This window comes from Cryptomeria japonica, chromosome 8 (assembly GCF_030272615.1).
Source record: "Cryptomeria japonica chromosome 8, Sugi_1.0, whole genome shotgun sequence".
Classification (NCBI taxonomy): Eukaryota; Viridiplantae; Streptophyta; class Pinopsida; order Cupressales; family Cupressaceae; genus Cryptomeria; species Cryptomeria japonica.
The window spans coordinates 457,919,101-457,986,962 of record NC_081412.1 but is presented as its reverse complement, the minus strand read 5'-3'; the positions used below and the strand labels follow the sequence as shown (position 1 = coordinate 457,986,962).

Sequence of the window (67,862 nt, the reverse complement as noted above, 5' to 3'; positions counted from 1 at the left end):
AGAACAAAACCCATTTTGAGCCACATCAGATTAAGGTCATTTGGAGGGGGCTCTTGATGACAGTTATGGAGATTTTCACTTTGGATGGTAGGTTCACCAAAATATGCAATTATCATTTTGTGCTCCTTAACCATTTTTGCCACAATGAGAAAAATTATTTTCCGTTTTATCTGATATCTTCGTTGAATGCTATTATTTATGACTTTAAGGAGAATCCCCATGTTAATCTAGTTTTGCACCAAGGATTAATTTCTCTTATCTATGAGAATTTGAAGGTTGAGCCTTTTGAAAACCCTAGCAAACCCTATCCCATTACTGTTGAAGAGATTGATGATAGTGAGGATTCGAAGTTGGAGGGTTGGGATACTAATAGCAATGATGGGGATTTCCTGCCCCACAATAATAAAAAGGCTAAAACTAGGCTTAAGTTGGTTGCTTTGGGTGTTAGTAAGGGGTCCCTTGATGTTGGTGGAGAGGGTTTAAGTAAACAACCTAAGGGGAAAGCTCAAAAAACCACTTTTATGGTTTTGGACAGCTCTGGTGATCAAGACTCCCCAGATGACACTCAAAATGTTGAGCTGTCTTCTTCCTCCCATGGCTCGGAACACAATTCCAAGGAGTCATTGGATTTTACTTCATAGGACTTTCATCCTAAATAGGAGATCATGTTTGATGTGGTGAACATTGCCAAGATTAGATCTTTGGAGGTTTTTCATCTTTTCAGGTGGGTGTTTTATGAGAATAAGAACATTAATTTCAAGCAGTGGTCTTTATCTTCTAAGATGGAAATCATGCAAGCTAATGTGAGTGTTGGGGACAAGCCACATGCTGTTATTGGTGCTCATCCTGTTAGTACTGGTAACGAGGTAGTTGAGGGGGCTTTAGCGGGTGCTTGATGGACTAAAAGCAAAAAGCAAGTTATGATTGATTGTATGGCTAAAAACATGGAAGGCACACAAAAATTGAAGGAGATTTGTGATAAAAAAATTGTGGATGTTGAGGCTAGGATTGCCAAATGTGAGGCTACCCTCTGGGGCATCATGGAGAGAAGTCATAATATTGTTAAGGTCTATGCTGAAATTATGTCTATAATGGTTAGCAAGTTAGAGAAATCTCATATGGAAAGAATTGTTGTGGATGTGGATAAGGAAGTGGTTGTTGGTGCTGAAGATTCGGGTCCTCCAGGTAAATGTACTCGTGCTAGCTTGAAAAAGAGAGTCACTGAGGTACCGTAGGACATTCTGGAATTGAAGAATGCTGCCAAGAAGATGCATCAGTTGAGTGTCGATGTTGCTAAGAATCTTAAAATTTGGGTTTATTTTTTATTTCTGTTGTTGTGTCGATGCTAGCTTTTTGTTGTCTTGGTAGGTTGGGTGGTCTTTTTTGTTTGTATCTGTTGTCTCTCGGCCCTGTGGGGTTTTGTTTGATGGTTTTGTTATGTTTGGGATTTAAGTGATTTATCTTATGCAATCCTGATGTAAAGGGTTTTGGGTTCCTTCAAAACTTGTTTTTTTCCATAATAAAAAAACATGAAAGGTGGAAACATAATCTCTATTAAAATTTTCTATTGTTATTTCATTATGTTTTATATGATAATGGTAAAATTTATATATTAATATTATTTTACATTTAATGTTATTTTTATTTTGAGAATAATTTTTCCAAAATATATATAGGTAATCATTATAAATTTTAATAAAATCGTGTCCCTTGTTTGATATTATCCACTTATTTTATACATCTTTATATACACTGATCAATTTCTTGTGTCCACATATTGCTATATATTTTTCTAATCTACTTATTTATTTCTCCCATGCTTGCACTTGTTCTCATGCACATGCTATCCACTATCATTTAGTCCCTTTTCTATATCAGGATTAGTTCAGAGTCATGGAGTCATCCTTTCAATCATGGACTCATCTCACCCAAATTTAAAATTTGATTGATTTTTTGTCTTCGGCATGTTAATATAGAGTCAATTAAATACATGTTTGCATGGAAAATATTATTTCCTTTCATTTACAGACATTCAATGCTTTTACGCATAATATATCAAGAGACCTAGTAGTCAATCACACAAGTCAAATAACATTAACATATTCATAATTCAATTGGCTTTTTAAATGGAATCTAGCTCAACACAAGTGATCTACAACCATTTGCATGAATTAAGATTATTATTTTTAATATTCTTCAAATTTTATGGATTGATCTTTAAGTTATAGTGCCTTGGTAACTAAGAAATGTTAAACTTCTTCCCTATCAAGTTTGCATGTTTTAGATTGGAATTTCAAAAAACCATTATAAAAGCATCAATATACTTCTTATCTTTGTAATCATATAACCTTTTTTTTATGTTAAACATATATGGAATTTCAATGAAGTTTTCATACTTTTAAATACATATGTATAGCTTTTTCATCATATTGTTTGATATATTTATCTAAATTAAAAAAAGTTGTAATTAATTCACATATCTTTCTACTAACTGATTTTGATAATACTTAACACAATATTTTTTTAGCATCCCCAAAAGATGCTATGTACTAATTTAGTGATTAAAGAAAGAAAATATCTAAGTGTGCTTAGAATCCAACCTTATTAATCTTAGCCCTAGCAAAAATTTCTTGTCTTCAAGAAAATAGATTCAAACACTGCAATTCTTTTTCTTTTGACATTTTGAAACATGAACTATAATTATTTTTCCTTTGACATCTTGAAACATGAACTTTATAGATTATGTATTACTTATTGAATTTAGCTTCAAATAATTTTCAACAAAAATAATCGGCAACATTTGAACCTCCTTTTTTTTTTGTTTCCATATACATCTAAAATAATACCCACTTTTCAAGGAAGAAGATTCCTATGGGTGACAATGGTATTGTTGTCTTGGATTGGACTTGCCATCTTACTCAATTCATGAGGAAGGAGTGCCTAATGATGGACTATGATGTTCAATTTAGGAGTTGTAGGTGGATTGTTGAGGTGTTTCTTGGAAAATATTTTAAGGGGTGTGGTTGCTATGATTCTATTTTGGCTAAGTGCATCGCTAGCTTGAATTTAGTTAAGCTAGTATTGAAAAAAACTAAGTAAGGTGTTTAGCCTATGCATTTCTAGTTTTATTAAATCTTTTACAAGATGTAAATATCTTGCATATGCTAAAGTTCTTTCTCATGCTCCTTTAATTTTCTTTGTGGATTTGGTGTGAGAAATATTATAGATTGTTCTTAGAATTTCTCAACATTGAAAATTTCTGTGATCAATTATACTTGATCTCATCTAAGATGGCCCTCACCCAACCCTCTCTAATCTTCAGACACATAGACTTGCTATTAGAAGTGAGAGGAAAGGGATGCTTAATTTTCTTGCTGGGTTTGTATATTAGTTTGTTGAGTTGGTGTTCCCATGTCAATCTTGGTCTAATGTTGACATGTTCACTGTTAGACCTTTCTGTGGCATAGAAATTAGGAATCATCAAAATAAGTAGATCAATCAAAACACAAGATATGATAACTCAATCAAAAGAACACTCATTGAAATGAACCTAATTCCAAAGAACATTCAATAGAGGTATGAAAACGAAGCATTCAAAAGAAAACATTATGCAAACCAGATGTAAGATTGAATACTCCTTCCATGCGGCTCCATTGTTGTTCTTTCCTCTTCAATAGGTTTGTGGATCTCACCTACAAGTGCATACACAATTGAAAGCAAAAATCTCAAGAGTACTAGAAACGAAAGTTCGGTAGTTTGATAGAAATTCGGACTCATGAAGGATTTGATTGAAGAAAATCATCCAATTTATAGAGAAATTGGAAAAATGACAAGATTAGCATGATAGTGATTCGAATAGAAATTCAAATCAAGAATAGCAAAGCTATGACATGTTGCTATGCAAAGAGACTTATGACAATTTTATGACAAATTTTATGACAAATTGCCATGTCAAGACAAATTCTATGACAAATTTCTATGTCAAGACAAGTTTTATGACAAATTTCTATGTCAAGACAAGTTCTATGACAAATTTCTATGTCATGTCCATAAATTTAGGAGAGAAATAGGAGGAAATTAAAATTAAAAATTAAAAAATTAGGAAATTAGAGAATTAATAATTTAGGAATTAGGAAATTAGAAAATAGGTGGAAATTAGGAATTTAGTGAATTAATTAATAATGTGTCATTTATTAATTAATTCACAAAAGAGGAATAATTAGCCAATTAAATTAAACATTTAATTGCAATGAGAAGACTTAGGATAAATAAACAATTTATTAATCCTAAAGGAAGAAATGACACACACAAGGTTAAATGATTAAATCACGAAACCCTAGAAGATGAATTAGGTCTTGATGAAAGATAATTGACTTAATTCGATTTGATTTTGGATTTCACAAAGGATCAATGTGACAAATGATTTGATTGATAAAATGCACTGAGGAACAATGACAAATTGATCCAAATTGACATAATGACGACGATCGATGATAAATTTATCGTAAGATGACAAAATTGACAAGAGGACAAGGATCGATGACAAAATAGATTGTAAAACGACGAGATTGACAAGTTGATAAGAGATTGACAAGATCGACCAAAATCATGATTAAAGATTGTTGTCGACAAGACCAAATTTGAGAGCGAGACGAACGAAGAATGTAGAAGAAAGACTCGATGCTCGCAAATGATAAAAACCAAGTGCGTGACATAGGAGAATGTTAATGCAACGCAAAAAACCTAAAATGAGGCAATGCACAAATGTTAAAGTATGATCCCGCAAGCGTTGACCATTTTTAGGTGTCTACATTTTGCCCCTCTTTGAGACAATGCGATTCTGAGCGTTGTTTCAAAGAACAATAATGAAAATGCCCCAGACAATAATAATGACATATGCATGCCCCCTCGAGGAATTGGCCGGAAAGATGCGGAAAAGAGGCCAATTGATCGATAAGAATGACAGAAGATAATAGGTTTGAACGGACTGCCAAGACTGACAGAAGAAATGTTAGTGAGAAGAAATGAGACAGAGGACAGTTAGAGATGAAGGAAAACTTGCTTTCAGTAATCCACTTTGTAGGTGAGAACCTTTATTTTTATGTAGCAAAATGGATGCGTAGCATCATGGCATTGAAGGCCAGAGCTGAAATGCAACCCTTCTTGCAAAACACAGACACATCACAGACAAACAACAATCACAATCAAAAAAAGAAAAGGGATCATGAACCATCCCAGTCACTCTAAATCACTCAGTGACATCATCGAGCAACATAGGAACATGATCGAAGCCAAAGATAAATCAATTAAAAAGATAAGATGCACAAATTCCAACAAATCAAACAAACATCTTGATCTTCATTGTCAAAAGTTGAAAGTGCTGAGAGGACGATCATGCTGTCTGGTTTCAGGAAATGCGGTACCCTGTCTAAGACAGGACACAGTCTGGTTTCGAGTATACCACACCCTGTATAAGACCCATGATAGCAGTAACAAGGACAAATGATTTTGATGTTGATATTTGATTGAGAAGACAATTTTGATCAGTTTGACTGTTTGATTTTGATTGAAAAAGTTCATCTGGTTAAAGCATGATTTCATTAAAGCACAGTGTTTGATTGCGAGTCGTTGGAGGAATGCTCAGTGATCTGTCGATGCATAAAGGGAATACTTTATTGCAAAATGCGTGTTTTTGTGAATTTTATAATAAATTTTTTTTTGAAAATTTTTTTTTTCAGGACTTTTTTTCAATTTTTATGACTTTTTTCAGGACATTTTTCAATTTTTATGGATTTTTTTTTCAAGACTTTTTTCAATTTTTAAGACTTTTTTTTGGGACATTTTTCAATTTGTATGGTTTTTTTGTTTTTTTCATGCTTTTGTGGTTCCTTGGAGTGCATTGCTTGCACAAGGGATTTAGGAACCCATATATATTTTGACCTTGCTTTATTTTGCTCAGTGGGCCTTTGTGGCCTTTTGGATTTATTTTTTTCTTTATAGATCATATTGTTCTTTGTTTTGACATGTCGATTATATTGGACATGTTGATCCTTGAATACATGCGGATTGGTAGACTTATGATTCTTATACTTGGCATCCAAATTGCTTGGAAGAGGGAATGAATGTTGATGTGGATGGGAATGATATGGAGGCATGCAGGATGGATGGAAGGTTCTCCAAGATGTGTGCCTTTGTTGATGTTGCATAGGAGATGGAGGGATATAGGGACCTAGAATGGATGGAAGCGATGATGGGGAAGGTGGACATTTGGATTTTGACTTTGAAGGGATACCAACGCCTTGAGTGTGAGCTCTGTAGCCATGACCATTAGTATACTCTTTGATATGGAAGGGTTCTTGCTTGTGAAGGTCTACCCCTTTGCCTTTATCAATATTTTGACTAATAGGATACTCTTTTCTTTGGGAAGAAGACGAGAGTCCATTATGAGGTGGATGTGATATGAGAGAAATAATTAGATCTTGAAGTGGATCAGATTGCACCAAAGTGGAAGAACCCATTATGCATGTAGGGGGTTCATGAACATTTTGCACTGATACGTTAGAATCATGAGGGGTATCAGGATCATGAGGGGGATCAGGATCACAAGAGAGACTAGGATTGTGTAGTGGACATGGTTCAATGATAGGCTCTTCAAGAGATGGAATGGGAGAAATAATGGGATCATCAAAAGAAATGCGATCTTGGAGTGAATATGTTGGATTAGGACAAGGAGATGGAGGAACAAGTGGATCTTGTGGAGGATCTGAAGGAATGATTTGATCTTGACAAGGAGGAAGATCATTGGAATCCTCTTTAAAGGTGCTTTGCTCTTGACTTTCAATAGGATCATCGAAAAGGATGGAAGGGATATCTTGATCTTTCTCAGGGAATGGATTTGAAAGGACATTGTTTTCATGAAATGGAAGGGGATCGTTTGGGATTTGATGGACTAGGATATCTTGATCTTGCTCGAGGAATGGAGTGTCAATGGGATTTGAAAGGACATTGTTTTCATGAAATGGAAGGGGATCGTTTGGGATTTGATGGACTAGGATATCTTGATCTTGCTCGGGGAATGGAGTGTCAATGGGATTTGAAAGGACATTGTTTTCATGAAATGGAAGGGGATCGTTTGGGATTTGATGGACTAGGATATCTTGATCTTGCTCGGAGAATGGAGTGTCAATAGGACTTGAAAAGGTGTTGTTCTCTTGGATAGAATGGATAGTGATAGGAGGATCATTATGAATGTGTGGGAAGATGGGGTCCTGGTCAACAATTGGATGGGATGATAAGGTTTTGGGATCCTGATCTTGATCTGTTTCAAGACACATTTCTTCATGCTCTAAACTATCCTCTTGACATGGAATTGGACTTTGAATATGCATGGGGGATTTTGGCAAGGGATTAATGCTTTGGCATGAAGGAAAGGCAATTTGAACATTTGTAAGATTAGACATTCCAATCGTAAAGCTTTCTTGCATCTTAGATTTGGATCCACTTTTTGGTATTCGAGGAATCACTTCTTGTTGAGGGACACCTGTCATCAACATTTGTGTGGCCTTCATTTGATCTGGTGTTAAAGGTGTTGCATTAAACAATGGATTGTTTATTATTTTGAGTGTGGACTTTTGAGGAATAGTCACTGTCAATGCCTTTGAAGCACGTTTACTCATCAAGGTAGGTTGGGTTTCTTGTTGCACATGTTCTTCATTTGGGTGCGGAAAGAAACTTAACAACTCACCACCTTGTCGTTTTTGCACATTAATTTGCTTACTTGAGGAGGTCATATTACTCATCATGTCAAAATATTTTTGTGGGAACCTCTTAAAGAGCTTATTCAAGAATTTATCCATCTTTTTTGTCAACTTTGGATCCTTAAGGAACATAACAACATCATCATCAGAGACATCGAAATCTGATGAAGAATCTGGTAAAATATTTGGATTTGTTTCTTGGTGAATGCCTTGACTTAAATCACATCCTTGAGATAGAGTTGGTTCTTCATACAATGTTTGTATTTCTTGTTGCAAGCTGGACTAATTCCAATTGAAAGGTGCACTTCCTCTTGGAGTTGGTGGGACACTCCCTTGTCCTGGTTTCATCGGTACAAACAGTGGTCCATATAATGGTGGTGGTCCAAGTTGAACCATTCCATATGGTGGTAGAGATGTCTTTAATGAACCTTCAACTTGCATTGTTTGACTAGTTTGAAACTGCGAATTTGCTATGTTATCCATGGATTGATACATTGGTTCACTCATCTTCTTAGATCTTGATCTTGTCTCAACAGGCATGTCACTTATGCAAATGCAATTCTTTTTGGAATTTTTCAAGTATAATGTATGATATGCAATTAAATGCAACCTAAATAAATGAAAATGCAATCTATGGCAAGAATGCAATCTATGTTTTTGTTGTTTTTGAAGATTTTGACAAACTTATGAATGCAAATCTAAGAGAGGGACCCTTGGGATATTGGAATGATGTCTAGACCTCAAAGGACAAAAGGACTTAAATGGCAAAGGACAAGATGACAATGTCTCCCCTATATGCTTGGATACTAAGCTAGGTTTGACGAAATGATATTGATGACAAAAGGACAAAAGTTTGATAATGTCTAGACTTCCCAACAATGACTTAGGGTTTATCAAAGATTTGGATTACTCAAGTATGACAAGATCTAGGTTTGACACTATATGCAAAAGGATAATTAATATGCAAATGATCTTAATATGATATGACAATGACTTAGGCTTAATGAAGAGACTTAGGGTATGGAAATATGAATGTATGACAATGGTATGACTTTAATGCAAGAGGACATATGCAAATGGATGACTTTTATTGATATGCAAAAGAGTATAACTTAGATGAAACCTAACCTTGATACTTGACAATGACTTTGCTAAATGCAAACTAGGATGAACCTAAATGTAAGTGACATAAGAGTTGAGACAAGTTTTTGACCAATGTTGGATAACCATGCTTGAAGGATGATCTTTGAATCTTGTTGAATGTTTGTTGGATGAATGTCTCTCGTGCTTAACTTTATGTTATATTAATGTGTTTGTTCTTGAAATGGGATTCAACTTTTGACAATCAAAGAATACAAGATATTGCAATTTAGACTCAAGACAATCATGCTCATTTCCACATTCCCTAGGGTAGGCAAAGACATTAGGTACTTGAGAGGTAGACTCATTATGGGATTCAAGGAGAATACATAGATGCTTGACCCCACGGGCTCCCCTCCACGGCACTCACTTCTCAGGGCAGCCAAGCATCAGTCCCCATGGAATCTCCCCATGGCGAACTTAGTATCTCTTCCAAGTATCCGAATTTGTCCTTCTCAAGCAACTAGAAGGGTTTTTGGCCTCTAAAAACAAGGTATGTAGTAAGGATTTCTGTTAAGCATTACTCCTTGATGTCATGCAAGCATGATTGAGACATTAAGCCCATCAAGATACCAAACAAATGTAGTCGCGCAAGCACGATTTAGACCAAGAGGCCCTACTTAGATGTTGATATGAGAAAGAGTCCAAGGGGCATCACTTCCCAAGTAACTGCAATTCCCACGTAACACTTCCTTCAAAGCTTTCGCTCATCAGGTATTTGTTTATAGTGAGTTAGAATGCCCAGGAATTCTAGCCGTACTCACTTTGGGTCATCCCCTTCTCACGATTATCACTTGCTTGCTAAAGCAAAGTGGTCGGGAAGGCAGGCCCTCTAATGGAGACACTCAATCAACAACACAAGCATGGTATCGAAGATCTGGATTTCTGATCACCCTATGAAGGATGAGAGCATACTCTCCTACTCCAATGTCATACTTAACAAACAAAGAAAACAAAGGTTCATTTCCACCTATTTATAAATCACTAAGTGCCTAATTAAAAATCTCAAACACACAATTTGGTTGTTTCTCCAAGGCAACCTGCAAAACACATGTCAGAAGTTTGATTTGTTGTCTTTGACCATCGAATCTGCATAACACATGTTAGTAGTTTGATTTTTAGTCTTTGTCATGCGTACACCAAGATCCTGCACAAATAATTAGTACCAAAATCCAAAGCACAGATGATCTGATTTATGAAAACTATCAAAATTTCAGTCTACTTTTGAGAAGGCATAACTTTCTCATCCTAGCTCCGAATTACAAACCATTTGATGCATTGGAAAGGTATTCAAATAATCTAGAACCAAATTTCGGAAACATCAATGATGTCTCATCGTGTTTCCGGCCACCATATTTGTCCACAAATGCACCGAAGACCCTCAAAATTGCAATTTACTAAAACATGTAAAATTTTTCAAGTAAAAACTGCATTTTTCACCTCTGATCTGGACTTGACACAGGCGCAGAAGTCATGACACAGGTGCAAGATGTCTAACACAAGCGCAGAAGTCTCCAGAATACCCTGCACGGCCCTATTTTTGGGTTTTAGACCTGCAAATAAACTTAGAAACACTCCAAAACACAGTAGAGAGGTTAGAAGGTTAGTATTTCACGTCGGGTTCACTAGTTAATGTAGCATAGAAATTAGGAATCATCAAAATAAGTAGATCAATCAAAACACAAGATATGATAACTCAATCAAAAGAACACTCATTGAAATGAACCTAATTCCAAAGCACATTAAATAGAGGTATGAAAACAAAGCATTCAAAAGAAAACATTATGCAAACCAGATGTAAGATTGAATACTCCTTCCATGTGGCTCCATTGTTGTTCTTTCCTCTTCAATAGGTTTGTGGATCTCACCTACAAGTGCATACACAATTGAAAGCAAAAAGCTCAAGAGTACTAGAAACGAAAGTTCGGTAGTTTGATAGAAATTCGGACTCATGAAGGATTTGATTGAAGAAAATCATCCAATTTATAGAGAAATTGGAAAAATGACAAGATTAGCATGATAGTGATTCGAATAGAAATTCAAATCAAGAATAGCAAAGCTATGACATGTTGCTATGCAAAGAGACTTATGACAATTTTATGACAAATTTTATGACAAATTGCCATGTAAAGACAAATTCTATGACAAATTTCTATGTCAAGACAAGTTTTATGACAAATTTCTATGTCAAGACAAGTTCTATGACAAATTTCTATGTCATGTCCATAAATTTAGGAGAGAAATAGGAGGAAATTAAAATTAAAAATTAAAAAATTAGGAAATTAGAGAATTAAGAATTTAGGAATTAGGAAATTAGAAAATAGGTGGAAATTAGGAATTTAGTGAATTAATTAATAATGTGTCATTTATTAATTAATTCACAAAAGAGGAATAATTAGCCAATTAAATTAAACATTTAATTGCATTGAGAAGAATTAGGATAAATAAACAATTTATTAATCCTAAAGGAAGAAATGACACACACAAGGTTAAATGATTAAATCACGAAACCCTAGAAGATGAATTACATCTTGATGAAAGATAATTGACTCAATTCGATTTGATTTTGGATTTAACAAAGGACCAATGTGACAAATGATTTGATTGATAAAATGCACTGAGGAACAATGACAAATTGATCCAAATTGACATAATGACGACGATCGATGATAAATTTATCGCAAGATGACAAAATTGACAAGAGGAGAAGGATCGATGACAAAATAGATTGTAAAACGACGAGATTGACAAGTTGATAAGAGATTGACAAGATCGACCAAAATCATGATTAAAGATTGTTGTCGACAAGACCAAATTTGAGAGCGAGACGAACGAAGAATGTAGAAGAAAGACTCGATGCTCGCAAATGATAAAAACCAAGTGCGTGACATAGGAGAATGTTAATGCGACGCAAAAAAACCTAAAATGAGGCAATGCACAAATGTTAAAGTATGATCCCGCAAGCGTTGACCATTTTTAGGTGTCTACACTTTCTAAAACCTACGAAAGAATAATCTTACAATTGTGCTTTGGATTTTTAATTTTATACAAGTGTAATGCTAGAATTTGTACAAGGAAGTAACTATCATTTTATTTTTTTATGAAAAATGTGTCGAGTTAGCTAACTGTCTCACATGAATGAAACTCAGTGATTGTATTTTGACTAAATACAACTAAATGAATCGAATTTAAAATTTAATTGGACATAAGAATTGATAGTGTTTTGAAGTATGTAAATGCAAAAACTAGAATATTATTCTAAATCTAAATTACCTAAAGAAAAAAGTAAAATTTAATATATTATCTAGGAAGCAATGGAAAATTTTAAATCTAAAAAAGAATAAATAATGAAAGATTTAAGTCCTTAGAAAAATTGGTGTTGTAATAATATTTCAATCTAGCCTTTGAAAGAATTTTTTTATATCTAAATAAATAAAACTAGGAAATGCATGTAAAAGTTAATGGAGATTTTTTTGAAGATATAGTGTCTTAAACTTCATGTTGTGTCCTCCTCTCAAACTCTAGCAACTTCTCTTGATGGAAACAATAATGTATGGAGAATTAGGAATTTATCAGATGATGAATTTATTCACTCTGAAGAGTTCAAAATGTTTGTTTATAAGAAGAAGGGAAGACAAGAGAACTAATTGGCAAGCAAGGTGATATTCCCTCCGAGTAATAATTTTTGGAGGGTGTGAAGGAATAATTATATAACATGACAGTAGAGAAAGAAGAGAGATACTGAGGAAGGATGCCTATGTACTAATCCAAGTCCTTGACCTTGCATCTTGTATTGGTTTTGATAACCTAATGAGATATGAAGGAGTTGAATACAGATTAATAGATGAAGGGTTGGATAGACTATGTTTTCCATCAGACTTTGGGCCCTTAGACAACACTTGTTCATTGTAGTGTTTATATCTAGAGGGAAAAAGACCAATTATAGTAGCTGACTCACAGTAGGTACTAGGGAAGTTCATTGTTTATAGACTCAAGGACATATCAGCTACAGAAGTAGCAAAACTAAATGTAAATATTGCCATGTTCAATAGGACAAGAGTGGAAGAATTGTTATCACTAAGGTTTGAACCTTAGCTAAACCTAGACATAGCTAACCTGTGACACATGGGACTACCTCCAGGTTGTGGGTACCCTATTATGGAAGTAGACCTCCAGAGAAGGTTGGTTCCCTTTGAAATTTCTTAAAACTACCAATTCTTGCAGAGAAAAGAGATAGAGAAATGCTTTGGAAATAAAAATCTAATGTACTCAAGCGGTGATGCACCAAGATATTCTATTTTCTGCTGTCCTAAATTGACTGATTACAATGGATTCAACAAAGACACTAATTGAGTTCACAACTTATTTGTTCCTAAGATGATCATAAGCATTTCATATAAAAGTTATTGATTTCAGTTTGCATACGAGATGAAATAAACCATACAACAATGCTGACTGAAATAAACTTATAACACAATATATAACGTGATCAAATCTAAGGAATTCTCACTAAGACATGATATTGATGCATGAGCAGCAAAGGACTAAAAATCAATTCACAATGTAAATTTAGCATAAAACAATGTAAATGATACAATAATGAGCAGGAACCATTGAGTTCTTCGTTGAAATTTCCAAAGAATCTGATTACAATATATAGAAATCACTCTGAGTTTCATGTATAGGAGGTGAATACATACAAAAATTAGAGACAAACTTAAAGAAATTTTAGTTGCAAGACTCATTTCTCTATTGTACATATAGTGAAAAGCCAGAACTGATTACAAATGAATGAGAAAAATGTCTTTTTTAGAGTTGTTCCTAAATTTCGAATTTCAAAATATTGGCTCCCTCCGACCTGCTGACTCAACTGGCTTGTTAAGTGTGCTGGCTGCTTCTTTGTCCGTTGAAATCAGGTGGCAAACTGATGGTAAATTCTTAAATTGAAATATGCTAGGCGAGATCGCTTGGAAACTCCCCAAAATCAGGGTCAAAATATTGGCTCCCTCTGACCTGCTGACTCAACTGGCTTGTTAAGTGTGCTGGCTGCTTCTTTGTCCCTTGAAATCAGGTGGCAAACTGATGGTAAATTCTTAAATTGAAATATGCTACGCGAGATCACTTGGAAACTCCCCAAAATCAGGGTCAAACTGAAGTGAAGGCAATGTTTGCACTCTTAGAACTGCCCTTTACTGATGGAGAAGCCATAAGACCCCTTAAATCAAGGGTTGAACTGCTGTTTAGGTCTCAAAATCTCCCCAAAAGTGGGATTTTGTCTTTTGAACGACCCCCTTGATTCATTTGAAAATTTGAACTCAAGTTTGACTTGATGGTTACCTTGTATTTTGAAATTCAAATATGTCTCTCATGCTCTATGGCAGCCTTTGTATGTTACAAACCTCTGTTCATCATTCTCTTTGCAGCATCTTCATGACCATCCTATCATGAACTCATCATTGTTAATACTTTAGATCATTGATATTAATGCTTAGGTTTGAACAAGGTTCACTGCTTCATGACACTGTCTTTTTGAGTTGACTGTTCTACTCATGACTGTTATCCTTGAAGGTCTTTATACCTTCATGTCCTTGGACTTTGAAGATTGCTCTGTGTATTTGATTGTGACTTTCCATTTATTGCCCACTGTTCTTAACTTCTTTCACTGTTATGAATGCATTTTGCTTCTTTCTCATTGTCCCAAAATCTGCTTTGATGCTTCATACGGAATGAAGAATGCTTTGATGCTTCATATGGAATGAAGAAATTAGAAGAGGTGAGCAGGGACTTCATGGTGGACTTCTCTAAAGACTTATTATTGTCTTTCTAGACTGCCCTAAAGACTTCGGTCTATTCATGGATTGTCACTGTGGCTGCTATCCTTGTGTTTTTCCCTTTAATCTCGCTGCATATCCTGAGCCTATGTGAATGGATTATTGCCTTGGGTTATAGCCTGTGATCCTCTACATTAGCACTGTCCTCATTATCATAAATGGATTGCTCTGGGTCTTAATCACTGCATAAACTCTGTAACGACACCTTTGATACTGGGCACTTGAAAACAGTTATATTGACATGAGTGCAAACTTTAACCCTTTGAACTAAGGGAAAACAAATTTTCAAAAGGAACCTTGAATATGCTTAACCATGAGTATTACTTGACTATGCAATGCAAGACATGGTATCCTTTGACTGTCCGGAGATTGTCTTTCTTGACAGTTACTGTAGATTTCCTTGGTTGATACAAAGATATTGCTGCCACCTATTACGTGTGACTGTCATTGTGATCATTTAAAATCATGGGTTCCAAGGACTATCGTGCCATGAAGTTGCGACTTTGCTATTGGATCTTCATCACTGTGCCCCAAATCTAGGCTGCTCCTTGAACAGTAACCCTTCATCATTGACTTAGGCCACTGCTAGCTAGGGCTACTCTTACCTTGTTCAATGCACTTACTGTCTTATTGACTTTCTTGTGTGACGTGGGCTGTCATAAAACTCTATGTTCTTGCAGCCTTTCATAACTGACTGAATACTACCTCATAACTGGATTATTCTCCATATAGCTTGACTAATCAGCTGCACTGATTCATGGTTGTCAATCATGAAGGCTCACAAGCCATTCTCATATTTCTAAAGAAAAACTCACCCTTGAATATTCTAATTTTGGTCCTATCTTTATTCCTTTTGAACAAATATGTCTTTATATTGACCGTGCTGCTGATGTAGACCCTATTGCACCTTGTTGTCTCGACTGTAACTCTTATCTGTTTATTGGTCTGCATAAGCTGTTCATGACTATTGATATTTCCTTATCCTCTGCTCTAGGTTTGCATCTTGATCATACTCGCTGTCTTTATTGGTCTGACCTTTGCAACAATACGGTTTTCATCTTTCACAAACGTTTTCATACTTGGCTGAGAATGAATCTTTCTTTGAGATAGTAATGGTGTGTATTCATTACACAACCTCACCACTGTTTTGTCCTTTAGATAGTGATTCTTCCTTTGTATTCTTGACTGCTAATAGCATGTCTTCAGCCACTAGTCTCAAGAACTGCCCTTTGAAATCTTATGTGCCATATCTCATGCTAAATCCTTAAAATCTTTAAATGCTCAGCTCAATAAAATCATCTTCATAAAAAAGTGATCCTGTTTTATTAGCATGAATTCTCATTGCGTTTTGTCATGGTCCCATGATTTTGATTTTTGTACATGAGCTATGAATAAAATTGTTCCTCTTGTCCTATGACTTTCAAGACTAATCACATACAATACATACATCAAAATACACTCCTCAGAAAACCCATACTACGTCTACTTTACATTAGGACTGTATCTTGACCTTTGAAAGAGTAGGGTACTGACTTCAATACTGCAACAGGATCATCTTTAAAACCATGCTTTGTTATTTTGTTGATCTTAAGATTTCTTTTATGGACTATGGAATCTTTGATGAGTTTGTGAAACTTTGTGCCTTGACTTGCTACTATATATTGACTCATTGTTTGTCATCTTCTCATAACTGCAACCTTTGTCTCCTATCATCCCTGCATATCATGATTAGTGCTGCTCTTCATCATACCTCAAGCTCATTGATAAAACTTTGAAGCTTTGGGTGATGAGTGATGATGTTATCATTATCATGGAACTCTGGACTGCAAAGACTAATATTGTATTTGTTTCTCTATCAAGATCCCAATCACTGTGTGTCTCAATACAAATTGTTGAATATTATTGTCTCTATGACAGCCTTCATTTGACTGCCCATCCTTAGTATACTGCCTAGATGATTAAGACTTATTGCCATCCACAATAGTGTGTTGCTGTTTGTAACTATCACTGTGCATTTGGTGACTCTTTTGATGAATGTCATGATCAGATTGCAAGCTGCCCTTGACAGGCCCGAGGCACTTTCTTCCATGATATTCTTACTGTTCTTATTGTTACACAATGTTGCCTAAGGCAAAGCAAGGTCACACACGATAGCCTTTCTTGGACCGATCCTTTGAATTGCTCCATTCCTTCATATCAGTCACTGTCCTCTTTCGCAGTATTAGGTCTGATGCTTTACTTCTTTTGATGAAACACCAATAGATCATTATTCTTGACTGTCCCATATTCCCTCATTTCGATCTCAGACTTTATTATGGCATTGAAATAATAGTCTTTCTCAAAGGCACAATTCTTGTGTTGCTTTTGGTTCATGACTATGGGTTTTGGCTATGATCCTCTTTGACAGCGGACTCCACTTATGAGAACTTTTGAAAGGGAAGTATAAAGGGAGAACACCATGAAAACAAGGAGAGTGACAGAATCTATGCTAGCTATTATGAAACAAGATATCACTATTTATGAACAAGCTCTCTAAACAAGGGAAGATATACAACGAACCTCTCTTGTACATGAAGTTTGAATATAAAATCTCTTTGAATCTCGCTTAATATGTGGGCTTCTTCTTGTTAACACCCTCTAAACATTCCCTTTTTGCATGCATGAATCCTCACGTGGCTTAGATGACTGCACTTGTAATGCCCTCTTTTGCAATATGAGAGCTTGCATAAGAAGATTTTGTAGAGAAAACTGGAACTTTACTGCCCAAAACCCTAATTGAAACCATGCTACGGGTAGACTTGGGTATGAACATACCATAACACAAAAAATAGAACTTAAAACCTTTTCAAGTCCAAATGTAACGTGGAAGCATAAATTTTGACCATCTTTAAAATATGAGAGACACCTTGACTCTTTGTACACCATGTCACAACTAAACCACGTGGAGGTTTTATTTCTCAATTTTGAATCTTCACTTCCCTCCAATAAAACAAAAGAGATTTAGAAATATATGGCTGCCATACAACATTTTTGACAATTTAGTAAAATTTGTCGAAAGCTGATCAAAATCTCCTAATAAGGCCTAGACCTTATCTCTAGGCAATTTTAACCCAAAAGGGATCAAATTGGTAACAAGAACAAGAAAAACTTATTGTACAAGTCAAGAAAGAGATAAATGATCTGAAGAAGTTGCTAAATGTGTCTTAGGCAAGGGCCTCTTATTGGAAGTCGAGGTTATAACTTCAAGATTAAAGATTGATGCTAGCTTTGATGCTAGCTTTGAAAGGGAGACAAAAATAAAAGATGAGAGATAATTGGTCAAGGCTCAGCAACAAAATGTGTCGTTGAGAAAGAAGCTCAAAACTTGAAAATTCAAAATAGCTTAAAATTTAATCAAAGCCAAATTTCAACAAATGTTACCGCACTTGAAACTCATGTGAACAAGATATCAAAGTATTGTCCAAATGGTTCATACACAAAGAAAGGTGGAGTTTCATTTAAAAATTTTTGTAAAATATTTGATCAAAAGAAAACTTCTACATTGTCTGTATAATTATTTTGAGAAATGTTAAAAGTGAAGCTTAGAAACCTTGGATGAGCTTGATTAATGAGTTGAGGGTTACAAAGACATAAGTGGATTCACTATTGGTGGAACACCATAAATTTCATGGACATGTATCAAAGGCTTTCAATAGGTTTAACAAAGTACAAGGAACTACTCCACCATCTTTTGTTAAAGATACAAAGGAGGATAAGACAAAGCAATAATAGAAAGTTAAGCTCACGAAGGTTTTGTTGCATGGTGTAATTTATAAGGCTATGGATGATGCTAATAAACTAGAGGATAACCTGCACAAACGGTTGGAGGGGTTGTATGAGATCAAATATAATGTCAAAATTTTAAAAGTGAAGCTTAGAAACCTTGGACAAGCTTGATTAATGAGTTGAGGGTTACAAAGACTGAAGTGGATTCACTATTGTTGGAACATCATAAATTTCATGGACATGTATCAAAGGCTTTCAATAGGTTTAACAAAGTACAAGGCACTACTCCACCATCTTTTGTTAAAGATACTCAAGAGGTTAAGACAAAGCAAGAAGAGAAAGTTGAGCTCATGAAGGTTTTGTTGCATGATGTAATTTATAAGGCTATGGATGGTGCTAATAAAATAGAGGATAATCCACACAAACGGCCGGACGGGTTGTATGAGCTCGAATATAATGTCAAAATTTTAAATAGACAGAATGCAACAATATCCAATTTTAGCAAATCCAGCCTACAATAACCACATTGACACTTGTAGTTAGTTTCTCTTGGTAGAAAAATGAAGAGTAGAACAAGAAGATATTTCAGCCTTGATCATTTCTCTAACCAAGGATATTTTGTTAATCTCTATGTCATCTTCCAATGGGACCCGCAAATGCCAGTTCACCATCAATTTTGCTTCATTTTCCAAATCAGCATGAATGTGTCAACCAAGGGAATCAAATCAGATTTAATCATTAGAAGATAATCGACTATGTTGTTTCCATTTTCCCTCTCTTAGTATTTTGGGTTATAAAGATGCTCTTGGCATATTCTGTTGTAAAAATAAAATAAAATGTGACATATGGCAAAGTAACCTGAATCTTGTTTCTCCCTTGTTGTTATAAAACGGAATTCAATGTTACTTTTTAGGGGTATTGATATCATTTTTGCATGTGATAGGTAGTAGAGCTAGTTTGTAAAAAACATATTTACAAAAAATAGAATTATAGTCTTATGTTATGTGAATTGTATTGAACACTTCAGTGAAGATTAATGAAAAGATCATTCTAGATTGTCTTCTATTTGGTGTTATTTTGATTATACGAGTTTATTTGTTTAGGATGGATAAGATTGTCTTTGTGAAGATCTCACAAATGTGTAGTGTATTTACTAGTTTTCTTTAAGGAAGAAATTTAATCCTTTAAATGCATTACAATATTTAAGTAACACGGTAGAGATTTATTAAGTATGGTTTGAAATAATGAATTCTAGAATGCTTATGTTAGGCATAGGTTTTCAGATTTCTAAGTGCATTTCATGAGATTCATTTCATGTAGGACTCTGTTTCAATGGATATATGTACTAGTCCCATTTGGGCTAAGTCTCAGTAACCAATCCAAAATCAAATCAAATTCCATTTCATTAATGTTAGTAGGAGTAGAGTTAAAATATATTTTTCATTCTCAGATGCATATTAGTAAAGATGAGTAACTAGAATTGAGCCAATTTTGGTTGAGAACTTATGCATTCTGGTCATAAGTCTAAGAATATTCTATACATGGATAATAATTTTGATTCATTTGTCAAATTTTTAAGTATTATCAGGTGTACTTGCCTTGGTTTTGCAAAGCCAAAAGAGAAGGAGAATTCTCTCAAATTTTGAAGCATTAGCCACTAATCGACAACATCCACTGATGAGAGAGGGAAAATCGTTAGGAGTGTTATAGGAATTAGCTGGAATAACCAACACTGACCATGTGACAAAGTAGATTTTGGAGAGAAAGATTGAAAGAAACTCACTTCTTGCTTGATTGTTTCTTCCTCTAGAAGCAATTGACCATTTGTAGAGTTGATTAAGAAGATGGCATTTCCCTAATGGTGTAGGATGGCTAAAAGGTGAATAAAACTAGTGTTATGGTCCCCATCCTTCAACAACATTTCTTTAGATTTTTGCCTCCAATGTAATTCTTCTCTTGTCAAAATCTCTTCCAAGTCCTACAAAAGTTTTTTTAAAAGATGAAAAGAAGAGCTATTCATTCAAAGTTTGATCATATGCTCATTGATCTCATCACTTGTTGACAGGAATTTTTTTAAATTTTTGAGTGAAGACATACTTGAAATGATTGGTATTCCAATCCTTTAATTTCTATCTAATGTAGGGAAATTTTATCAGTAATTGAAACAACCTTCCAAAAATGGAGAATACTTCCACCATTGTTTGAGAAAAAGTAAACAATTTTACATCTATAAACCACATTCTTCAAATTGAAATGAAGGTTTTTCTGATGAGCTTCTTGTTGCTAAAGTAAGTTGAATTGGATAGTGGTTTGAACTTGAGAAGGGTAAAATTTGCAAGATAGAAGGAGAACAAGCACTGTTCTAATATGATCATATAAGGATAAGGATGAGTAGACATAGAATTATCTAGAGAGTCCACAACAATTTGTGCTATTGGCCTTTCATCTAGACATTCTTCACACTCTAAGTCTTTAGCATTTTGAAGATGATTGAGCTTGATAGGTATCATTTGGGAAATGATCTTTGATTTTAACAAAAGAAAGCAAAAAACTCTAAAAATAGATCCTAAGAGTTTTTTGCCAAAGTAGTTGTCAAAACATTATTATTTATCATGGTAGAAGCATGATTTTGAAATTCTTGTTCTCTACCTTTAGAAACTTGCATGAAAAGCCCCTAATTCTATTCTCCTTTATGAGACACTTGCATGGGTAGATCTTGTCAACCAAACACAATATGAAACTATTTTGACAAAAAAAAATATAAAAACACTCACTTGTCCAATAAAACTTTTTATACACCTATCAATCATCCAATAACATATTTAAATATTTTTATTTGAAATAAACATACAACACATGAATCCTGTACAAAATATTCGCTATTTTCTCAAATATTATTATCAAACTCCATTCAAAGGACAAAAACATCATAAGAAAGTTATTACCTTGCACTTTACAACCCTATGCAAATGACCATACCTCGTTGAAGAAACTAGCTGAGCAAAAACAACTTCAAATAACGATGGAATCTCACCCTTCCCGAACTCGTACAACATTTCAATTGTGTTAAGTTAACAAAAACAAAGAATTCTCCCATTTCGTTTTTTCAACATCAAATAACATCAAAGATGAGTGTAGTGCGGTGAGCGTGGATCGAACACGCGACCTTCAGATCTTCAGTCTGACGCTCTCCCAACTGAGCTATCCCCACATTCTTTACTGTATATTTCAATTTATTTTAAAGGAGAGAAATATATTATTAAAGATAATAATAAACTGCAATAACGAGTGTTTTGTAAAAGAAGACAAAAAGTGGCATTTGTAAGGGATTTGAATTGAATTGTATTCCACTTGCAGTCTTTATTTCCTATGCTTTTGCAGTTTGCTTTGAGATTTAGTCCCACATTTGTTTCCTTGCGTAGAGCCATGTAAATGGACATGCTATTTATAGTCCAACGTGATGATCATATCTCTTTACTGAGTCGTGTGGTCAACACACAGCGAAGTATTTTTTGCACGCTTTTCGTTTCAAACGCATCAACATTATGCCCTTTTAGAGTACATGTTCAAATTATTAAAGGCAGCCTTCAAAAGGAGAAGGAAATCATCAAATAATTTGTAAATTAAAATTGGAATCATATGATGTGATTGAGGATAGGATGTGATAGAGAGAGTTTTTAATGTGAAATCATTTTTTTAATTATATTTTAGTAAAATTTAAGTAATATAATCTTGTTTAATATAATTTAAAGGATCTTTATCATTTTCGTATGAAGAAACTTTTGGGATTGTTCAAAGGAATGAAACAAATCTTCTATGTCTCATGAGACATCACTTCTAGTTGTTTATTCGAATTTTCATTCTTTCTCTTGACCTCATCAAATAATGTTAATTTTGCTTCTATTTTTTATTTTTGCTTTAATATTCTCCATTTTCTTTTCTCAATTTCACATAAATACTTGCATCTTTCTTTTACAAACTTCTTTAAATTTGCTATCAACTAGAAATTACACTTCTTAATTTTTGTCATTTCTTCTTTCAATAGGCCTTTTTTCCCACATTAAATTTGCATTTTCTTTTTTTCACCTTTTTACCTGACTTCCCCATTGAAATAAAATAACTCACCTTATGCACTTGATTGTGATTCATACACTTTTTTTTATTTTCCTACAATTTTTCACACTTGTTTGGCCTTTCTACAAATTGCCTTCTCTCGGTTAGAGATCTTTGATTCCTCCTTAGCAATGTCCTTCTCTATTTAGTGCAACTTTGACTTTTAGTGGTTACCAATGATCTCCATGCAACGATTTCTCCCTTGACTATGGTTTTACATCATAATTTACCTTTATCAATCTAAACCTCAATCTTTTGATGATCTTCTTCAATACAACTTGCTCTTTTTTTCTAATGCCCTTTCTTTTGTCTTTTGAATTATTTAGAGGTCCTAGACTATTTTTGCTCTGATACCATATGTAGAATTTTGAAACACAAACTATGGATTTTGCACTCACAACTATAGAAAAGAAAATAAACACAACTATCAAAGCAAATGAAAAAAATTTCCTTAACATGCAAATTTCACTATTCATTCTTAATTGATTATATCATGCCTCAGTAATGACATCTTTTTTCTACATTCTCATTATAGAGTGTATTAAAAACATTAATATTGACTCTATAGATCCAAAAATAGGGGATCTCTATATAAATTAATTAGCTACTAAAAATATACTAGAAGTACACTTGTTTGTTACTGATAGTTATGATACTTAATGTAAGTACAAATCCAATAGCTAACAAGATGAGAGGGGGGGGTGAATCATACAAACTTAATCTTCCATAAAAACAACAAATTCAACCTCGGTAACATATACTTCAATGATATAACCAAAACTGCTAAACATGCAAACTCAAAAGCATATAAACATCATAACACTCATAACACCAGATTTAACGTGGAAACCCAAATAGGGAAAAACCACTGTGGGATTTCGGACCCACTAAGAAATATACTCTTCTAGAGTATGCTCGGTTAAAAGAAAATCCTATTAAAGATTACAAACACATTGCTAGATGTGACCCGGTTAAGGGATTTCCCTCAGATCTGTTAGGATCTTCACCTTGTTAGAAGTTACCTTGTTAAAGGATTTCAAACACTCAATCAGAATGTCACCTTGCTAGAGGGTTTTACAAATAAGACTGTTAAGTCCACTCGGTTAAGAGATTTTCTGTCACTTCACAAAATAACAGTAATAAAAATCTATCTACAACTTCACATCGAAAAATGCTAAAGCAGATTCTTATTTGCATAATATAATAGGACTTATCTTGTCCATCTATTGGGCTCTATACTCTGTTATTCAAATAGGTCTTCAAGCTTCTGTGCTCGGTAATCACTATGTAGCATCCCTGTGCATACATTTGCCCGCATACATTGTTTATCAACGGTTCCTTATGCATAAACAATTTGCTAACTGCTTAATTTCCTTGATCACATTTCCCATGATCAATCATAGCCATCAGATCTTCAAACTTGACTAGGTTCAATGTATCCTTCGATCTGAAAAACATTTTACCTCACCTTGGAACTTGCATACATTTCTTGGAACTTGTGCTAGGGTATTGCGGTTCAATCTGAGCTGTAGATCTTCTTGCAAATTTTCCTTTGCCATAGATTCTTTAACAAACTTCATGCACGACATACCAATCATTTAATCATAGCCAGCTCATCAGCTTCCTTCATTAAATAATGCTTTTATTCATTCAATGCATTTTGTTATTACTCGGTTGCAACTCTGTAAATACTAAACTTCACTCGATAGACATTCTGCCTTCATTAACCGATAGTGATAACCTTAGGGTTTACTGACTAGGTTCCTTAGGGTTTACCGACTAGGTTCTTTGTTTGGTAACATAGTATAGTATTAACCTTACAATCAATAACATATGTAGGATATCAAAACAATCTAAACATCATGATCTCATCATTGTCTAACTCGGTAATAGTTGCCCATTGAATAACTTATTTCTCCCCTTATTCATCACATTCTATCTGTGTCTTTTACCAACATCTTTATACTCATCAAATCATACTTCTTAAGATATGGCAACATCATACTGAATTAGAAAATCAATTTCTTGACATCAATGACAAAATAATAATATTAAGACATCAAACATCAGTATAAAATTTTAAATCAAAGTCATTTCCTTTCTGATATACTAAGCCATAATCCTCAGTGCCTTTCAAGTATCTGAAAATTCTCTTGATTGCTGTCATGTGTGTTTCCTTAGGATCTGTAGAGAATCTTGCAACTATACCTACTGCATGTGCTATATCTGGCCTGCTGTGAACAACATATTGTAGCTTTCCAATCATGGATTGGTAAAGTGTCTTATCAACAGATGCAGATTCATCATTCTTTGATAGTTTACAGTTGGTAGTCATAGGAGTACTTACTAGTTTTGAATCCTCCATTCCAAATTTCTTCAAGATTTCCTTTATGTACTTGGATTGAGTAATAAAAATCTCATTTTTCATTTGCAGTATTTGTAAACCTATAAAATACTTTATCTCACCGATTGATGATATCTCAAATTCTTTGTTTATTTCATTTCCAAAGTTCTTGCATAAAGAGTCATTTCCACAAAAGATAATATCATCAACAAATATGGCTGAGATCAGTATTCCATTTTCATCATTCTTCAAGTACATATTGTTGTTTTCACTTGTTCTTATAAAATCAATCTTGATTAAATAAGAGTGCAATCTTTCATACCATATTCTAGGTGCTTGTTTCAAACCATATAAAGCTTTGTTCAATTTACATACCTGAACTTTATTCTTGTCTTCAACAAATCCTTCAGGTTGTTCAATAAAAACATCTTCTTCTAATATACCATTCAGAAATGCAGATTTGACATCCATTTGATATACCTTGAAATTCTTATAAGCAACATATACCAACAATGTTCTTACTCCTTCAAGTCTTGCCATAGGTGCAAAATTTTCACCATAATCAATTCCTTCTTCTTGAGCATAACCTTTGCAAACTAGTCTTGCTTTATTTCGAATGACCTCACCTTTTTCATTTAGCTTGTTTCTAAAAATCCACCTTTTACCGATTACATTTTTGTCCTTCGGTCTTGGGACCAGTGTCCATGTGTCATTCTTCTTGATTTGATCAATCTCTTCTGTCATAGCATTTATCCAATCTTCACTATTAAATTCCTCTTTCACTATCCTTGGTTCAAATTCAGATATCAGACATGTGTTCTGTCTCAGTTTTTTCCTTGTCATCACTGAATCATCCCTATCTCCTATAATCTGACTTGATGCATGATGTCTTTTGACATACTTGGCTAATATAGGCTCAGTAGGCTTTGTATGATCTTCTTCATCACTCGGTAATTGGATATTCTCTTCATTTCCTTTTGCAATTTTCTTGGTAGGAATTGTCGGTTGAACATAGACAAATTCATCATAATCTTCTAGTTCTTTGGAGTTTCCTTCATCATTTTTTTCTGTAAATTCATCAATTTTCACATTTGTACTTTCTACTATTTTTTTAGATGATTTGATTAGACATTTAAATGCTTTTCTTCTAGAAGAATAACCTAGAAATGTCCCTTCTTCACTTTTCTGATCAAACTTGCCATTTCTATCATCTTTGTGTACATAGCATCTACTTCCAAAGATTTTAAAATAACTTACATTAGGTTTCTTGTCATACCAGATTTCATATGGTGTCTTCAAAGTTTCTTTCTTCAATTGTACTCGGTTCAGGGTGTAAACTGTTGTGCTTATTGCTTCTCTCCAAAATGTTTGTGGCACTTTCTTTTCAATCATTAGGGTTCTGGCACAATCCACAATACATCTATTTCTTCTCTTAGCTATTCCATTTTATTGTGGAGTTCTCGGTGCAGAGACTTATCTTTTAATACCATGATCATTGCAGAATAAGTTGAACTCATCAGATGTGAACTCTCCTCCTCTGTCTGATCTAAGACATTTTAGTTTTCTTCTTGTTTCATTTTCAACTCTTTCCTTGTACCATTTAAACATTTGAAAAGCTTTTGATTTTTCTTTTAAAAACATAACTGACATCATCCTTGAGTAATCATCTACAAATAATATGAAATATTTATCACCGTAATAACTTTGAACTTTCATAGGACCACAAAGATCAATGTGCACAAGATCTAAAATTCCCTTTGAAGTGTAGGACTCACTTGTAAAGCTTGATCTTGTCATTTTACCCATCTGGCATCCTCGACACATAGCATTCTCAGGATTTTTCAAACTCAGTAGACCTCTTACTTGGTGCTTCTTACTTATTTTGATCAGATTATCAAAATTTACATGACAAAACCTTTTATGCCACAACCAGGTATCATCTATTTTTGCATACAGACACTTGTTCCGAGTTGAGTCAAGGTGAACTGTGTTACCTTTTGTTTGTGTCCCGGTAGTAGCTAACTTTCCATGCTTTTCATGAACTTTGACAATTCCTTTTTGAAATTCTATTCGGTATCCTGTATTGTTTAGTTGTGCTACACTCAACAAATTGTATTTCAAACCTTCAACCCAATAAACATCATTGCATCTTGCATTGTCAAGAAGTGTTATAGATCCTTTACCTTTTACTAGACATGGTGCATCATTACCAAATCTTACATAGCCTCCATCATAGTCTTCTAACATAACAAACTTGTGTTTATCACCGGTAATGTGATGTGAGCATCCACTATCTATGATCCAAGAATCATTAGTATTTATGTGAGATATTAGGGCTTTTTCTTCATACCTTTCTTCATCTGATCCATCTTTGATAGCCACATAAACTACTTCCTCTGTATCAGTTTCATCTGATTTATCATCATTGGATTCATCATCGGCTATTAAGCATGTCTTTCTATCTCTTCTTCTGAAGTCTCAGTGTCCTCTATAATGATTATCTTTTTGTTTGTCATCTCGGTAATCTCTCTTTTCAGTAGATTCTTTGTCAGGATAGTTAGAAGCCATATGTCTGATCTTATCACAATTGAAACATTTCAAAGGTAGTTTTCCTTTATACTTACCTTTGCCTCTTGGTAACCTTCTGGCTAATAGTGCTTCAAACTCTTCTTGCTTTTTGATTTCCTCATATAGTTTGTGTACTTCTACCATGTTCTTACGAAATCTTTCACTTGCTCCACTGTGATCCCCTTTAGTGTACTTACTCATTATATCATTGTAATAATCAGATTCACCAATATGAATAGAACTAAATGCAGACTCAACTTTATTTACCGATGACCCACTGTTATCAAAGTTACTTAACTCAAATGCATGTAGCTTACCAATAGTAGCATCTAAAGAAACTGACATATTGGGTATAGACCTTAATTCATTGATTGCAGAGACTCGGATTACATAAGCTGGTAGAAGGGTTCTTGATAACTTACTTGCTATATCCTTTTCTTCAGTAGTTCCACCTGCTCCTTTGATTTGATTGACAATCTCCTTTAGTCTTGTATTGTACTGGGTTATTAACTCACCTTCATTCATCCTCATAGATTCAAGTTGTCCTCTTAGACTATCTACTTTTTCTCTTTGAACATGTTCATCTCCACCATACACAGATATGAGCTTGTCCCACATTGCCTTTGCATCATTACAGCCTTCTAGATCATTAAACTCTGAATCGATCAATGCAGATGTTATTTCAACCATTGCTTGAATATGTTCTTGCTTTGCTTTTATCTCTTGCATTGTCAATTGATAGGTGCTCGATGTAATGAAATTATTTTTCAGATAATATACAACATATTCTCCAACTCCTAATAGGTGCAACTTCATCCTTTTCTACCATGTAGAGAAACTTGACTTGTTCAGCTTCGATGCACCCCTCTTATACATCTTTAGATCTTTGCCTCAAGTACCTTTAAACTTTTCTTTCGGAGTCCAAAGCTCTGATACCAATTGATAGTTCTGATACTTAATGTAAGTACAAATCCAATAACTAACAAGATGAGAGGGGGGTGAATCATACAAACTTAATCTTCCATAAAAACAACAGATTCAACCTCGGTAACATATACTTCAGTAATATAACCAAAACTGCTAAACATGCAAACTCAAAAGCATATAAACATCATAACACTCATAACACCAGATTTAACATGGAAACCCAAATAAGGATAAACCACTGTGGGATTTCGGACCCACTAAGAAACATACTCTTCTAGAGTATGCTTGGTTAAAAGCAAATCCTGTTAAAGATTACAAACACATTGGTAGATGTGACCTGGTTAAGGGATTTCCCTTAGATCTATTAGGATCTTCTCCTTGTTAGAAGTGACCTTGTTAAAGGATTTCAAACACTCAATTAGAATGTCACCTTGCTAGAGGGTTTTACAAATCAGACTATTAAGTCCACTCGGTTAAGAGATTTTCTATCACTTCATAAAATAATAGTAATAAAAATCTATCTGTAACTTCACATCTAAAAATGCTAAAGAAGATTCTTATTTGCTCAATACAATAGGACTTATCTTGTCCATCTGCTGGGCTCTATACTCTGTTATTCAAACAGGTCTTCAAGCTTTTGTGTTCAGTAATCACTATGTAGCATCCCTGTGCGTACATTTGCCCGCATACATTGTTTATCAACAGTTCCTTATTTATAAATAATTTGCTGACCACTTAATCTCCTTGATCACATTTTCCATGATCAATCATAGCCATTAGATCTTCAAACTTGACTAGGTTCAATGTATCCTTCAATCTAAAAAATGTTTTACCCTGCCTTGGAACTTGCATACATTTCTTGGAACTTGTGCTAGGGTATTGCGGTTCAATCTGAGCTGTAGATCTTCCTGTCGATTTTCCTTTGCCATAGATTCTTTAAAAAACTTCATGCATAGCATACCAATGATTTAATCATAGCCAGCTCATTAGCTTCCTTCATTAAATAATGCTTTTATTCATTCAATGGATTCTGTTATTACTCGATTGCAACTCGGTAAATACTAAACTTCACTCGGTAGACATTCTGCCTTCATTAACTGATAGCAATAACCTTAGGGTTTACCGACTAGGTTCTTTTCTCGGTAACATAGTATATTATTAACCTTACAATCAATAACATATGTAGGATATCAAAACAATCTAAACATCATGATCTCATCATTGTCTAACTTGGTAATAGTTGCCCATTGAATAACTTATTTCTCCCCTTATTCATCACATTCTGTCTGTGTCTTTTACTGACATCTTTATACTCATCAAATCATACTTCTTAAGATATGGTAACATCATACTGTATATGGTGAAAATGGATAACAATAATAACAATATTGAAAGGCTAAATGAATTCAACCACAAAACCCTAGCCTAACAACAACAAAGATCCACCATAACATATGAAGATTACCTAAGACAATGCAAATCAAATGAAATGACAAAGATTATACCATCATATGTCTAATAGGGTTTTGATCTCCATTCTTCCTATCTCCGTTGATCTTGCTTGATATATTTGCTCCCAGATTTTATGTGCACAAGAGCTCAACAAAGAACGAAATGTGGTTGCAAGTAGGATCGTAGTGTAGTCAAATCACTAAGATGATTCATTAGGTCATTAGTTAGGGTTTGATAATGAAGGAAACATCTCCTTAAATAGAAGACACTATAAGAAATGGAGGGATAAGATTGAGAGGTGTAAAAAGGAAGTCGGCTAGGATTAGAGGGTAGGTAGAGGAAATAATAAAGTAATGAAAGGGGTAGGTAGTGTAGGACTTAAGAGATGATGACATGTGTCATGGGTAGAAAAAGTTAATGAATTAATTAATTAAATAAAGATTTATTTAGTTAATAGAAAAAGTGGGATAATTAAATAAATAAGATATTTATTTAATTGAGGAAAGGGATAATTTAAATAAATAAATGTATTTATTTAAATGAGAAATAAGGCTAGAAGAGGATAAATGAATTAATTAAATAAATAAAGATTTATTTAATTAATAGAAGAATTAGGCTAAAGTAATTAAATAAATAAAATATTTATTTAATTAGACTGGACAATTTTAGGTGTCTACATTTTTCCCCTCTTTGAGACAATGTGGCTTGTCGCGTTGTTTCAAAGATGATAAGATGAACTGATACAGAGTTGCCCCAAGATGGGAATGATATGCCCCCTCGAGAGATTGGATGAAAATGTCTGAAAAGATTGCAGACAATCTCTCGATAACAAGAGAGGCTAGAATGGACTGACCAGATAAAGTGACAAAGTCACGGGATAACAAAGACTGACATAGGAGACTGGGACTAGGGCTAGGGCTAGGGTAGTCTATAAGATAGGCCACGAGGGTAAAACATCCTCATTGTCATCCACACATCCAAGAGATCAGAGTGCAAAGTGAGATAGAGCAGCAACAGTCAGCAGCGATGGCAATGGCTCACAGATTCGATTGTGTTCACCGATTCTAGAGGCCAGCAGAGGTAGGAGAGCCAGTAAGTACCACAAAACCTCCTTGTACTTTGATGCATTTATTGTTGTCATTAATGCATGCTAGGTAATGTAATAAATGCTTGTTTATGTTAGGAAAACGCGTTTGTGTCCAAAAATGTGAATTTTTGTCTTCTAGGTCAAATTGGCAGTTCTATGATGAACATACATTGTCAATTGGATAAGCTGCTGAGAGGATACACTCAAGCAGGTCCTCTAGGGAAGACTAGGATAACAAATAGGGCTAGGATTAACAATTCTGTGATAGAACATACGTTGCTAATTAGGAAACTACTCAAGAGGATTCACTCAAGCATAGGCCCTAGGATAAGATAGATCAAGGCACTTTGTGATGAACAGTGAGTACCAAAATATAGTACTTTGTGATGAATAGGGAGTACTAAAATATGAGCAACACTTTATGATGAACAGGAAGTGCCAAACACGTAGTACTTTGTGATGAACAGGGAGTTCCACTAGGATAGAAGCAACACTTTGTGATGAACAGTGAGTGTCACTAGGACTAAGATGATTGATTTGTGTGACTGCAGGAGTATTTGCCTATGCTGGAGTCACGGGAGAGATTCCCATCGACTTAGAGGTTGCGACCTAAGTTGATAGCCGAGGACCGAGCTGCGATTGAGGCTATGGGATTGAGACATATTCTATATGTGCCTGAGTTTCGGGCGAACATGAGATTGCTGACTGCATTGGCTGAGAGATGGCACTCAGAGACTTATAGTTTTCCTTTGCTGATAGGTTAGATGACAGTCACCCTGGAGGATGTATACAGGATTCTACGGATACCAATCGATGGGGAGCTGATTCCTTACAATCAAGACGGAGACAGGGATGCCCTTAGACGAGTGTTCTAGGATCTAGGACTGGAGATGAGGGTGGGACATGTGGCATGGGATACCATGACATGGATAGGATTAGCACTACCAACAGTGTTGGCAGGAGTTATCAGTGAGTTCCTCTGTCCGGATAGGGTGACATGAGGGGTGGCTGTAGATGACATAGGGGCCAGGAGAGATGATCTTGGGGTGGGTCCTTCTAGGGTTCAGACTCTATTGAGGCCAGCCAACTCTGAGGGAGGGAGTTCATCGTAGCCGTAGAGGGCTCCCTATGTATCAGTATTGTACCATTTTGTATGATGATGTAGACACCTGCAGGTGATTTTGTAGCCATATATATTTTGACATCATTGTATCATGGCACTTATGAATATATATATGAGATGATTCATCTTTGCGGCAGCTATATGCATGTGTACCTATGTGATGAGATTTTTCATGATGTATGTTTTATGTGATGCTTATAATATGGATGCAAATATGTATATGATGCAATGCAATATAGTTTTTTTTGTTCCTTTATGTTTTATATGTGTATGCAAATGTGAATGTGAATGTATGAAATGCAGATGAATATGATAATGCAAAGAACTATTTACATGATGAAAATTAAAGATGTGCTAACATGTGTTGTGTGCAGGATATGTTGCAATTGTGATATCTATATGTATGTATGAAATGCTTAATATGTGGTAATGCAGGTGCAACTACATGAAATGCAAATGTTTTTGGTGTGTCATTATACTTAGTCATGTGATAGCAGGCTACACGGACTCAAGAAGGATGATGGAAGTCAATCAAGAAAGGGGGATGGAAGACTGAAGATATGAAAGTGAAAGAGCTTCTTGTGTGTTATCATCATTGAGCTTTATTATGGCAAGTAGGTTATGACAATCGATGCATATGTTCGACCCAGAAAGTCATTGTACCTATTTGCATGGAGATAAGATAGTCACAAACAAAGAATGCTCCAGTTCACACTAGACTCACAGTGTCCTCATATCCTTGGACAAGTCATAGCATTACTAAGAGACAATCCATAGACAGCAAACAAAAATAGGTGATGATACCCCATCCTCGCCTTTCTAGTCAAAGACATCCTGGAGATAGAATCTCTAGTCAGAGACATCCTGAAAAAGCTAAAAGACATGTCACCAAAAGATAAAATCAAAAGAAAACCAAGACTCGATACCAACATCCACTGTAGTCCTCAAGTTTAGTGTCTCTTGTCACTTGTATAAGTCTTATTTGATTGTGGTTACAATGTTTACTTTCACAAAATGGATAGATAGCACTGAACCATAATGTTGTCTGAGTCTGTTGAAAGATTTGATTTTGTTGAAGCCCATTGTTGTTGTTGTGTCTTATTTGAAACTGACTGAATCCATGAAACTGATACTTTATTGCGGAGAAGATGAAACTTTATTGCAGATCTCTGATGCAAATGTTGCTTTATTGCGGATTGTGCACGGATAGACTAAAGGAAGCTGGAAGAAACTGTACTTCTTGAAACATGTGATGTTTTCAGTTCCACACCCATCACTAGACGTAGGATTTGTCTTAGCCATAGATAGGATCTGATTTATTATGGATGGAAAGGGAGGTGAAAAGGGAGGTTTATTATGAATGGCTAACCAATCTTGGGTAGATCAATAACAAGCCATGATGGGAATGGGTAAGTTTATTATGAACGAATAGGTTGTGAGTGTGTGCAAAGTGAAAGGATGAAAGTGAATCCTGAAGGAGGGAGGAGCAATGTCTCTACACATGGTGCTGGTGACCCAGTTTTCACCATGGTACTTGCCCAAGGTGCCATTCAAGTGGTTTTCACCGTTGGACAAAATTATTTCTCTTTACTTTTTTCAATTTTTCAATTTTCCAATGTTTTTTGTTGTCACAAGGTGCCTGTTTGCCAGGTTTTCACCAAGTAACGATTTTGTTTTCAATAATTTTTTTGTATTTTTGAATTTTTTTCATTTTTTTGTATTTTTTGAATTAGGATACTCTGAAGAGCTATGTGTAAAACCTACGAAGGTGCATGTTGTTGATAGGATCCTCCAAAGGTTCACCTTCTGTAGTTGAGAGCTGATATACCTCAGATCCATATGTTGCTGTAATGATGTAAGGACCAAGCCAATTTGGTTCGAACTTTCCCTTCTTCTCTTTGTCTTGCTGATTTTTAGGATTTTCTTTGAGAACTGAGTCACCTACCTCAAATATGCGAGGCTTGACTCTGTGATTGCAACTGCAACGTTCCTTGACTGAATTATGTGTAGCTCGAGTGACTATATTCCTTGATGAAGGAACTGAGATAGAATTACTAGTGTGTGGACTATGTTTTCCCGTATACGTGTCACCTAAAGAAGTTTGGGCATCCTTGATAACAAATTCCCTTGAGGAAGCTCCATTAAAGGTCCATGATGTATCGCCAGAAGGGAAAGGATGTATGGAACAAGCGGATGATTGATGAAGGCTTATGATTGCGAAAAGAAGTGAAAGTAGGATAGCATGATGGAGACTTAGGATCAACAAGTATGCTTTTTGACATAAAATTGTAGAACTTTTGCCCCCAGTTATTTTGATATTAGGGGAGATCATATCTTTCTCTTTTTCTTTCATAAAATTTTTATCCTTGACTTTGATTTTTGTGGAGTCCAGTAGCTTTTGATTTTGATTTGGACTAAAGGACTTTTCTTTATTTTTGACTTTTAGATTTTTCTTTTCAAATCTTGATATATGATCCCCAATTAGTAAGGGCTTTTGTAATTCTTGTTGATCCAAGTCTAGGAGTGGAGTGAAAATGGAATGAGCAGATGATATGGTAAAGCTACGTGAGTTCTCAAGTGGGCTAGCGATACACTCAATAGATTCTTTGCTGGAACCACTCTTAGGACTATTGATATCAAGAGATGCTTGCACCACTAGAGGAGATTTGCATTCAAATTTAGTAGCCTCAACACTAGGTGCTTCACACCCAATTCCTTGGCATTGCAAGTTGTTTGTAGGTTGTTCTTGTGGATTGAATGTCTTAGGAGATAGTGGGAGTTGATCAACATGAAAGATATACTCACCACATCCCATGTCTTTAAACTTGAAAATTTCTTTGTGCTCTACTTGTTTTGATGTAGAAGCTTTCAAGGATTCTGGATCCACATATGTTGATGAAGGAATAGCTTCTTGATTGACTGGGATTGTTATTTCTGATCTAGGTTGCAGATTGTTGCAATATATGAATGGGTATGGGTCAGCTTTGACGGTCACTTCAACTCCATTGTGTGGAAACTTGATACATCGATGATATGTACATGGGACTGCTCTCATCTCATGAATCCATGTACATCCTAGCAATATATTGTATGTGAGATCCAGGTCTAGGACTTGATAAACCACATCCTTTGTAATTGGCCCAACTCTGAGAGGTAAGGTGACTGTACCTTTGGATGAACGCTCTTCATCATCATATGCTTTGATGGTGATTTGATTTGTAGAATTCACAGCTTTATCAGAACATCCCAATTGTTTAATAGTGCTCAATGTACAAATGTTTAGACCTGCTCCTCCATCTATCAGGACTCATTTGATTCTATGTTTGTGTATGAAGGCTTCAATGTGTAAAGGTGCATTATGTGGCTGACTTACGGAGGCATCATCAGCTTCTGTGAATGTAAGGGAGTGTGGAATGGAAAGGTATCCCACCATGGCTTGAAAATGGTCCACATTCAGATCAGTAGGAATGGTGGTGTCTCTCAAGATTTTGTCAAGAATAGCTTTATGTGCGGGGGATATGCGTAATAGCTCAAGGATGGAGATGAGCATGGGTGTCTTCCCTAACTATTCTACAAGGTCATACTTAGGCTTGGTTGACGAGAAAGTAGTGTTTTTGGATGGAGCCCCTTGCGAAGGAATTTTACCTTGGCGGGTTGTGACATTACATTCGGAAGTAGGTTCAGAAGAAGATCCAACACCTTTTAGGACAATCTTGGGTCTCCGATTAGAATTTTCAGGGTTTTTGTCCTTGATGATAATGGTAGAGATGTAATTGTCCATTGAGATGTGATTGATAGTTGAATCATAGTTATAGGATGCTCTGGTATAGTTGGTTTGGTCATCTGTGGCTTTAGCTTTTCCTTTGTCATGTTTTGGGAATGGTTCCTTAAACATATCATGTTCTTGATTGGAGGAGTGTCTCTCAATCTCAATGTCACCCCTATCAATGAGATCTTGTATGATGTTCTTCAGTCGATGACAATTTCCTGTCTTATGACCCTTGCTCTTATGAAATTCACAATACTCATCATCGTTCCACCAATTTGGTTTAACCTTTGGTTCACATGGAGAAAAATCTGGAACTGTGATTACCTTGTTTGCCACTAGCTTCTTGAAGACTGACTCAAGTGGTTCTCCCAATGGGGTGTACTTCCTTCATGATCTAGAAGTTGTTTGAGTATTCACTTGATTGTTTGTAGAACTTGATCCTAAAAAGATGAATTTGGGTCGCACTATGTTGGCATTAACAACACCATCATTGACTTTGTTCTTGTTTTTATTCCAAAATCTTGGCTTGTCTTTTCCTTTAAAGTCATCATTGTTTTCCTTGAATATCTTAATGACTCCTTGTTCAATTAGAACCTTTTCTATCACTAAGCCCTTTTCAATGAAATCCTTGAAGGTGGAAAAACAAGCTTTTCTTAGATCATAACCAATGTCTTTGTTAACATTTTGGGTGAACATTTCTACCATTTGTTTTTGTGGAATTTCACAAGAGCATTTGCTGGCTAGATTCCTCCATCTTTGTAAAAATGATGCAAAAGACTCTCCCTCTTTTTGCTTGGTGTTGCACAAAGTAGTGACGGATATGTCTGTCTCTATATTGTAGGAGAAATGTTGAATAAATGCCTCTGCTAAGTCAACCCATGACTTAATACCAGGTGGTAGTTGGGAGAACCATTCCATAGCTTGATCGCCTAAGCTTTGTGGGAATAATCTCATCAAATATGTCTCTTCTGCTGCTACTTCAATGCAAGCTATGAAAAACTGTCTTATGTGTGCCTTAGGATCCCCTTTTCCTCTATACTTATCAAACTTAGGCATCACAAAGTGTGTGGGAAATGGAGGCATTGGAATGCTTTTGTCAAATGGATAGGGACATATGTCTCTCATTGTGTATGTTGGCTTTGGTGTATTTATGTCGTCCATTTTCTTTTGTAAGTCCTTGATTTGTTGCTCCAAATTGCTCTTAGGTGGAGATCGACTTCTTGGACCATACCCCATGCTTGAGGCACCAATTGGAGGAGAAGCATGTTGCATATATGGATGATATTGATCATACACATGTTCATATGGAGGAGGTCTATAATGATGCTGTGTATATGGACCAATTAGTATAGAGTCATGTTGAGGAACACCATATCTATTTTGTCCATGTATACCATACTCTACAAGCATGTCATGTTCTAATGTGTTGCCCCCAAATTTGACACGGGGTTTCCTTGTGTCCAAATTTTGAGCATGCCTTTGAATATCCAATTGCTTTGGTGGTTGATCCTTATCATTGGTATGTGATTGAGCATATCTTTCTGCATAAGACTTCCATAATGGCTTGCGAAGGTGAGTATCAGATGCTTGACCATGTGTATGTGGGACCTCTGGTTTTTGAAACAAAGATGATGGTGATTCGGGCACCATATGTGGTCCTCTATTGCCTCCACTATTAGGTCTGCTTTGATCCATGTTGGAGTGATTTTGTTGCAAAGGTTGATTTTCCATTATTTGAGACATGTCGAAATCATGAGGTATCTTGGCTCCACTTTGTGCCATCATTTGTAGGAAGTATTGTCTATCCCTCCTCATTATTTCCTCAACCAATCGATTGAAATGGGGATTCATAATGGATTCTTCCACATATGCTGAATGTACAAAAAAGTTGTTCGTATTGTCATTGTTTGTATCATTGTTGTTTGTAGTGTCCATGTTCTCAACATTTGGAATGTTTCTATAGGCATCCATGTCAGGTAATGTAGTATGATCAGAATTGAAAAAGATATCATTATCATACTCATAAGAACTCATGTTTGCGGACTCTTGAGCCTCTTTAGCTTCTCTCCTAGATTTTTGAAGACAAGTTTCAACCATGAACTAGGTATTAATTGAGATGTGTGAGACTAGATGAAAATGGAAAAATTATGGAAGACCAAGAGTTGGATGGAATGTAAATGAATCTAAGGTGTACTTGCAATGTCCAAAGTGTAAGACCAAGTATGTATGTAGTAGAGTAGGTGTGACTTCCAAAGAGAGGATAGTTTCTCTTGATGAGGTAAGTTGACCTTGACTCTAAGTAAGACCAAATGAAACCCAAAGGTAAGAGACCTTGATGAGGGACCACTTAGCAAAATGTTGTTGTATGTAGTGTGTTGACAAAGTATGATGAGGACAAGCAAGTGACCTTTTGACTCAAGTTTAGACAAATGTGAATGTAAAGCAAGATGTGAAGCAATGATGGACTTTGTGAGACCCAAAGACAAGTTGAATGCTAAATGAAACCTGGAGAAATGACCTAGGAAGCTCAAGAATTCCGAAACTAATTGCTCTTGTTTGCTGGACTGTAAAATTTTTCCAATTTGTGAAGTTGTTTGTTGTGACCAAATCTGAATGTTTGACTGTTTTTCATGACAAGAGGACACAATGTTGATGAGGACTCAATGTGTGCAAGTGTGTAGACTCAAAATGACTCAAAGAAAAGTGTGTTGTTTGATGTAAAAATATTTTGCATACACTTGAAGACACCAAAGATACAATGTTTTGCTATTTGGTCTTGAATGTTTGAATGTTTAAAATAAGTCAAGTACAATTCTTATGGCTGGCCAAGACAATAGTTGTTGATCCCACATGGGGTTTTACCCCCGAGGCTATGCTATTCAGAGAGGATACTTAGATGCTTGACCTCACTGGCTCCACCCTTGGCACTCACTTCTCGGGTCAGCCAAGCATTAGTCACCACGAAAACTCCCTGTGGAAAACTTTGTATCTCTACTAAGAACCGTATGTGTGTGGGCCGCTACCAGAGGTCCGACCTCCTGCCCCAACAATTAGAAGGATTTGGGCTTCTAAAACAAAAAGGTGCTAGGAAGGGCATCCGCTCGTGTGGCCATAAATGCGGCACTTTCAGCTCTGTAAATATAGAAGGCTCCCAGCTGGTAGGGGTTACGCCCTATAAATGATCAAATAAATTTGATTAAATGGGTTTATGGGGAGACATAGTGTCGGTATGAACTAATCAGCAGATGTTATCCATAGTTTTCACCATGAATACAGTTGTTTATAGTGGTTCGGAAGAGGTGGGTTTTCCTCGCTACCACTTGGGTCGTTCTCTTCTCACTAGTAGTCCTAATGACCACACGGGAAGATAGGCCCTCTAAAAATTAAACAAAAAGAGCCTATTGCTCAAGACACAAAAGACAATGATTCAATTTTAGTGCACCAATGGAAGTGTTTGCTAGTCTATGAAAACAAGGCACACAATAAAAATTCAAAAAAACCTTGCCAAGGACCTACAACAAAGAGTTGTTAATAGTTTGGATTGTTTCAAATGATCACCTCTTCCTGCAAGCACACAAGTTAGGTAAATTTTAGATCCAAAAGACTTCATGAAATAGGGGCCTTCAACAATGCATTTTGTTGACCAATTCAAAGATTTGATTCATATTATAAAAAGAACACCTGTAAAATTTCAAGAGATTTCCAGAAATGTAAGAAAATCCAAAAAATTTGCTAATTTTCTCCAAAAATTAATTTTTTATGAAAAATCATAAAAAATTCTTATAAAATGTAAAATCCATCCAAAAAATGTGAAATTTTTATTGGAGAGTCCTGATGGTCTTCCAAACCTTCATAAAAAAATTTCTGCAACAAATCCAAGCAGTTTGTGAGATATGAGTAAAATAATGCAAAAACCTAATTTTCAAAGATCTATTTTTTGAGGAATGATTTTGCATCACATTTAAAATAAAAAAGAATATATCCTATGTATAATTCTGAGATATTTCCAAAAATGTAAGAAAATCTAAAAAATTCGCTAATTTGCTCTCAAAATTAATTTTTTATGAAAAATCATAACAAATTCATATAAATTTAACAGTTGATCCAAAAAATCTAAAGTTTTTACTCAATCCTTCTAATACTTTTTCTGACTTGCACAAAAACTTTTATACCAAAATTCAAAGCCGTTTGTGAGATATGATCAAAATAAGGAAAAACCCTAATTTTTAAAGATCCAATTTTTAGGGAAATATTTTGCATCAAAATTAAAATCACAAAGAACAAATCCTGTGTATAATTATGAGAGATTTCCAAAAATGTAAGAAAGTCTAAAAAATTCTCTCATTTTCTCTCAAAATGAATTTTTTATGAAAAATCATAAAAAATTGATAGAAAATGAAACTATGCTCCAAAAATTTTTAATTTTGGATTGAGATCTTTTGATACTTTTTTCAACTTGCAAAAAAATTTGGTACAAAATTTGTAAGCTGTTTGTGAGATATGATCGAATCTCTCCAAGATCTTGATTTTGTGTCCAAAACCCTAGCTGCACAAGGTTATTCTCCAGATTGTTTTACAAAATAGCAATATAGGGTTAGAAAAATCTACAAAAAAACATAGATCTAAGAAAAATTCATGTCCCACGGGGCGTGCCAAAATGTATATGGTGAAAATGGATAACAATAATAACGATATTGAAAGGCTAAATGAATTCAACCACAAAACCCTAGCCTAACAACAACAAAGATCCACCATAACATATGAAGATTACTTAAGACAATGCAAATCAAATGAAATCACAAAGATTATACCATCACATGTCCAATAAGGTTTTGGTCTCCATTCTTCCTATCTCCATTGATCTTGCTTGATATATTTGCTCTCAGATTTTATGTGCACAAGAGCTCAACAAAGAATAGAATGTGGTTGCAAGTAGGATCGTAGTGTAGTCAAATCACTAAGATGATTCATTAGGTCATTAGTTAGGGTTTGATAATGAAGGAAACATCTCCTTAAATAGAAGACACTATAAGAAATGGAGGGATAAGATTGAGAGGTGTAAAAAGGAAGTCGGCTAGGATTAGAGGGTAGGTAGAGGAAATAATAAAGTAATGAAAGGGGTAGGTAGTGTAGGAATTAAGAGATGAATGACATGTGTCATGGGTAGAAAAGGTTAATGAATTAATTAAATAAATAAATATTTATTTAATTAATAGAAGAAGTGGGATAATTAAATAAATAAGATATTTATTTAATTGAGGAAAGGGATAATTTAAATAAATAAATGTATTTATTTAAATGAGAAATAAGGCTAGAAGAGGATAAATGAATTAATTAAATAAATAAAGATTTATTTAATTAATAGAAGAATTAGGCTAAAGTAATTAAATAAATAAAATATTTATTTAATTAGATTGGACAATTTTAGGTGTCTACACATACTGAATTAGAAAATCAATTTCTTGACATCAATGAAAAAATAATAATATTAAGACAGTAAACATCCTTAATCAGTTATATCCATAATCATCAACAACCTTCTCAATATCCTTATTGAAATGCCAATAATCTCTCCTTGTCTGTTATAATGCCAACAGTTACATGCATCTATAATGCATTATTTGTTGCATTCTTTACTGAGCTTCAAGATTAGTAGTGGTAGATTAAACTAATTGTTTAAGCATGCAACATGGTAATCAATAGAATGTTGCATGGCAATAACATTGAGTGAATCATATGCATAGTGGTGAGAGGCTCATGCTTCACTTTCCAACATTTACGAGTAAGAAAACTGTTGTAATATCGATCATGTTGATTCAATCAACTTATTTCATTTTATATCATCAAGCATATTGATCTAATCTACTAGTAGTTACCAAAGTGTAATGGATGAGTTATACCATCCTTTAAAGGCTCAATATATCTAATCTATTATAAGATAGCTAGGTGTAATGGATGAATTATGCCATCCTATGAGGCTCAATACAAGGTCTTCAATTTCAGTTTATCATAATTATGATTTACACATGATATTCTAGTCAATAATACTTTAAACTATTTTAAATCACGAATAACATTTATAATAATCAACATTTGCAAATATATTTTCATTAACATTACTTTAATAGTATAAATTAGACAAACAAATTTAAGCAACATAAATGATAATATACAATCTAGTATAATGAATCTAAATAATATAAATAACAATATGCGTACAAGTATAAAAAATTTATCCATATTAATTTTACCTATCCATGCACATAATTCTTCTACTTTTAAGTATATTCATTAAAAAAAAAATCTTAAACTTAAAAGAGTGAATACAAGTTATGCTTTCTTTTTAACATGAGGCACCAAGAAACTTGAAATAATTTTTAAATCTTGTTTATTCAATATAAGCTAAAGGAGAGTAAATAATAATTCAAGAAGACGGAATCTATTGCATTCTTTCTTCTACTATAAAATCATGTCATAAATCTATAAAGGTTACGATACTATGTAATGGCTTTGCAACTACAACAGTTCACAAGAATCCATTCCCATCAACTTCAAGAGATATCCTTACCCCATTTCCAACCACATGGGTGTATGGTGATAGAGAGTGTGTTATTTTATTAGCTAAATTAAAAATTAATATTTATTTTCTTACAATTTTGGTTAGTCTTTATCTAAAGCTCCCATAATTGCTATGTTTATCAATAATTTATTATATAATATGAGTTTTAATGTAATTCACCTATAAATAAAAATGCATACTAGCTATAATAATAGTCATGACAATGATGGTTATATAATTGTGTAGGTATTTTTGTTATTCCTTCTTTCTAAATTGTTTTGAACCTACACTCCTTCACCCCTATTCTCTCTTTTCTTCTTTCCTAAGCATTAACCCTTCAACTTTTGCTCCACAATTCCCCCCAAAAATGGGAGTTTACAAAAATCCTTTCTTTCCTAAGCATGAACTCTTCAACTTTTACTCCACATTCCCCCCCCCCCAAAATGGGAGTTTACAAAAATCCTTTAATTATTTTCCTATTTCCTCTTTTCAAGACATTCTTATAGCCATGTTTTGCAAATATTAATAATTGTGGAGGAGGGACACCATATTGACATCATATATGACCAGGTTTCCTGATGAAAAACATGCCCTTTCTTTTACTTTCTCACCCTTCCATGAAAGGTAGCTCTTCACCTTTCTAATGTAACCTTATTTTTAATTTTATTTCGATCTTTTATTTCTTCAAATTTATTTATTTATTTATTTTATATATGATCACATTTTCTTTTATTATCATTAAGTTGTTATCATTTATCATGATAAAGAAGTCAAAATCAAATGAATCAATTAGTGAGACTAAGGTAATCAACATTGAAGTACTTGGGCCAAATTATTTATTTATTAGTAAAATAACTTTAATTGATTATGCTTCTATCTATAATCACCAAACATGGCCATTGTAACAACTGCAATTATTTAATGATACAATCAATTGATCCTCTAATTTCGAACTGACATTTAGGTATAGGAGAAGAGGGTTGGTTTGGCATCAAGAATCAATCTCACAACAAAACAATTGAGTCCACATTGTATGAGATCAATTGGGGTTCCTAGTAGATATTTCACTACAAAAATATTACTATCAAATTAGTCCAAAGATGTATCTACATGCAATTGAACTACATCATGCCATCAATGGATCCATTAATCCAAATACCCTTGAGGAGATCAAATGGATGGTTTTGAGGGATGCAATATTTTCTGTAAGATATTTTCGCAAACAATTCATATACCTTTAGCAGAAATTTATTGCTATTATTGTTTCTGATTTTGATTATGTAATTTTTTGAATCATCATTTTGCATCACACTCTGCGATTCATTATCAGAATGCAAAATAATCATGAAACAAAAAAAAATTAAGAATATTATTCCATCCTTTAACCTTTGATAGATTCCCTGTACCTAGCCATCGTCTCATCTCATGAGACTACTTTTCTTTGTGGTATATTTCCAATCAATGCACTTGACTTGTGAACATTTCTAAAATTTTGAAAACAAGTAAACAAAGCATATCCGTGAGAAACTATGTCAGGAGAAAGCCCATCATAGAAGAAACACTGACATTTTATTTCAGTTCTGAACTTCTGCAAAAATAGAAAAGAAAAGGCATTTTTTTCTTTTTTTCTTTTCTGATGATGGATCATCATTGAATTTTTTGATAATAGATCACATAGTGTGATCCAAGATACTGATACAAAGACTATCACCGAATCGAATCTAAAAATGACATAATAAACCTACCAAATTCTAATCTCAGAGAGGATGTCCTTTCGAGTCATAAGGCAAAGGGACATAGAATTGAGCTTGATAGAAGAGAAAATCCCTCTCACCCTCACCATCACCATCAGCATGACCAATGATGTCCATACAAAGGGCCATGGGAGTGGCTTTGATACAACAGGAAATATTGGAGAGAGCAATAGCCACTGCAGCAAGAATAGAAGAAAATATTTCCTTTTTAATATGCCCACGCTTTGGGAGAAGTCTCGTTACCTTGGTGTGAGGATTCCTCATAATATATTTCTGCTCCTCCATTTCCAAAATGCACAACCAGCTCTCAACTCTAAATATTATTGAACAAATCTTTGGAAGCCTATCAAACTGTATATATAGAATTGTGCAGTGGCATTTAGTCTATGCCATTCTATCAAAACTCACTTCAAGAAAAACGTGTTGGTATTCTTACATTTGATCTGACGATGCTATTCTGATTCCAAAATAGTCTACAATGTGATTAACACGCGATGTTAGTCTTATTAGTCTGACAGATTGCGTGTTAATCTTATTAGTCTGACAGAGCGTGTGTTAATCTTATTAGTCTGACAGATTCGTCCATTTTTGAACCAGAATAAACACGTCACATTTGATCTAGAAAGTGTACAATAACTTTACTATTTACTATTCCTCTTTTACGTGTAAATTCGGAAAGTCTACAATTGCATATTCTTACATTTGATCTGACGATGCTATTCTGATTCCAAAATAGTCTACAATGCGATTAACACGCGATGTTAGTCTTATTAGTCTGACAGATTGCGTGTTAATCTTATTAGTCTGACAGATTCGTCCATTTTTGAACCAGAATAAACACATCACATTTGATCTAGAAAGTGTACGATAACTTTACTATTTACTATTCCTCTTTTACGTGTAAATTCGGAAAGTCTACAATTGCATTGTTATTCCTCTTTAAAGTCTACAAGAATTACTCGCTTTAAGTGGACAAGATGTCCCACCTGTCCCCATTTTTCGGATTTTGACATAATCTCCATATTTTTAATGATGAAGAGCATACACCTACACTATAGAATCCTTCGCTGATTGAACAGTGGGGAATGAATTGAAATTGAAGGACAGTAGAAAATATTGACTGAAATGCCTTGGACCGAAACATTAACGAATAGCCAGTCTTCAGAGGGACTAAGAAAGTTTTTAAGTTTCCTTTTGAGTAACTTTTATGTCATTTCTGCCATGTTTGGCACTGTTACAAATGCTGCATACTTATTATATTTTAACTTTATTATGGCAACGGCTAATCAAGGTACATATTTGACTATATCATGTCAATCATGCTGATCACATGTATTCTAGATGGTCAATAAAAAACTCGAGTTTCATATCACGACTAACATCATTGTAATGTTGTTTACATAGAAGATTAAAAATCTTTCACATGTTTTTTTATGAGTCAAATTAAGATAATCTTAAAATTTGCAGTTCACACTTATATATAGAACAATATAAATAAGAGGCAAAATTTTACATTAATCAGATTTTAATAATTCTTTTTAATATATATGAGTGAGAGATGAAATTTTACATCTGTAGATTATAATAATTTTTTATGTATAATATAGTTCACACTTATTTTAAATAATGAGGGGATAGTTTGGTTTAAAGAGTGTCAAACTAAATTTCTACAGGTTATGTGTTTCATCTAAACTCACCGCTTCACATATTATCTCTTAGCATCATGTATATAGAAAAAAATGTTCTTATGATTGTTTATGTTTGTTAAGATGTGTTTTGAAAGTTGTAATATGTTGGGTGCATGGATGCGATTTTTTTGTTATTTTTTTAGAATGACACCTACATTTGAAGGTGCTTTGCATGACTTCTACTAATTGCGGTGTTTAACATGGACAATAGTAGGAGATCTGAGGATGGATGTCCTCTCTTGCAAATTGAAATTTCTCACTCCAAGGTTGCAAAAGGCTAGGTCTTAGCTATACGGGGCAGATCAGTAGGAACAATTGAGATGTATTCATGGTAATTGCTATCTCTTCACAATCTAAATGATCTTTTTGATATTTTTTAATATAAAACCCACATAAGTCAAGTGTGAACAACTCATTCTACTCTAACAATATATTCTACATTAAAAAGCTCATCTCCTAATGACTTATAAAATAAGTAGCAAAGCTAGGGGAGTTACAAGAAAGAATGTAATATGAACTTGAAACAACTATCAAACAATGTTGATTATATAATAATCTACTACATGTGATGGCTAAACTAGATCAAAGGAAACCATGTAGACACATCAAAATATCACAACTCATGTAAATACAATGCAATCATCAAAGGAATGGAATTAAATGATAGATTTTCAGAATTCATCAAACTACAGAGTGATACCCATGTGCATATGCAAGATTAAAAATTAATTAAGCACTTCAAAAAAATGATCTCATCAAATTATCCTTGTAGCTAAATCATAATATAATTAATAGTATCATTTAATAAACTTTTTTGAATCATCAACACAAACAGGAGATGTTCAAACTTGAACTTTATTCATTCAAATTTCACAAATCTGGTAGAAATTTAACACCAAGAATTGCATAAACATTTCACCATAATGTCTATATGAAAAAAACAAACCTTTCTAAGTTGAAATGAAGGGTTTATATATCAATTACAATGCTAAGTTTACAAAAATGAAGCTAGGGTTTTTGGGCAAAACTAAGAGATTTTTTAAAAAAAACTAAATAAAACTACTCTTAAACTGCTCTAAAAATCAAGAAAACTTCTTCTAAATCTTGTGAAAAAGGTACGCGACTGATTTGGGGTGTCAAATCTAGAGAAAACAAGCTCTTTTTACCACATTTGAATTTCAATTTAATTATTATTTCAAATCTGACAAGATTTCTTTTCAAAATGTGGATTTTATCACCCATTTTGTTTCTTGACTTAGCTAAAAATGAACTATAAATTATTTGACATTGGAGAACAAAGAAAAATGGCCCTTTATAGCCCCTATTTTTGCATGTGAGAACTAAAGTTAACTAGAAGTATCAAAAAACTAGTTTGAGAACATTTATCCAAGATTTGTTGCTTGTAACTTGTTTTTTACAACTGTAACTATCCAAAATATGAAGTACATCATCCTTATAAGTGAGCAAGTGCTTCTGGAAATTCTTGATTAAAAATATTTACCATTTTTTTCAACACTTCAACATCTAGTATTTTTTATATTTTAGTTTTACAATCAAAATTTTGGTGAAGATCTTCAACTTCCTTCTCTTTTCCTAAAAATGAGGAATCTTTGCTTTTATGATCTAAATTCATTTTTTCATCAACACCATTTCCTCGATGATCTCAAAAGTTCAATCCCTATGTAACTTATCCTTGAATTCTTGCACTATTTTTTGAGCATTAATAACTATCATTTAATCATCTGAAAGAGTACAAGGGAGAGATTCTAGGAACTCTTCTGCTCTTACCAACAATGTGTTTGCACCACTCATTTGTTGAATAACTTCTCTTTTGCCTTCTATTACTCCTTTATTGCCATCTTAATGTCTTTTTTTCATTCTACAATCATTCTTTTATTTGAAATATTGAGAATCCCCTTTTCTAACAATGTCTTTTTCATTAGTATTCTAAATTATCAAACTATAGGGAGGTAGTAATCCCACATGAGAACTATATCTTCAATTCTTATAGCCTATTTTCATTCCCCTGTTAACCTACCATGAAGCATTTTCAATTGGTCTTTGATGGAATTGTGTAAGCTCATCACGTTATTAATCACTTCCTATCCTTATCACTCAAACTCTTGTCTCTAGGTTAATGCAGTTTTAATGAGAGATTTGCCACTTGAGAATGATGTGATTCGACATAATGGATCTTGTGAACTAGTAGAAAAGGTAGTTGATCCTATTGGTCCCATTAAATGACCAATTTCTTTTCTAATTCCTTGATGTGTGCTTTCAATTCTTCCTTAGTGTCTTCTTCTTTATCTAACCTCTCAAAGATTATTTCTACTAGGTATCTTAGAGAATGCTCCCCAAGATCCACCTCTTATATCTAATACTCTTGGATCTCTATCCTAGTCTCAATTTTATCAACTAACAGTACAAAAAGTTGGGCCCTTTGATGGCTAGAGGCATCAGTGGTAAAAACTAATAGTTTGTGGTATCTGTTGTTTGGCTTAGGAGATCTAAATATTTGTTCCAATATGGAAAAGTCACCTTCATCAATTTCATTATGTATTTTTTTTTAATCTTTGTTCAATGGTTCAAGTTAACCATATTGGAGTACTAGTAGACACAATCTCTTCCTTATCTCTATCCTCTTGCTCTCACTACTATTTATTGTTTTGGGGCTATTTCACAACTACATAGTCATCTCTCTTGTCTGAACTTCCCTCATTTTTATCACTTCTTTTATCGCCTTGATGTTTTGTTTATTTATTCTATCCTTCATCATGTGATAGGGGCACTTCTTCTATTTCTTGGTACATTTCCTATTCATGCTCTCTATCACACTCTTGTTCTTGTTCCTTATGAGTCTTGTCATCTTTCTCTACATGATGTTCTTCAAGACCATCCTTCAAGAGTTCCTCTTCTTGATGCTCTTATTAGACTTGAGGAGGCTCATTCCTTCATTCATTATCTTCATCATAGATATCTCCTCATCCAGTCATGGAGCCTAAAGCCTATTCACTCTCTTTGTTTGAGGCATACATGTCCAATTTTGTGTTAGCAAGCTTATTCTCTTTAGCATCCTTTTCTATTTATTCAATCTCCACATTAGATTCTGGAAAGTCTGATTCTTGTGTATCATCCTTGGGGAGGCTTTATTCAATTACAAGTCCTTTTGATTCCTTTAGTTCCTCTTCTATGTATTTTTCTAGAATTTATTATCTCTTTTAGTCTCTTCTTCATCATCATCCTCAATATGAATGGTATCTTGAGGTTGTTGCTCAACTATTTCCTTTTCTATCACATTGACTAAGGAATATGGAAATGAAACTTTTAATTTATTTGTTGAAGTCTATTATGGAGGTATTTCTTCTTTTTCTTGACTGGAAGGAACAACTTTTTCTTGTGCACTAGGGGTTTCTACCCTCATCCTCTTCTTTCTCTATAGATGTTTCTCTTCCTCTTTGGGTTCTTCCTCAAAATAGTCTATAATTGTTCTTATTGGTAGCGGCCTTTTCCTCAATATCTTGTAAACTCAAGGACTATCCTTTAGCACCTCTTTTATTTTCACCTTAGCTTTGGAAAACTTGATTCTTTGATGGATCAAAGATGGGGCAACAATGGCAATAGTGTGAGGAGGAATCACCTTCCTTTTCTTAGTTTTCTTTCTACTTATGGAAAGAATCTTTTGATTTTTCTTACTAGCTTTCATTTGTCTATAGACCCTAAGGGGAGTCTAATCAATGAATTTTGTAGCATGGCTTGTTGGGTGAGTTAGAGGAGATGGCTTGTTTGAGGTAGAAGGAGCCTTTTTTTCCCTTATATGTGCTTGCTTGATCCTGTTGACACATTCCTTCCACCTATGGAAAATTAAGAATTAGATAGGGATTGTTGATCCACTTATGAGTCCCATATATAAAATCCCATGCTTGTTGTTGCATGTCTTATTGATATGTTAGGTTCATATCTATATTATGAATTGGGGTGTCAAAGATCTTTTTCTTGTTGTATATTGGATGCAATCTAACTTCACTATCTTTAGCCTAAATGTCATCTAGAATCCAAATTATATCTACTTGGCTTGCCAAGTATCATTCTAACCTACAATTGTCTCTTATTCTTACTGTTAGAGTAATTGGGTCTTTACTTGATTAATTAAACAATATTTGTTTAATTTTGTAAGTTCCCAATTATCTTTTTACACTTTAGCTAACATTAGGTGCATATTAATTAATTATTTTAATTAATTATTATGTGCAAGCCTAGGGTTTTCCCTTTTTAAGGTTTCTTGACCTATTAGAGGTTATTTTTTCTTTTCATTGTATTATCTTTTCACAATACATTTTTGGTTAATTGGAGCTCCCATCTTTTGAGAATACTTTTATGTGTTTTGTGTGTACTTCAGATTTTGTTTCATTACTTCTCCTTGTAACAGGTTATTTGGCTTGCAGAAGATCTTCAGGCTACTATGGGGTTGTATTTCTCAACTCCTATATGGCATCAGAGCACAGATCTGTAGCTATTTGTTCCTATTTTTGAGATTTTTTTGCATTGGAAGCAGATCTGGGGTTTTAGGATTTTTTATGTACCTAGGGTTTGACCTTTTTTTCTGAGCACTTTGGGCCTAAACGAACCTCACCGTTGTGCTCAGAAGACCCAAAAACCCCTATGGTCATATAAAATTTGACCTATTTTGGTTCCTGAGCCTCTGGGAGTATTTTTTTTCAGATCTAGGTCGTACGGCTCTGGCATGCGAATTGAGAAAAAAACAAATTAAAAAAAAAAATTTCCCGTTTACGACATGCAGGCTGAATTTTGGATTTTTTGATTTAAAAAAAAAAAATCACTCAAAAAAAATCACAGTGAAAATAGGTAGGCAAAAAGTTTTAGGGCACCGGCCTGACTGTTCGGCGTCGATGGCGCCTGCAGGCTAGTCAGGCTAGCCCCACAGGCCCCGCCGGCCCTCCAGCCACCCCAACCCCGTTGGCTGCACCCTCCAGCCACCCCAGCCCCATCGGCTACAAACTCCAGCGCCCACACCCGCTGGCTCCGGCAGCCCAGCGTCGCCACCTCTCTGGGCCTGCGGCACCGCCACCTCTACTTAGCCCAGTGCCCCCACATCTCTACTCCGCTGCCCCCTCCACCTAGCCAATGCTCCACTTAGCCTGGGCCACACCACCTCTGCCCAACCCGAACCACACCTCCGCCTAGATCACCACCAACTCTCCTTCTCTAGTCTTTTGGAGAGGGAGTTGGTTTTTTTGGCCTCGATTGTGCATCTGGATTCGGATTTTAGAAAACGAATAGGCATCGGAAAGGTGATTCTGAGCCAAACCTTTTGGTGGTGATTTTTTTCCTGAATCTACTATTTGACTCTATTTTTTACCAGTCAAAGTCGAGCTTCTTTTTTACACTTCCGAGGCCATAGAATGGGAAAACGGACTCCGTTTTTCGAAAACGAATAGGTGTTGGAAAGCTCTCAGCATGCTCTATTCAGACTTGTGATCTTTTTTCTCAGAATTTTCACTAGGTACATGAGATATTAGTTTGAAGTTTTTTTGCTTATGCACTACTTCCTTCTCATTACTATGTACTAGGGTTTGGGTTTCTCTCTTGTGGGGGGCTGTTTTTTTCTTGCTTTCTGTCATTTATTTTAGAAATAAAGAACACCTAAACTCTCAAAACAAACAAACCCTTCGGCATCTTCTGTCTATTTTGAAAGATCACATAATAAAAACAATCAACTAGCAGGTGCAGGTGCAGAGTTTTTTTTTGTTCTCATGGCAGATCCTTTAGTTGAGTTGTTGACTTCACACAACTATCACACCTGGAAGCCTCGCATCATGAGGATTCTCAGGGCACGAGGGTTGTGGGCTTCTTTGGATGAGGTTCAGCCAGTACTGTAGTGTCCTTATGAGATTCTTATGCACTGGAACAAGCTGTATGAGGCCATGGGTTTGATCTCTTTGCATGTCTCCGACAGTCTTCTGTTTCACCTTGATGAGTTGCTTACTCCTCGGGATATGTGGTTGAAGTTTGATTCTCTCTTCCGGAGGGTCAATGAGATTCAGGCATTACAGATTGAGGCAGAGTTGACTTCTTTGTCACCTGATTCCTTTCCCACTATTGAGGATTTTTTTAACAAATTCAAGACTACTAGATTTGTTCTTCAGGGATGTGGAAAGAACAAGACTGATACAGAGTGCATTCATTTGATTCTTTCGAAGCTTCGGGGTCACTTTCAGTTTTTGGCCTCTGCTTTCTACTCCACCATGGATGGCTTGGGTACTTGTTTCAACATGCCTACCTTTGATGTCTTTTGTGAGCAATTATCTCATGAGCAGTCTCATCTTTCTCAGTTGGATACGCTCTCAGGTTCTAAGAACAAAGCATTGGTTGCTCAGTCCTCTAAGGAGAAGGAGAAACAAAAGCAGAAACCGAAGCCAAAGAAGCCTTTTGCAAGTAGTGAGAATTCCTCCAAGCCTTCTCCTAAGTCTATTCAAAACCATTTCCTCCCAAACAAGGGAAATCTTCACAGTCTAGTGAGTCTTCCTCCAAGACTAAGAAGAAATCATCAAACACTTACAGTTTTTGTGGCAAGGAAGGACATCCAATTTCCAGGTGTTGGAAATGATTAGAGGCTTTAGAGGAAGCCATGCAGCAACATCACATTTCCTCACCTCAGGCATCTTCTCCTTCCGTAGGGAAAGGTCATGCTCTCACTGCTAGAGCTTCGACCTATGGGTCCATATGGATTCTAGATTTTGGTGCTTCTTACCATATGACACACACTCAGCAGTTGATTACTTCTCTTGCCTCTTGTGGTATTTCATAGATTGCAGTGGGTGACTCAGTTCAGCTTTCCATCTTGGGTTCAGGTTTTGTCTCTTTGGATGGGGGTACTCTATAGGATGTTCTAGTTGTCCCTGACATCTCGACAAACCTCCTATCCATTTATCAAATTTGCCACTCTAGCTCTGGTAAGACAGTTGAGTTCTCACCACATGATGTGGTTATTCGAGACCTCCATGACCCTGATTTGGTTGTGGCTACTAGTAGTGTGGATTTTGCATCTCGTCTCTATATATTTAATGAATTTGAGCCCTCTTTGAGTACAGGTTCATCTCTCATAGCACATGTAGATTTAGTGAGTAAGCTTTGGCATGAGCGATTGGGCAATGTCAATTACAAATATCTTCAGTAGATGAGTACACAGGCACTTGTTCTTGGGCTCCCACAGATTTCCTGCACTGATGGTGTTTGTCATGGTTGTGTGCTTGGCAAGCATCACAGAGATCCCTTTCCAAAGGGGAGAGCCTCTCGTGCTTTGGCACCCTTGGAGTTGATTCACAGTGACTCATGTCATTTCCCACTCCTTCTTTTTCAGGAGCCAAGTATGTACTCACATTTATTGATGACTTCTCCAGACGCACATGGGTGTACTTTCTTAAGTACAAGTCTGATGTCTTTGATTCATTTCGAATCTTCAAGACATATGTAGAGAAGCAGTCTGGCTATTCTATTCAGTGGATACGTACAGATAATGGGGGGAGTATGTGAATCAGGCTTTCAGAGATTTTTGCACTGAGCATGGTTTTTAGCATCAGTTTACTATTCCCTTCACCCCTCAGCTGAATGGTGTCGCTGAACGCAAGAATAGAACTTTACAAGAGATGGCGAATTGTATGATTCAGTCTAGGTCCATGGATTCATCTTTTTGGGCTGAGGCAATCAATTGTGCCAACTATATTCAGAATCGGATGCCTCACAAGGCTATTCGACATATGACTCCTGAGGAGGCTTGGTCTCATGTCAAGCCTGATGTTTCCTTTTTCAGAGTTTTTGGCAATGAGGCATGGGCTTTTATTCCTGATGCTCAAAGGCATGCCATGGAGTGGAAGAGCCGACCACTCATTTTTGTTGGCTACTGTGAGGATGTTAAGGCGTACAGGTTGTTTGATCATGATTCTAGAGAGGTCCTGTTTCGACAGGATGTTCAGTTTGATGAGTGCCTTCCCATAGTGGATACCCCGACTCCAGTGTCTACTCCTCTGCCTACTCCGACCACTGCATCTCTTCTAGATCTCTTTGAGGATGGTGTTGATGATCCACCATCCCCACCTCCACAATCCCCACCTCCACCTACTCCACCTCAGATGCCCAAATGGGCTCGCCTTACTGTTGAGGCAGTAGGTCCTATGGCTAGTGATCCTTTAGATACTTGTCGCACTCATTCTCATACTGTGGGTTCTAGTCTTTTGAGTCATGCTATTTCAGATGATCCTCAGAAGTTTTTAGAGGTGATAGGTCACCTTGAGTGCGATTGTGCTATGGAGGAAGAGTATTCTTCTTTGATGAGGAATCATACTTGGGATCTCTGTCCTCTTCCTAAGGGCAGAAAGATGGTTAGGTGTCGCTAGTTGTATCGCACTAAGTATGTTGTTGATGGTTCCATTGATAAGTACAAAGCACGTCTTGTTGCGAAGGGGTTTTCATAGGTTGAGGGTATTGATTACTCCAAGACATTTGCCCCTATTGCCAAGATGAATTCCATTCGCTTTGTACTATCTCTTGTAGCTTCTCGGCGTTGGCCTGTTTTTTCAAATGTATGTGAAGAGTGCCTTCTTGCATGGGGATCTACAAGAGGAAATCTACATGGAGCAGCCTCAGGGATTTGTGCAAGATAGTTCTTTGGTTTGTAGACTTTAGCATTCATTGTATGGTCTCAAACAAGCCCCTCGGGCTTGGTATGAGAAGATGGATTCTTTCTTGCTCTCTAATGGGTTCTCTCGTAGTCACTCTGATCACACAATGTACATTCAGCTTCTTGAGGGTGACATACTGATTCTTGTGCTATATGTTGATGATCTCCTCATCATGGGTAGCTCATCCTCTATGATTCAACATATTCAGCGTGCCTTGATGGATCAGTTTGAGATGACAGATCTTGGTCTTTTGCACTATTTCCTTGGTCTTCAGGTGATTCAATATTCTAATGGGATCTCTCTCTACCAATAGAAGTATGCTCTTGACATGCTTCAGCGCTTTGGCATGCTTGATTGCAAGCCTGCTCCCACTCTATTTTAGTTAGGGGTTGTTTTGACCTCCGCTTGCCCCACTCCTTCGGTAGATTCTACACTTTACATGTAGTTGGTTGGCAGTTTGTTGTACCTGACTCACACCTATCCTGATATTTCCTTTGTGGTTGGTCTTGTCTCTCGATTCTCTCATGATCCTCATGAGAGTCATTGGCAAGCTACCAAATGTATTTTAAGGTACATTCAGGGCACTAGTTCTCATGGCCTTCACTATACATCAGGGGAACCTCACATTGTTGGCTTCACTGACTCAGATTGGGCTGGTGATGTCACTGATCGGAAGTCTACTTTTGGCTTTGTTTTCTATCTTGGCTCTAGTCCTATCACATGGTCTTGCAAGAAGTAGACTGCTCATGCATTATCATCTACAGAGGTTGAGTACTCAGTGGATGAAGCACATTGAGCTTCACATGCATTTCATCCATCAGTTGATTCAGGATGGTGTTCTCATTTTGGAGTACATTCCCACTTCTGAGCAGGTTGCAGACATCTTCATGAAACCTTTTGCATCGCCACGCTATCTTCAGTTGTGCTCTATGCTTGGGGTGAAGGAAGTTGTCCTTGGGGGGTCTTTATGAGGCCTTCCTTCCTTCTTCTTCTTTCAGCGTGTTCTTTTATCTCTTTTTTTGGAGAGGAGTTTTTTCCCACTAGGTTTTCTCCTTTGTCTCCGTTTCATAGAGACTTCATTGTATTTGGGTACCTAATCAGGCCTTGTTGTCGGAACCCATCTTTCATGCTTTTAGTAGTTGTTCTAGGTTTTAGCTTCTCCCTAAGTCTAGCTTAAGGGAGGGTGTTAGAGTAATTGGGTCTTTACTTGATTAATTAAACAATATTTGTTTAATTCTTTAAGTTCCCAATTATCTTTTTACAGTTAAGCTAACATTAGGTGCATATTAATTAATTATTATGTGCAAGCCTAGGGTTTTCCCTTTTTAGGGTTTCTTGACCTATTAGAGGTTATTTTTTCTTTTCATTGTATTATCTTTTCACAATATATTTTTGGTGATTTGGAGCTCTCATCTTTTGAGAATACTTTTATGTGTTCTTCAGATTTTGCTCCATTGCTTCTCCTTGTAATAGGTTATTCGGCTTATAGAAGATCTTCAGGCTTTACTTCCTGATCATCTACATAGTTTGCCCAATGATTTTCAATATTTGACACATGTTTGAAATGCAATCTTATCACCTTGTTAAATGTACCAATTGAATCATTTTTTCTTCTTTATATCCACAAGGGTTTTATGAAAACTCTAATACATCAACTTCCACCTTATTCGTTATCTTTATTTCTAGGAAAGTGTGAGAACACACTTTGATTGGTAGCTAAAAGTAAGGTTTGTGTTTATTTACCACTAACTTGTGGACATCACTGACATGTAGAGAAAAGTTCTAAGACAATCAATCACTCACAAGGATACTAAAACAATTTATTTGGGGCTATAGTATAGCCTACTACTCTAATGTATGTGAAGATTCTAAATTGAATGACTTATAGCTACTAAATGCTTAGATCTTGACATCGACATCTAGTGATATCCTCTTAGAAAATCTCCTTCCAAAGCCCTTATTACTGCAAACACAAAAACAACATTGATTGTATAATGATCCCTTTTTCTTCTCTCCAAGGTCAATTGAGGGTAATGGCTATTCACTTTGATGTTTAGGTTGGTGATTTACCCTCTCTTCTTAAATCCAAGGTAGGTGGCCTAACTAGCTAGTGAGTAGACTAAGTATGATATGTATAATCTGGGATTATTTTTCACTCTGACTAGTTTCTCATCCAAATTTTCATTTATCTCCTTTAATAAATGAAGTCCTTTCTAGTTTTAGTTGTATTTATGAATAGGATCATACATGGCCTAATCCTTACCATCTAATAGGTCAACTATTCTAGTGAAGAGAATGATATAATCCCTTGCATCTATATACAAGTAAGCTCTATGGGTCATCTTGATTTCTTCTCATTGCTAACTCTTATTCAAAATTTAAAATAATTGTTCATTGATGTATGTCATTGGATTCTTTTCATTCTCATAATAATATTCCCCACAAGCCACTATGACTTGGTAGTATTGGTTTTGTCATGGAATATGAAATGTGCGTCTTAAATTGATTTAGGGGAGATATCCAAGATAACTTCTCCTAATGGGCTGCAAACTCTTGTCTCATTTTAGTTTTAGTTCACATTATAGGCTAGTACCATCTCTGGCGATTGTAGTGAAATAGGAAAGCCTAAATCTTGTATCAATCCTGACTATACCAAGGATATGTCCCAAACTATTTTTCCATCTAGGTTTCACATTCTCCTTAAGAAGTCTTTCATATATATATGCCCTATGTTTGTATCATTGTCATTCCTATCCACTAATACCAACACGGTTGGAGAAAGGTAGCCATTGAATTTTTACATCATTAGAACCACTATTTCCTGAGTCATTGCCAATTTTGAGTGAAAATAAGTTAAGTTAGTATTATGTTACTCAACATAAAAATAATGTATGCATATAGTTACTTATTGCACTTTTATTAAAAACCAAGCTCAAGAATGACACTAAAACTAAAGCTAAGCATCAAAACAACCATTCATAATTGAGAGATAGCTATATCCTCAATCTCCTTTTTAAATCTTAGACCTAGGGTTTTTCAAGGGTTGGGGATGTCAAACCCCTAACAATTGGGTATAATGTTTAGTGGTAAAGGATGTAACATCCCTAAGACATTTTGAGGTATTAGGGATGTAACATCTTTGATGCTTGACACTTACAATAGAAATAAAATCAAAGATTAGGGGCGTAAATTCCCTAAACTATTTTAGGATTTCACCACCTTCAAACCTCGTCGTGTGATAGATATCTACTAACATTAGATTGAGTTTGAGAATGCTAAGAGAATCCATTTTATATTATACTTTAATCAAATGATTTGTGCTCTATTATACATATAAAACCCTATTTTAATTAACTTATTTCAAGCATAAAAAGTATATATATCTGTAGACACCTAAAATTGTCCAGTCTAATTAAATAAATATTTTATTTATTTAATTACTTTAGCCTAATTATTCTATTAATTAAATAAATCTTTATTTATTTAATTAATTCATTTATCCTCTTCTAGCCTTATTTCTCATTTAAATAAATACATTTATTTATTTAAATTATCCTTTTCCTAAATTAAATAAATATCTTATTTATTTAATTATCCCACTTCTTCTATTAATTAAATAAATCTTTATTTATTTAATTAATTCATTAACCTTTTCTACCCATGACACGTGTCATTCATCTCTTAATTCCTAAACTACCTACCCCTTTCATTACTTTATTATTTCTTTTACCTACCCTCTAATCATAGCCGACTTCCTTTTTACACCTCTCAATCTTATCCCTCCATTTCTTATGGTGTCTTCTATTTAAGGAGATGTTTCTTTCATTATCAAACCCTAACTAATTAGCTAATGAATCATCTTAGTGACTTGACTACACTACGATTCTACTTGCAACCACATTCCGTTCTTTGTTGAGCTCTTGTGCACATAAAATCTAAGAGCAAATATATCAAGCAAGATCAATGGAGATAGGAAGAATGGAAACCAAAACCCTATTGGACATGTGATGGTATAATCTTTGTGATTTCATTTGATTTGCATTGTCTTAGGTAATCTTCATATGTTATGGTGGATCTTTGTTGTTGTTAGGCTAGGGTTTTGTGGTTGAATTCATTTAGCCTTTCAATATTGTTATTATTGTTATCCATTTTCACCATATACATTTTGGCACGCCCCGTGGGACATGGATTTTTCTTAGATCTATGTTTTTTGCAGATTTTTCTAACCCTATATTGTTGTTTTGTAAAACAATTTGGAGAATAACCTTGTGCAGCTAGGGTTTTGGACCAAAAATCAAGATCTTGGAGAGATTTGATCATAACTCACAAACGGCTAGAAAATTTTGCACCAAATTTTTTTTGCAGGTTGAAGAAAGTATCAAGAGCTCTCAATACAAAATTCAAATTTTTTGGAGCACATTTTCATTTTCTATGAATTTTTTATGATTTTTCATAAAAAATTAATTTTGAGAGCAAACTAGAGAATTTTTTGGATTTTCTTACATTTTTGGAAATCTCTCATAATTATACATAGGATCTATTCTTTGTGATTTTAGTTTTGATGCAAAATATTGCCCTAAAAATTGGATCTTTAAAAATTAGGGTTTTTTCTTATTTTGATCATATCTCACAAACGGCAGGTCAGGAAAAGTATCAAAAGGATTCAATAAAAACTTCTGATTTTTTGGATTAACTGTTCAATTTATACGAATTTTTTATGATTTTTCATAAAAAAAATAATTTTGAGAGAAAATTAGCAAATTTTTTGGATTTTCTTACATTTTTGGAAATCTCTCAGAATTATATATAGTATTTGTTGTTTGTGATTTTAAATTTGATGCAAAATAATTCCTCAAAAATCAGATCTTTGAAAATTAGGGTTTTGCATTATTTTACTCATATCTGACAAACTGCTTGGACTTGTTGTAGAAATTTTTTTATGCAAGTTTGGAAGACCATCAAGACTCTCCAGTAAAAATTTCAGATTTTTTGGATTGATTTTGCATTTTATATGAATTTTTTATGATTTTTCATAAAAAATTTATTTTTGGAGCAAATTAGCAAATTTTTTGGATTTTCTTACATTTCTAGAAATCTCTTGAAATTTTATAGGTGTTTTTTTTTTATGATGAATCAGATCTTTGAATTGGTCAACAAAACGCATTATTGAAGGCCCCTATTTCACAAAGTCTTTTGGATCTAAAATTTACCTAACTTGTGTGCTTGCAGGAAGGGGTGATCATTTGAAACAATCCAAACTACTAACAACTCTTTGTTGCAGGTCCTTGGCAAGGGTTTTTTGGATTTTTATTGTGTGCCTTGTTTTCATAGACTAGCAAATGCTTCCATTGGTGCACTAAAATTGAATCATTGTCTTTTGTGTCTTGAGCAATAGGCTCTTTTTGTTTAATCTTTAGAGGGCCTGTCTTCCCATGTGGTCATTAGGACTACTAGTGAGAAGAGAATGACCCAAGTGGTAGCGAGGAAAACCCACCTCTTCCGAACCACTATAAATAATTGTATTCATGGTGAAAACTATGAATAACGTGTGCTGATTAGTTCATACTGACACTATGTCTCCCCATAAACCCGTTTGATCAAATTTATTTGATCAGTTGTAGGGCGTAACCCCTACCGGCTGGGAGCCTTCTATATTTACAGAGCTGAAAGTGCCGCATGTATGGCCACACGAGCAAATGCCCTTACTAGCACCTTTTTGTTTTAGAAGCCCAAATCCTTCTAGTTGTTGGGGCAGGAGGTCAGACCTCTGGTAGCGGCCCACACACATACTGTTCTTAGTAGAGATACAAAGTTCACCACGGGGAGTTTTCGTGGGGACTGATGCTTAGCTGACCTGAGAAGTGAGTGCCGAGGGTGGAGCTAGTGAGGTCAAGCATCTAAGTATCCGCTCTGAATAGCATAGCCTCGGGGGTAAAACCCCATGTGGGATCAACAACTATTGTCTTGGCCAGCCATAAGAATTATGCTTGACTTATTTTAAACATTCAAACATTCAAGACCAAATAGAAAAACATTGTGTCTTTTGTGTCTTCAAGTGTATGCAAAACATTTTTACATCAAACAACACACTTTTCTTGGAGTCATTTTGAGTCTACACACTTGCACACATTGAGTCCTCATCAATATTGTGTCCTATTGTCATGAAAAATAGTCAAACATTCAGATTTGGTCACAACAAACAACTTCACAAATAGGAAAAATTTTACAGTCCAGCAAACAAGAGCAATCAGTTTCGAAATTCTTGAGCTTCCTAGGTCATTTCTCCAGGTTTCATTTAGCATTCAATTTGTCTTTGGGTCTCACAGAGTCCATCATTGCTTTACACCTTACATTACATTTACATTTGTCTAAACTTGAGTCAAAAGGTCACTTGCTTGTCCTCATCATACTTTGTCAACACACTACATACAACAACATTTTGCTAAGTGGTCCCTCATCAAGGTCTCTTACCTTTGGGTCTCATTTGGTCTTACTTAGAGTCAAGGTCAACTTACCTCATCAAGAGAAACTATCCTCTCTTCGGAAGTCACACCTACTCTACTACATACATACTTGGTCTTACACTTTGGACATTGCAAGTACACCTCAGATTCATTTACATTCCATCCAACTCTTGGTCTTCCATACTTTTTCCATTTTTCATCTAGTCTCACACATCTTGGTCAATACCTAGTTCATGGTTGGAACCCATCTTCAAAAATCTAGGAGAGAAACTAAAGAGGCTCAAGAGTCCACAAATATGAGTGTCTATGAGTATGACAATGATGTCTTTTTCAATTCTAATCATAACACATTACCTGACATGGATGCCTATAGAAACATTCCAAATGTTGAGAACATGGACACTACAAACAACAATGATACACACAATGACAATACAGACAACTTTTCTGTGCATTCAGTAGATGTGGAAGAATCCATTATGAATCCCCATTTCAATCAATTGGTTGAGGAAATAATGAGGAGGGATAGACAATACTTCCTACAAATGATGGCACAAAGTGGAGCCAAGATACCTCATGATTTTGACATGTCTCAAATAATGGAAAATTGACCTTTGACCTTTGCAACAAACTCACTCCAACATGGATCAAAGCAAACCTAATAGTGGAGGCAATAGAGGACCACATATGGTGCCTGAATCACCATCATCTTTGTTTCAAAAACCAGAGGTCCCACATACACATGGTCAAGCATCTGATACTCAGCTTCGCAGACCATTATGGAAGTCTTATGTAGAAAGATATGCTCAATCACATACCAATGCTAAGGATCAACCACCAAAGCAATTGGATATTCAAAGGCATGCTCAAAATTTGGACACAAGGAAACCCCATGTCAAATTTGGGGGCAACACATTAGAACATGACATGCTTGTAGAGTATGGTATACATGGACAAAACATATATGGCGTTCCTCAACATGAATCTATACCATATACGCAACATCATTATAGACCTCCTCCATCTGAACATGTGTATGATCAATATCATCGATATATGCAACATGCTCCTCCTCCAATTGGTACCTCAAGCATGGGGTATGGTCCGAGAAGTCGATCTCCACCTAAGAGCAATTTGGAGCAACAAATCAGGGACTTACAAAAGAAAATGGAGGACATAAATAAACCAAAGCCAACATACACAATGAGAGATATATGTCCTTATCCTTTTGACAAGAGCATTCCAATGCCTCCTTTTCCTACACACTTTGTGACACCTAAGTTTGATAAGTATAGAGGAAAAGGGGATCCTAAGGCACACATAAGACAGTTTTTCATAGCTTGCATTGAAGTAGCAGCAAAAGAGACATATTTGATGAGATTATTCCCACAAAGCTTAGGCGATCAAGCTATGGAATGGTTCTCCCAACTACCACCTGGTATTAAGTCATGGGGTGACTTAGCAAAGGCATTTATTCAACATTTCTCCTACAATATAGAGACAAACATATCCGTCACTACTTTGTGCAACACCAAGCAAAAAGAGGGAGAGTCTTTTGCATCATTTTTACAAAGATGGAGGAATCTAGCTAGCAGATGCTCTTGTGAAATTCCACAAAAAAAAATGGTAGAAATGTTCACCCAAAATGTTAACAAAGACATTGGTTATGATCTAAGAAAAGCTTGTTTGTCCACCTTCAAGGACGTCATTGAAAAGGGCTTAGCGATAGAAAAGGTTCTAATTGAACAAGGAGTCATTAAGATATTCAAGGAAAACAAAGATGACTTTAAAGGAAAAGACAAGGCAAGATTTTGGAATAAAAACAAGAACACAGTCAATGATGGTTTTGTTGATGCCAACATAGTGCGACCCAAATTCATCTTTTTGGGATCAAGTTCTACAAACAATCAAGTGAGTACTCAAACAACTTCCAGATCACGAAGAAAGTACACCCCATTGGGAGAACCACTTGAGTCAGTTTTCAAAAAGCTAGTGGCAAACAAGGTAATCACTATTCCAGATTTTCCTCCATATGAACCAAAGGTTAAACCAAATTGGTGGAACGATGATGAGTATTGTGAATTTCATAAGAGAAAGGGTCATAAGACAGGAAATTGTCATTGACTGAAGAACATCATACAAGATATCATTGATAGAGGTGACATTGAGATTGAGGGACACTCTTCCAATCAAGAACATGAGATTTTTAATGAACCATTCCCAAAACATGACAAAGGAAAAGCTAAAGCCACAGATGACCAAACCAACTATACCAGAGCATCCTATAACTATGATTCAACTATCAATCACATCTCAATGGACAATTATGGCTCTACCATTATCATCAAGGACAAAAACCCTAAAAATTCTAATCGGAGACCCAAGATTGTCCTAATAGGTGTTGGATCTTCTTCCGAACCTACTTCCAAATGTAATGTCACAACCTGCCAAGGTAAAATTACTTTGCAAGGGGCTCCAACCAAAAACACTACTTTCTCATCAACCAAGCCTGAGTATGACCTTGTAGAACAGTTAGGGAAGACACCCGCGCTCATCTCCATCCTTGAGCTATTACGCATATCCCCCGCACATAAAGCTATTCTTGATAAAATCTTGAGAGACACCACCGTTCCTACTGATCTGAACGTGGACCAGTTTCAAGCTATGGTGGGATACCTTTCCATTCCACACTCCCTTACATTCACAGAAGCTGATGATGCCTCCGTAAGTCAGCCACATAGTGCACCTTTACACATTGAAGCCTTCATACACAAACATAGAATCAAACGAGTCCTGATAGATGGAGGAGCAGGTCTAAACATTTGTACATTGAGCACTATTAAATAATTGGGATATTCTGATAAAGCTGTGAATTCTACAAATCATATCACCATCAAAGCATATGATGATGAAGAGCATTCATCCAAAGGTACAGTCACCTTACCTCTCAGAGTTGGGCCAGTTACAAAGGATGTGGTTTGTCAAGTCCTAGACTTGGATCTCACATACAATATATTGCTAGGACGTCCATGGATTCATGAAATGAGGGCAGTACCATCAACATATCATCAATGCATCAAGTTTCCACACAATGGAGTTGAAGTGAGCGTCAAAGCTGACCCAAATCCATTCATATATTGCAATAATCTGCGACCTAAATCAGAAATAACAATTCCAGCTAATCGAGAGGCTATTCCTTCATCAGCCTATGTTGATCTAGAATCCTTAAAAGCTTCTACATCCAAACAAGATGAGCTCAAAGAAAAATTCAAGATTAAAGACATGGGATGTGGTGAGTATATCTTTCATGTTGATCAACTCCCATTGTCTCCTAAGTCATTCACTCTACAGGAACAATCTATAAACAATTCGCAAGGAATTGGGTGTGAACCACCTAGTGTTGTGGCTACTGAGTCTGAATGTAAATCTCCTCTAGTGGTGCATGCAACTCTGGATATCAATAGTCCTAAGAGTGGTTCCAACAAAGAATCTATTGAGAATATCGTCAGCCCTCTTGAGAACTCACATAGCCTTACAATTTCATCCACTCATTCCATTTCCACTCCGCTCCCAGACTTGGATCAACAAGAATCACAAAAGCCCTTACTTATTGGGGATCAAAAATCAAGCTTTGAAAAGAAAAATCTAAAAGTCAAAAATAAAGAAAAGTCCTTTATTCCAAATCAAAATCAAAAGCTACTGGACTCAGCAAAAATCAAAGTCAAGGATAAAAATCCTATGAAGCAAAAAGAACAAGAGTTGATCTCCCCTAATATCAAAATAATTGGGGGCAAAAGTTACATAATTTCAAGCCAAAAAAAATACTTGTTTATCCTAAGTCTCCATCATGCTATCCTACTTTCACTTCTTTTCACAATCATAAGCCTTCATCACTCATCCACTTGTTCCTCACATCCTTTCCCTTCTAGAGATACATCATGGACCTTTAATGGAGCTTCCTCAAAGGACTTTGTTATCAAGGATGCCCAAACTTCTTCAGGTGACATGCATATGAGCCTACGTAGTCCACACGCTAGTAATTCTATCTCAATTCCTTTATCAAGGAAGATAGACACTCAAGCTACACATCATTCAATCAAGGAACAATGCAGCTACAATCACAAAGTCAAGCCTTGCACATTTGAGGTAGGTGATTTGGTTCTCAGAGAAAACCCCAAAAATCAGCAAGACAGAGAGAAGAAGGGCAAGTTCGAACCAAATTGGCTTGGTCCCTACATCATTACAATAGCATATGGATCTGGGGCATATCAGCTCTCAACTACAGAAGGTGAACCTTTGGAGGATCCTATCAACAACATGCACCTTCGCAGGTTCTACACATAGCTCTTTAGAGTATCCTAATTCAAAAATACAAAAAAAAATTCAAAAAATTCAAAAATCAAAAAAAATTATAAAACAAAAAAAATCGTTGCTTGGTGAAAACCTGGCAAATAGGTGCCTTGTGACACAAAAAACATTGAAAATTTGAAAAAAGTAAAGAGAAATAATTTCGTCCAACAGTGAAAACCACTTCAGTGGTGCCCTGGGCAAGTACCATGGTGAAAACTGGGTCACCAGCACCATGCGTAGAGACATTTCTCCTCCCTCCTTCAGGATCCACTTTCATCCTTTCACTTTGCACACACTCACGACCAATTCATCCATAATAAACTTACCCATTCCCATCATGGCTTGTTATTGATCTACCCAAGATTGGTTAGCCATTCATAATAAACCTCCCTTTCCATCCATAATAAATCAAATCCTATCTGTGGCTATGGAAAATCCTATGTCTAGTGATGGGTGTGGAAATAAGAACATCACATGTTTCGAGGAGTACAATTTCTTCTAGCTTCCTTCAGTCTATCCACGCACAATCTGCAATAAAGCAACATTTGCATCACAGATCCGTAATAAGGTCTCATCTTCTTCACAATAAAATATCAGTTTCATGGATTCAGTCAGTTTCAGATGAGACACAGTAGCAACAATGGGCTTCAACAAATCAAATCTTTCAACAAACTCAGACAACATATGGTTCAATGCGATATATCCTTTCTATGCAAGTAAACATTGTGACCACAATCAAATAAGACTTATACAAGTGACAAGAGACACTAAACTTGAGGACTACAATGGATGTTGGTGTCGAGTCTTGGTTTTCTTTTGATTTTATCTTTTTGGTGACATGTCTTTTAGCTTTTCTGGGATGTCTTTGACTAGAAAGGCGAGGATGGGGTATCGTCACCTATTTGTATTTGCTGTCTATGAATTGTCTCTTAATAATGCTATGACTTGTCCATGGATATGAGGACACTGTGAGTCTAGTATGAACTTGGGCATTCCTTATTTGTGACTATCTTATCTCCATGCAAATAGGTACAATGAATTTTTGGGTCAAGCATATGCCTCAATTGTCATAACCTACTTGCCATAATAAAGCTCAATGATGATAACGCACAAGAAGCTCTTTCACATTCGTATCTTCTATCTTTCATCCCCCTTTCTTGATTGACTTCCATCATCCTTCTTGAGTCCACGTAGCCTGCTATCACATGACTGAGTATAATGACATGCCAAAATCATTTGCATTTCATGTAGTTGCACTTGCATTACCACATATTAAGCATTTCATACATACATATAGATATCACAATTGCACCATACCCTGCACACAACACATGTTAGTACATCTTACATTTTCATCATGTAAATAGTTCTTTGCATTATCATATTCATCTGCATTACATACATTCACATTTGCATCATGCATACACATATAAAACATAAAAAAACAAAAAAATATTGCATTGCCTCATATACATATTTGCATCCATATTATAAGCATCACATAAAACATACATCATGAAAAATCTCATCACATAGGTACACATGCATATAGCTGCCGCAAAGATGAATCATCTCATATATATAATCATAAGTGTCATGATACAATGATGTCAAAATACATATGGCTACAAAATCACCTGCAGGTGTCTACATCATCATACAAAATGGTACAATATTGATACATAGGGAGCCCTCTACGGCTACGATGAACTCCCTCCCTCAAAGCTAGCTGACCTCAACAGAGTCTAAGCCCTAGAAGGACCCACCCCAAGATCATCTCTCTTGGCCCCTATGTCCTCTATAGCCACCCACCGTATCGCCCTATCCGGATAGAGGAACCCACTGATAACTCCTATCAACACTGTTGGTAGTGCTAATCCTGTCCATGTCATGGTATCCCATGCCACATGTCCCACCCTCATCTCCAGTCCCAGATCCTAGAACACTCATCTAAGGGCATCCCTATCTTCGTCTCGATTGTATAGAATCAGCTCCCCATCGATCAGTATCTGCAGAATCCTGTATACATCCTCCAGGGTGACTGTCATCTCACCCATCAGCAAATGAAAACTACAAGTCTCTGAGTGCCATCTCTCAACCAGTGCAGTCAACAATTTCATGTTCACCCAAAATGTAGGCACATACAGAATATGTCTCAATCCCATAGCCTCAATCGCAGCTCGGTCCTCATCTGTCAACTTAGGTCGCAACCTCTAAGTTGATGGGAATCTCTCTCATGACTCTAGCATAGGCAAATACTCCTGTAGTCACACAAATCAATCATCTCAGTCCTAGTGACACTCACTGTTCATCACAAAGTGTTTCTTCTATCCTAGTGGTACTCCCGGTTCATCACAAAGTACTACGTGTTTGGCACTCCCTGTTCATCATAGAGTGCTGCTCATATTTTAGTACTCCCTGTTCATCACAAAGTACTATATCTTGGTACTCACTATTCATCACAAAACTACCGAT

General features: G+C 35.4%; 1 non-coding gene across 1 annotated transcript; it reads right to left on the bottom strand.

Annotated features, from left to right (window-relative positions):
- Positions 1–21,631: 21,631 nt before the first annotated feature.
- TRNAF-GAA (transfer RNA phenylalanine (anticodon GAA)) lies at positions 21,632–21,704 on the bottom strand. Its single transcript has one exon. It is a non-coding gene; the product is annotated as a tRNA-Phe (tRNA).
- Positions 21,705–67,862: the final 46,158 nt, after the last annotated feature.